The sequence below is a fragment of the Mus caroli genome, unplaced genomic scaffold (genome assembly GCF_978045245.1).
Source record: "Mus caroli unplaced genomic scaffold, Mus_caroli_1 scaffold_8, whole genome shotgun sequence".
Lineage (NCBI taxonomy): Eukaryota > Metazoa > Chordata > Mammalia > Rodentia > Muridae > Mus > Mus caroli.
This window is the reverse complement of record NW_028227263.1, coordinates 137,651,811-137,723,899: the sequence shown is the minus strand read 5'-3', so window position 1 is coordinate 137,723,899 and position 72,089 is coordinate 137,651,811. Positions and strand designations below refer to the sequence as shown.

General features: G+C 39.3%; 1 protein-coding gene and 1 pseudogene across 1 annotated transcript; both read left to right on the top strand.

Moving 5' to 3' along the window:
* Positions 1–16,537: 16,537 nt before the first annotated feature.
* LOC110288491 (vomeronasal type-2 receptor 116-like) lies at positions 16,538–36,245 on the top strand. The gene is given in 7 exon segments (XM_085842312.1): positions 16,538–16,809; positions 19,580–19,748; positions 19,751–19,870; positions 21,594–22,406; positions 23,912–24,139; positions 29,966–30,089; positions 34,299–36,245. Coding segments are annotated over 7 exon segments (2,406 nt in total). The 5' UTR covers positions 16,538–16,612; the 3' UTR covers positions 35,054–36,245.
* A 2,268-nt stretch (positions 36,246–38,513) lies between these two features.
* Positions 38,514–52,401, top strand: LOC147003693 (uncharacterized; annotated as a pseudogene).
* Positions 52,402–72,089: the final 19,688 nt, after the last annotated feature.

Genomic DNA, 72,089 nt, shown 5'->3' with positions numbered 1-72,089 from the left:
TTCAACTTTGGTACCTGGTATCTGTCTAGGAACTTCTCCATATCATCCAGGTTCTCCAGTTTTGTTGAGTATAGCCTTTGGTAGAAGGATCTGATGGTGTTTTGGATATCTTTAGGATCTGTTGTTATGTCTCCTTTTTCATTTCTGATTTTGTTAATTAGGATGCTTTCCTTGTGCCCTCTAGTGAGTCTGGCTAAGGGTTTATCTATCTTGTTGATTTTCTCAAAGAACCAGCTCCTTGATTTGTTGATTCTTTGAATAGTTCTTCTTGTTTCCACTTGGTTGATTTCGCCCCTGAGTTTGATTATTTCCTGCCGTCTACTCCTCTTGGGTGAATTTGCTTCCTTTTGTTCTAGTGCTTTTAGGTATGTTGTCAAGCTGCTAATGTGTGCTCTCTCTAGTTTCCTTTTGGAGGCACTCAGACCTATGAGTTTTCCTCTTAGAAATGCTTTCATTGCGTCCCATAAGTTTGGGTATGTTGTGGCTTCATTTTCATTGAACTCTAAAAAGTCCTTAATTTCTTTCTTTATTCCTTCCTTGACCAAGGTATCATTGAGAAGAGTGTTGTTTAGTTTGCATATGAAGGTTGGCTTTATATTATTTATGTTGTTATTGAAGATCAGCCTTAGTCCATTGTGATCTGATAGGATGCATGGAACAATTTCAATATTTTTGTATCTGTTGAGGCCTGTCTTGTGACCAATTATGTGGTCAATTTTGGAGAAGGTACCATGAGGTGCTGAAAAGAAGGTATATCCTTTTGTTTTAGGATAGAATGTTCTGTAGATATCTGCCAGATCCATTTGATTCATAATTTCTGTTAGTTTCACTGTGTCCCTGTTTAGTTTCTGTTTCCATGATCTGTCCATTGGTGAAAGTGGTGTGTTGAAATCTCCCACTATTATTATATGAGGTGCAATGTGTGCTTTGAGATTTACTAAAGTTTCTTTAATGAATGTGGCTGTCTTTGTATTTGGAGCATAGATATTCAGGATTGATAGTTCCTCTTGGAGGATTTTACCTTTGGTGAGTATGAAGTGTCCCTCCCTGTCTTTTTTAATGACTTTGGGTTGGAAGTCAATCTTATCAGATATTAGAATGGCTACTCCAGCTTGTTTCTTCATACCATTTGTTTGGAAAATTGTTTCCAGCCTTTCATTCTGAGGTAGTGTCTATCTTTTTCTCTGAGATGAGTTTCCTGTAAGCAGCAAAATGTTGGGTCTTGTTTGTTTAGCCAGTTTGTTAGTCTATGTCTTTTTATTGGGGAGTTGAGTCCATTGATATTAAGAGATATTAAGGAAAAGTAATTGTTGTTTCCTGTTATTTTTGTTGTTAAAGTTGGCATTCTGTTCTTGTGGCTGTCTTCTTTTAGGTTTGTTGAGGGATTACCTTCTTGTTGTTTCTAGGGCGTGGTTCCTGTCCTTGTATTTTTTTTTCTGTTATTATCCTTTGAAGGGCTGGATTCCTGGAGAGATAATGTGTGAATTTGGTTTTGTCGTGGAATACTTTGGTTTCTCCATCTATGTTAATTGAGAGTTTGGCTGGGTATAGTAGCCTGGGCTGGAGTTTGTGTTCTTTTAGTGTCTGTATAACATCCGTCCAGGATCTTCTGGCTTTCATAGTCTCTGGTGAGAAATCTGGTGTAATTCTGATAGGCTTGCCTTTATATGTTACTTGGCCTTTTTCTCTTACTGCTTTTAGTATTCTAGCTTTATTTACAGCATTTGTTGTTCTGATTATTATGTGTCGGGAGGTATTCTTTTCTGGTCCAGTCTATTTGGAGTTCTGTAGCCTTCTTGTATGTTCATGGGCATCTCTTTCTTTAGATTTGGGAAGTTTTCTTCTATAATTTTGTTGAAGATGTTTGCTGTTCCTTTGAGTTGAAAATCTTCATTCTCATCCACTCCTATTATCCTTAGGTTTGGTCTTCTCATTGTGTCCTGTATTTCTTGGATGTTTTGAGTTAGGATCTTTTTGCATTTTACATTTTCCTTGATTGTTGTGCCGATGTTCTCTATGGAATCTTCTGCACCTGAGATTCTCTTTTCCATCTCTTGTATTCTGTTGCTGATGCTTGTATCTATGGTTCCAGATTTCTTTCCTAGGGTTTCTATCTCCAGTGTTGCCTCATTTGGGGTTTTCTTTATTGTGTCTACTTCCCTTTTTAGGTCTAGTATGGTTTTGTTCAATTCCATCATCTGTTTGGATGTGTTTTCCTGTTTTTCTGTAAGGACTTCTACCTGTTTGATTATGTTATCCTGTTTTTCTTTAAGGATTTGTAACTCTTTAGCAGTGTTCTCCTGCAATTCTTTAAGGGTTTTTTGTGCTTCCTCTTTACTGTCTTCTACCTGTTTACCAGTGTTCCTTTGTATTTCTTTAAGTGTGTTATTAAAGTCCTTCTTGAAGTCTTCTACCATCATCATGAGATATGCTTTTAGATCCGTGTCTAGCTTTTCAGGTGTGTTGGGGTGCCCTGGACAGGGTGAAGTGGGCGTGCTGGGTTCTGATGATGGTGAGTGGTCTTGGTTTCTGTTAGTAAGATTATTACGTTTACCTTTCGCCATCTGGTAATCTCTGGGGTTAGTTGTTGTCGTTGTCACTGTTTAAAGATTGGAGCAGAAGCTGTGTTCCACTCACCAGCAGTCTCAAAATCCTGTGGCGGGGGTCCTGGGTAGCTGGTGGGTGTCAGCCGACCCTGCGCTATAGCTACTCTGGTGCTGTTCCGGCCGGAAGAGGCCTGTGGTCCTACTCAGGCCGGGTTTTCTGCTTCCCTAACTAATGCAGTCTCAGGTCCTGTGCACAATTGGATTGGAGCAGAAGCTGTGTTCCACTCACCAGAAGTCTTAAGATACTGTGGCGGGTGTTGTGGGTAGCTGGCGAGTGTCAGCCTACCCTGCACCCTAGCTACCCCGGCGCTTTTCTGACTGGAGAGGCTTGTGGCCCTACTGAGGTCGGATTTCTGCCTCCCCAACCAAAGCCGCCATGGTGCTTTCTAAGGCATGGGAGGCAGATATTTAATGGAGATGCCTGTTTTATACTTAGTATTCTATTCTCCAGGTAATACTTGGCTGTTGATCTCTCAATTTTTTCTAAATACAGAAGAAAAAAGTTACTGATATAGACTTGTAAGGCACTGACTATGAGTTTAACAAAATGTCATTACAAGTAATATCGTTACTCTTTTTGTGAATAGTAGGATTTGGTTTTTAGGTACCTGATATACTTAGTATCTCATACTTGATCAAGCAAACAGTGTCTCCTCGAGACAATTTTATGGATTGGTAATTCATATAAATCCGGTATTGTTTGCTTAATGTTCTCACAATTTTTTGGCCACCATTGTCTTATCTTGTAGGCAGGACACCATTATGTATCAAAGATTTTGCTGTTGTATACATTTCTACTATCATAAAAAAAATCTTACTGTGTCAGTTGTTTAGACTAGAGCATGAGAAATTAGGACATCCAGAAATTTTTTCATAAAAAAATATTATTTAAACCAAAGTTTGTACTGAGTGGGTAGATTACAACACTTGTATGAGGCCCATGACACTGAAAACTCATCATTTGTTGATCTACACAGATTCCTGTAATGAGTGGAAATTCTAAATCCTTTATCCTGTGAATACCTGCAGGGAATTGTAAGCAGAATGAGTTAAATTCTGAACTTCATTCCCCCAGGTTTATGTTTGGAAACAGGTTTAATAAAAACCTGAAAATGCCCAATTCCTCTCCAGGCCAGTAGTTTTTATTCATCTTCATCTCAGTGTTGGTGTCCCATGTGTCCCATCATGGTCCCTTTCTTTGTGTTCACTTCTCTGCAATATTTCCTTCATATAAAGTCATTTCCTCTGTGAACTATAATTTAACTTTTCAATTCTGATTGATATTACAAACTGATAAACTGCCCAGCACACACTGAACATTTCTAAGGACAATGGAGGGAAACAACTCTGCATTTTAGTGTGCTGGCCTATTATACCACACCTGTGGTGATGAAATCACAGGAATTCACATTGAGATAAACAGAATCTAGAACACTTCCAAATTCTTAGTTAAGGAAATGTTGTAGGACTGTTTAGACCAGTTTCATACATTTTCACACACACACACACACACATATATATATATATATATATATATATATATATATATATGAAATTATTCATATATATTACGAATATTGTTACAATATTATATTCTGGACATATTAATATGAATATTTTGGGATATTAATAATGTTCAATATATATGTAGTTCAATATATATAAACAATATTAGTAAGAGAAGATATCTGGTGATTAATAGCTCAGTAGTAGACAAAGAGAAGTCTGAGTTTTTTCCTACTTGATTGCAATTTTTATGTCACCTAAAATGACAATGACAGAGTTAGCTTCAGGATTCCAAATCATTTATGAATCGCTTCAAGTTGATTAATAACAAAAATACACAAAATTTTGCTGTGAAAACTAACAAAGATCAGGTGTTTTGAGTAGGCATAAGTTTTCAATATCCCTGAAAGCTGACCAGGTATGCTGTGGAAAATTCTAAAAGGTTTAAGACACCTCTGTGAGAAAGTGGGAGAAGTCTCAATTTCTCACCTGTACCAGATTATAATGACTATTTCCAACAAAATCAACCTGACTTCTTTTAAATAAATCTAGTTGGAACTGTTAATACTTAAATATTTCTTACAAATTTTATTTTTGGATGAGTGTTTTACGCAAATTCACCTTCAATTATTATTTTTCCGATCTCTTAAAAAACACCACTATTCCCTCCAAATTTCCTATGTTCCACGAAGAAAAGATACCACTTGTTCTACTTAGTGAACTAAAATGAAATATGAATAGTGTTAAGACATAAATTTGTCTGTAGGTGTTCTGATAGTTGTGGAATTTCCTGACACAATCTACATCACTCAGATTTTTTTTAGGTTGATTTGGGCTAGTTTTGTGCACATTGTTAAAACAAATGAATTTATGAGGAGAACTACCCCATTCTGTCTGAGAAAAGCCTGATTCTGTGGATTTATAGACCACGTCTGGTTTTACATATCTTCTGACTTCTTCCAGGATGATTCTGGAGACTTGGAATGAAAGGTATAATACATGTGTTTTATTTTAGCTGGAAACACTAAAGTTTTTACTCCCACCATTCTGAATGATTATAGGTCCACAAGTTAATCACCATAAATTGTGAAAAGTAAATCACCTATGAGGATTGAGGCACAGAATATTCTTCAAAATGAAAATAAAATACAGAGGAAATATTATCAATATGGTGATTTATAAACATTACTGTTAGGTCCTTCTCCAAAGTTTACGTAACTTTCTAGCTGCATATTTTTCCCTTAGAAATGGTTCTAGGAATGGGTATTATTTTGTGAAGTGGATTTTCAGTCCATATGAACCCATCCATTGGTTACTCCTTGGATGGTTATGGCACTATTCAAACAGCTTTATTGTTGTTATACCTCTCAGGGCTCACACTTGGATAATATTTATGATTACTTCAAAGAGTATTAAAAATAGCCATTAAAGTTGAAGCTTCCAGCTTGATATTTTCATGTTCTTTAACTAAAGTGTAAGGCATCTTCAGAAATGAGAACTTACCTTTTGAACTACAGTACTGCTAAACATTATCATTTATAAGGCTCAGCCAAGGTTGCTGTGATGGCTTGTATAATCTTGGACCAGGGAGTGGCAGCATTTGGAGGTGTGACCTTGTAGGAAAGGGTGTGACCTGGTTGGAGTAGGTGTGTCACTGTGGGTGTGGGCTTAAGACTCTCACCCCAGTTGCCTGCAAGTCAGTCACAGAAGTTGGTGCCAGGGAGTGGAGTATTGCTGTGATAGGCCTGACCATGCTTTTATTTGAAAGAATGTAGATTTTTGGACTTTGGATTTGGAACTCAGTGGAATGCTTTAAATGGGGCTTAATGGGTCATCATAGAAGGAATATGGAAAACTTTGTTGCTGGGAGTAATTTGAACTGTGTTGACATGACCCAAGATATTTCAAAGGAGAAGAATTTCAGTATGTGGCATAAAGACTGATTCTTGAGGTATTTCGGTGAAGAATGTGACTACTTTTTGCCCTTGTCTGAAAATTCTGCCTGAGGCTAAGGTGAAGAGATTTGGATTAATTGCATTAATTGCATTGACAAACGAAGTTTCAAAAAAGCCTAGCAGAGACTTTGTTCCCTGGTTAAGTCTCACAAAGAGAAGTTTGAATAAGCATAGCAAGCTTAGAAAGGCAAAATATAAAATATACGGTTCGAGTATTAAAGGCATACCAGGAAGTGAAATGGAGCAAAATCCTGTGTTCTAGGAAATAACAGATTAAGGGAGTGGGAGCTTGGAGCAAGATCCTGCCCAAATGAATTTAGATAAAGTCATGATGTTACACACCTATAATCCCATGAGACAAGCATGCTGATCTCTGCATTCAAGGTCAATCTACAGAGCAAGAACCAGGATAGTCAAGCTTAGGCAGTGAAGGATTGAGAAAACATAAAGCCAGTGATAATGTAATAGTAAAAGGGGATCATATTCTAGTTCTTGTAAGCAGCAGAACTCGGCAGCATCAGCTGTGTGGCTCTGGCTCTAGAGTTAAGAATGAAACAACTACTGGGACAATTGATGCTGGTTAGCTTGAGCTAAGACATTAGCAATGATTAAGAAGAGACAAGCATCAATGGGTTGAAATCTGGTAGTTGTTTTATGGGACCACAAAGAAGCTGTGTTCCAGAGATAGCCAAGTTTGTACTTCCTGCTGCAGCTGGACTTGGTAATGTGTAAGAGTCACCCAGGTGGTACTGGTTTTGAAGGCATGAAGGTGTCATGAAGAACAGCTGAGGCTTGGCACTGTGAGAGGTCACAGAAGGCCATTGGAGAAGGTGTAGCCTCATCTGTAGCTTATGACCCAGGACTGAAGTTGTCAGGCAAAGGATTTGATGCCTGGCACGATGAAGAGAGCCTATTAGAAACTATTGGTGAAGCCTAGTTGGAGTGGAACACCCCAGTGTATTGGAGATATCAGTACCATGGGATGATCACCAAGAATAGCAGCCATAGTGGAGTGGATCAACCTGAGCTTAGAGTGCTACAGAGAGCAGAGCTGTAGAAGTGATGACAGTCCTTAGGAGGAGTCAAAAAGACCAAGTTGAATCCCAGACACTGAAACAAGAAGCTGTAACATTGAAATTACCTTGGAGACTCAAAGATGTTAAAGATGCTAGAGCCATTGGATACATGCTGAGGAAAGCTGCTAACAGGGAGTGGAACTAGCCCAGGAGAAAGCAGTTTGTTGCAGGCAACAAAGATGAAAAAGGAATGGAGATCCGAAGACTGCTTTGATATCAGCCATAGAGATGCAGAGTTTGGAGTTTGCCAACTGGTTTCCTGCTTTGCTTTGGAGATTACAGTTAATTAGTTGGATGAATCTCAGAAGAGCCCTTGAAATTTGAACTTTTAACATTGTTGAGACTCCTACAGACTAAGACGAGTTTGAAAGTTGGACTAAATGCATTTGCATTATGCTATGTTTAAGTTTGGCCCTCATAAACTCATGTTTTTGAACAAGTCTATGAGTACCAGGGAATGGGATGTTATGGTTTGTATATTCTTGGAATAGTGAATGGCACCACTTAGAGGTTTGGACTTGTTGGAATAGGTGTGACCTGGTTGGAGTAGGTGTGTCACTGTGGGTGTGGGCTTAAGACTTTCATCCCAGTTGCCTGGAAGTCAGTCTTCCACTAGCAACATTTGGATGAAGATATAGAACTCTCAGCTCTGCCTGTGCCATGCCTGCCTGGATGCTGCCATGCTCAAACCTTGATGATAATGGACTGAACCTGTGAACCTGTAAGCCAGCCCCAATTAAATGTTTTATTTTTTTTTTAATATAAGACTTACCTTGGTCATGGTGTCTATTCACAGCAGTAAAACCCTAACTAAGACAGTTGCTCTCAATTTATTTCCTAACTTTGAAACATCTAACCTGCCCCAATTTAAAATACTCATCAAAGGAACATACTACTTCATGTCAGAATTAATTTCTATTGAATTAGGAGGAAAAGGAAAAACTTGCTGTCACGTGAATCAATGGAAATCATCAGAACACTTAATATAATCTAATACAAATTTTCATAATAATAACATGAAAATATTATGGGAAAATACTTTTCTTTTGTAACTTGTTTAATTTTAAGAAATATGTTTTACTTTTAAGATTTAAATATAATTATATCAATTCCCCTTTTCATTCAACACTTCAAACATTCCCATGCACACTCCTCAAACACTTTCATACCATAGTATACATTTATGAATGTTCTAAATATATAAATAAAAATTACTTAGTACATAACTTGTATGTATAAATACTTTAGGGCTGTACTCTTGGTGTTGTATTACCAACTGAAAATCTCTTCTCTTGGGTAGATTATCTCTCCCAATTTCAGCATTCCTTGGTTGTCTGTAATTCTCTGCATATTGTTGAGTTTTCATGAAGTTAAACACTTCCATGTTCCCATGTCAATCAGCATCACCTTTTCCATTTTTGTTTAGGTACCACATTGATGAGACGTCATTGGTATATTTCTACCATTAGTATATTTCTACCATTAGTAGGAGAGGCATTCTCACAGCAAATATCCTGTTTCTCAGGCTCATGCCATATTTTCAACGAGCACTCCCCTTTGTTTTATTTTTATTGGTTATTTATTTATATTTCAAATGTTACCCCATTTCCTGAATTCTCTTCCAGAAACCCCTATCCCATTCTCCCTGCCCCTGATTCTATGAGGGTGCTAATAAACACCCATACACCGACTCCCACTTCCCTCCCTGGCATTCCCCTACATTGGGGCATGGAGCCTACACAGAGCAAAGGATTTCTCCTCCCATTGATGTCCAACAAGGCCATCTTCTGCTACATATGTAGTTGGAGCCAAGGGACCCTCTATGTGTACTCATTAGTTGGTGGCTTAGTTCCTGGGTTCTCTGTAGGATCCTCCACTTTGACTTCTGAGCTTCATGAACTATTGTCCTGTTGATGAAACAAATAGAGATAGGTACCACATGATCTTCTATTCTCTGGATTTTGTTCAGTTTGTTTAACAGTAACTGACCTGATCTGTTTCAAGCCACATTTCTCTTGAGAGTTGTGAGAACTATAGTTTTTTTGCGAGTATGAGGATAAATATTTACCATGTAGTGAGGAATAATGCTGGTTTAGTACATTGTCAGCACCAGATTCTCCTCTAAGATTCATGACCTCCCTAATTCAGGAGAGTTACCTAGTTTTCCACCGAAGCTTTGATTTTCACCAGAAAGCAGGAAATTTTCCTATTTCATTCTATTCAGCAACGTTTGACCAAAATTAAAACAAGGTAGATATCCAAAAAATTGATATATACATGGATTTGAGCACTTTGTTTCCAAATACTACCTAGGGAAAAATTATGTTTCATGAAGAACAAATGGATACCAAGAGAAAATTGTTTAATCAATTAAAGCCATTAATACACAAAAACAGTTTCCCTACATAATTGTTGGCAAACATCATTAATGCCAGGACTAAATAGGTAAGGAAACAGAGTTTGTGCCCAAGACCAGCCTAATTTAGATAGTGTGTACCAGTACAGCCATTTCTAGGAATAAGTAACGATGGCATGTCAAACAGTGCGAGGGTTCACAACTAAGATCCTTATGATTATGTAGCAAACCTTCATGCACTGAGAGGACATTCAATCCCACAACTGCATTTTCTTCATTAAAACAAAAAATACTGAGGGAAGAGATTTCCATGCCACATTCAAAACTCTGACCCATAATTGTTCCTGCTGAAAGAACTACAAGAATGGAAATGGAGAGAACCGTGGCTAAAATGAAATCCAGCCACAGGCCCAGTGTTGGATCCAGTTCAAGGGGGAGGTCCTAAGGCCTGACACTATTATTGAGGGTATGGAGCACTCACAAAAAAACGGTCATATAGTGACTGGCCTCTGAAAAATCCAACTAGCAGCTGAAAGACTCAGATACAGATATTTGCCCCCAACCAGTAGACTGAAGCTGCTGACCACTGAGTTTCAATTATGAAAAATGGGGAAGATGAGGAGGAGGAGAGAACTTTGTAGGAAACCCAGTAGTCTCAATTAACCTGAACCTCCGAGATCGCTCAAACACCGGAATACCAACCATACAGCATATACCAGCTAATATGAATCCACGAACACATATGCATCAGAAGACTGCAGGGTGAGGGTTCATTCAGAAAGCATGCACTCAACCCTCAAGAGACTGGAGGCCCCAGAGGGTTTAGAGTTCTGGGGGGGGTAGTGGGGATTTCCTTGTGGAGATGGGGGCAGGGAGGAGTTACGGGATGTAGAACGGTCAGAGGGTGGGACAGGAGGAAAATAAAATCTGGAGTGTAAATAAAAAAATAAAAAATTAAAGTTTTTAAAAACTAAGTGTGCCATTATTTATTTGATCTGAGTATTTTGATTTCTGAAAGGCTAGCCTTCAGTTTTAAATTTCCTGTAGCCTCATTCTGAAAAAGTCGTTTTGCTTTATCTGCATTCAGAGACAGCAGTATCCTATCAGAAATGATTTAAGATTACCAACACTGTCCATTGTTGCAACTATTCTCAAATACAGTTTTTCTCCAGTGTTCTAAATGACTCTCCACTATAAGATCTGCATGCCTATGGGAACCTTATCTCTCAGTGACCAGGTTGATGGTGTCCAGATTGCCAAACATATTACATTTCAGTTTCCATTTTGGTCTTCATAATATCTTAGAGTTTGAAAACACTTAGACAAAATTCTAAAATCTGAAAGATTTTGCTTTATATCTGTTCATGATTCTGTTTTTTCTAGTATATATATTTTAATTTTTTAATATTTATTGGTTATTTTATTTATTTCTATTTCAAATGTTATACCCATTCCCGGTTTCCCCTCAGAAAACTCATATTTCACCTCCTTTCTAAGTGATATCTATTGAGGATATTAATGATTTCTCTTGGATTTTCCAATTTAATTGAGTACAAAATTTCAATGAATGCCCTTATGATAATTAGTGATAGTTGATACCCTCTTTTCAGTCCAGATTTTTTAATTTGGATTTTCTCTCATAGATTTCTACTTAGACTGGCTAAGTGTTTGACTATCTTAATTTTTTTATAACAACAAACGCTTACTTTATTTAATGCTTTTTGTTCTTTCCTTTGTTTGTATCTTATTTATTTCCCCTCATCTTGAATATTTCTTATACTTTACTCTGATTTTCCTTCCTGAACATGAGAAGTTAGACTCCATAGAACCAAATAACTCTATAAAAACAAAAGTGGGGTATAGAGCTAAATAAAGAATTTTTTACTGAGGAATTTTGAATGGGCAGGAAGCACCTAAATCAATGTTCAACATCCTCAGTCATCAAGGAAATACAAATCAAAATGACCCTGTGATTCTACCTCATACCAGACAGAATGGCTAAGATCAAAAACTTAGGTGACAGCAGGCACTGGTGACGATGTGCAGAATGAGGAACACTCCTCCATTTCACGAAGATTGTAAGCAGGTACAACCACCCTGTAAATCATTCTGAAGTTCATCAGAGAATTGAAAATAGTCCTACTTGAGCACCCTGCCACAGCACCCTGGGAATATAAACAAAAGATGCTCATACATATAACAAGGACACATCCTATACATATAACCAGGACACATCCTCCACTATGTTCATAGCAGCCTTATTTATAATACTCTGAAGCTGGAAACAAACAAGATGTCCCTCAAAAGAGGAATAGATACAGAAAATGTGGTACATTTACACAGTGAAGTAGTAAACAGCTACTAAAAACAATGACTTCATGAAATTCACCTGCAAATGGATGGAACTAGAAAATGTCATCCTGAGTGAGGTAACACAGTCACATAAGAAAACACATGGTATATACTCACTGATAAGTGGGTATTAGGTAAAAAGTTTGGAATACCCATGATAAAACTAACAGACCATACAAAGCTGAAGAAGTAGGAAGACCAAGTGTGGATGCTTCAGTCCAATTTAGAAGTGGTAGCAAAATAATCAAAGAAGGTAGAGGATGAAAAAGATTTGGGAGAAAGAGAGAAGGCGAGAAGAAAAAAAAGGCAGGATCAAGTGTGAGGGGGGATGAGGGAGATATACAATGGGTTAATAAATTAAAGAGAGGTGTGTAGCAATGGGAGGTGGGAAACTGAAAGTAGTCAACACAAAATCCCTGATGCCAGGAAAGCAAACGGTTCTCACGACAAAACTGGAATGACATTACCTGAAATGGCCAAACAAGGGGAGAGAGCAGTAGAAACCATATCCAGATGTTAGGAATGGCCACCAGTTGAGGGTTGGATCCACTCCACCCCTTCTCAAAATTTCAATCCAGAATTTCTACTGTGTAAAGGAAACTCAGGGAAAAGAGTAGAACAGAAACTGAAGGAAAGGCCATCCAGAGACTGTGCGACCTGGGGATATATTCCATATGCAGTCAACAATCCCAGTCACAATTGCTGATATCAAGAAGTGCTTGCTTACAGGAAACTGTTATGGATGTCTCCTGAAAGACAATATGAGAACCTGACAGATACAGGTACAATTGTTTGCAGGCAACCACTTAATGTGCACAGCAACTCCAGTGGAGGAGTTAAAGAAATACTAAAAGAGCTGAAGGGGTTTGCAAACCCATAGGAAGAGTAATGATGTCAACCAACCAGACAACCCAGAAGTCCCAGGAATTAAAACAGCAACCAAAGAATAAAAATGGAGAGACCCATGGCTCCAGCTGCATATATTACAGAAGGAGGGATTATCTGGCATTAATGGGAGGGGAGGAATTAAGTCCTGTGAAGGCTTGATGCTATTGCTGAAGAAAAAATTAGAGCAGTAAGGTGGGAGTCTGTGGATGGGTGGGCATACACCCTCATATAATCAGAAGAAAGGGTATTGTGCTGTGGGGTTTTGAATGGGAAACTTGGAATGAGGATAACATTTCAAATGCAAAGAAATAAGACAACCAATAATTATTTATAAAATATGCATATACATAAAATTAAAATAAATGAATTGACCTAGAAGTAAAAAACTGAAGAAAGTGAGAAATTATTTGTCCAAAAATACATAAAGGAATTGGGAAGGCATAAAGGAATAAAGGAAATGTGAAGCCTATAGTTAGAAAATTTAAAGAAAAATATCATTCTTGAGTTGCAACTTGAGCATGACACAGAATGTCTTGAAGGGAGAAGAAGGTGGATGGAATGGAGGAATGAGTCAGCAGCAAGATGGGCAACAGACATGGGTCATGGAGGTATAGATACCAGCAAAGTACATGCTACATTTGTGTCAATGTGCCACAATGAAACACTCAATAATGTGTGGTGATTTCCAGGAAATATTAATTATTTTTATGTTCAATAAATCTTACTAATTTAAAATTCTATAGCTATTATAACTTGTTTCCCAAAAGCTTCATTATTTATTCTCAAGGTTATTTTATTATAATACAATAAATGATTCTAAACTAGAAAACTTCCATTAAAATGACAAATTCTGAATGTTTATTACATATACAGTTTTAAAGAGATAGGCAAGTTAATTATATAAACTTCATAACTAAATATCCCCAGTTACTGTAAATATTTATTTTTTATATTTATTTTTATTTTTTAATTAGGTATTTATTTCATTTATATTTCCAATGCTATCCCAAAAGTCCCCCACACTATCCCCCACCAACTCCCACACCCACCCACTCCAACTTCTTGCTCCTGGCGTTCCACTGTACAGAGGCATATAAAGTTTGCATGACCAAAGGGCCTCTCATTCTGCTGATGGCCTACTAGGCCATCTTCTGATACATATGCAACTAGAGACACGAGGTCCGGGAGGTACTGGTTATTTCATGTTGTTGTTCCACCTATAGGGTTGCAGATCCCCCAAGCTCCTTGGGTACTTTCTCTAGCTCCTCCATTGGGGGCCCTGTGATCCATCCAAGAGCTGACTGTGAGTGTCCACTTCTGTGTTCGCTAGACCCCGGCATAATCTCACAAGAGACAGCTATATCTGGGTCCTTTCAGCAAAATCTTGCTAGTCTATGCAATGGTATCAGCGTTTGGAAGCAGATTATGGGATGGATCCCCGGATATGGCAGTCTCTAGATGGTCCAGAGTTTCATCTCAGCTCTGAACTTTGTCTCTGTAACTCCTCCTCTGGGTGTTTTATTCCCAATTCTAAGAAGGGGCAAAGTGTCCACACTTTGGTCTTCGTTCTTTTTGAGTTTCATGTGTTTCACAAATTAAAACATGTGGCTCACAGCTAAACAAAGAATTCTCACCTCAGGAATACCGAATAGCTGAGGAGCACTTGAAAAACTGTTCAGCACCCTTAATCATCAGGGAAATGCAAATCAAAACAACCCAGAGATTCCACCTCACACTAGTCAGAATGGCTAAGGTTAAAAATTCAGGTGAGAGCAGATGCTGGCGAGGATGTGGGGGAAAGAGGAACAATCTTCCATTGTTGGTGACATTGCAAGCTTGTACAACCCTCTGGAAATCAGTCTGGCGGTTCCTCAGAACATTGGACATAGTACTACTTGAGGATCCTGCAATACCTCCCCTGGGCATATATCCAGAAGATGTTCCAACCAGTAATAAGGACACATGCTCCACTATGTTCATAGCAGCCTTATGTATAATAGGCAGAAGCTGGAAATAACCCAGATGCCCCTCAACAGAGGAATGGATACAGAAAATGCAGTACATTTACACAATGGAGTACTACTCTGCTATTAAAAAGAATGAATTTATGAAATTCCTAGGCAAATGGATGGACCTGGAGGGCATCCTTCTGAGTCAGGTAACTCAATCACAATAGAACTCACACAATATGTAGTCACTAAGTGGATATTAGTCCAGAAACTTAGAACACCCAAGATATAAGATACAATTTTGGAAATAATAATTATTAAACAAAAAAATTACCAAATCTGAACTACTAAAAATTTCATTTGCACACTTGAAAAAGAAATTTTCTCTGTTTGTTGTTGTTGATCTTGTTTTTCCAGACAGGGCTTCTCTGTATAGCGTTCGCTGTCCTTAAACTCACTTTGTAGACCAGGCTGGCATTGAACTCAGAAACAGTCTTCCTCTGCCTTCCGACTGCTGAGATTAAAGGCATGCACCACCACACCCAGCCCTCCTCTGTATTCTTATGAAAGAGTTTTTCATTATCATTCATTTTTCTAGATACGACTCTCTGTACTCTGAATTTATCAGAGATTCAGAAGTCATACACAGGAAAAACAGTGACTTTTACATAATGCAGAAATATACAATGCAAAACACTGAACTGGTTTGTGTCATCCAATCATAAAATGGAGCATATCATCACCCAAACTGATGATCTGCCTATATAAACTCTGCTTGTTCACAGTCCAAATCCAATGAAACAGGTTCATGAGTGTACAATATTCAGTATACGCTCAGTTTGTCACTGTTGACTCTAGAATTCAATCAAATATACATGGTTAGAAAGAATGTATAGGAAAAGTTTACACATTGAAACACAGTGTCCCATCACAGTCACTATTTGTTTCTAAGATATTTAAAACCTATTTTTAAATAAGATTCCTTAACAGCAACTACCTCAATGTAAACTGACATAAAACAATGTAGGAAAACATATATACAGAATAGATGTGTCAGCCTAAGCAATTAACTTGAAAAAAATTGAGCACATGGGAGGGAGATAATGGCTTGGAATTCAAATATTAACATGATTTTTTCATTCCTAATTAATTTTTGGAAGGTAGGGTGACTTTTTGTTTTATTGGAAATAAAGAAAAAAGCATGGCATATTTTCTGGGTCTTGTTGAGCCTTTAAAACTGAATCTTTACCATGTAAATTAACTGTGGATATGTGAAGAATGTATGATTTCAGATGGAGCTGGATTACCTATACTTGGGATTTGATCTGTTTAGAGATTCTCAAGATAATGGAAGCACAGGTCTTGTTTAGATATTCTTATTTATCACTTCTGTGACATAGTCCACACTCTACATGGTCTGTGGATCTCAGTGACTATAAACATGAGATTGCATCTGCATGAATTGGACTGTGTAATACAGTGTCCCCTATGTCCTCAGTAGCTCCAGATTTGCTAGTACTGGATGTGTCACTATGAATCTGATTCAATCCACTGACATCATTTCTAACTGTGTTCACATATTCAGATTGTTGAAACTTTTCAAGGACCAAATTTGAACACAGGGGCTTTTTTTCCACAGATTCACAAACAAGAATGATATCATGCAGACTGAGAATGAATTATCCTCCTAAGTATTTACCTACACGTGTTTATTCTATGGGCTGTGGACACCAGTGGCAGAGCCCCAGGGAAGAAAGTATTTAAGTTTCTTCCAGGGCTCAGGAGAAATCTAAAAATAAAATGAATCATGAATATGCAATAAACATCTCCTTTGCCCAAAGAAATAAAAGCTGGTAGAAATCTGATGTGCTGATATGCATGACACTTCACAATCCACACTGCCCAGGCTTAAGGCAGGAAAAATATGTTCATTTTCATGGGGGTCTTCTTCCTCCTTAATATTACACTTCTCATGACCAATTTCATTGATGCCAGGTGCTTTTGGAGAATAAATTTGGATGAAATAAATGATGAACCTGTGGGATTAACTTGTACTTTCATCCTGGCAGCAGTTCAGACACCCATTGAAAATGATTATTTCAACAAGACTCTTAATGTTCTGTAAGTAAATTTATATTTTAAATTGAAATGAGAACATTAATATTTCTTGAGTGCTCAGGGGATGAAGATTAGGCAAATTCTTGAGTCTTCTGTCCTGGTGCTAAGTCTGAACTCCAAGAAAAAACCTTAATTCCTTTACAGATTTAATCTTATATTCTCCAATTAATTAATTCAGTAGAGGTTTTGGTTTTCTTCCAGGTGCCTTTGGATTTGAAGGTTGGAAGTTTAGGAATATCTACATTGATCTTTAACATAAAGCCTGCCTTTTGACAGTTTATATTGCACTCTAGGCAGAGATGACTTATTGAAATTGATCCTGTAATATTTCATTATGTTTTATCCCAAGTACATGTAAATAAATTGTCATAAATTCTGCTGACAGTCCTTCCATTAGTGTGTTGCTCCTAGAGCATATTCTGGTTCCAGTAATATTCATGGCACATACAGTTGTCAAAAACTTTACATACATACAAACTTACTGTCTCAAATTCATTGCATGCAGTCACTTATTGACTTCTAAACCTTCATCAGATTTGGAAAGAGAAGATACTTACACTCAGAAATTTGTACTTCATATGAATGCTTGGATGGATATTTTTGTATGGATATGAGCAAGGAATATTTAGCTCATTAGGGGTCAAGACATCGAAGTGTTTTAAAAGATAAAATCCAAAAGTGCTGTGGCTTCGTACTTCACACTATTTACGTACAATCACTGGCTTTTATGTTTTGCAAAGTTCAATTGGGCACTCTCTCTTTAGAGTAAACCATATTTGGAACATATGGAATCCAATGATATGATTACATTGTTTGAATAGGCAGGCTATCAATAACAGTGGTGACTGCTTATGTCCCATATCACTGTCATGGGTGACAATTGTATTGTGGGATAGTTGGAACGTTTGAGGATATTGATACAGGAGCTTTTATTAAATTTTTGTCATTATTTAAGAAAAATGTCTTCTCCATTCATGTATGAGTTGGTTAATCTCTGACCCTTTTAAAATATCTAAATCTTGTGGGACTTATTTCAATAATTTTAGTAAATATTAGTGCATATGTTACCAACGTGGTATCAATATCAATTTTTGTGGATTGCTGATCATTGTTTTAAAACACAGCCCTTTAAACTACTAGGCTACACAGACCTCTTAAGTAACTGATGTTTCCTAAATTTCACTTATAGGTAGTAGTTTGAGGATTGTACAAGGTCTACCGTCAAATTTATTTTGTATATTAGTAAAACTTTAATTGATATTTGTGTGTGTGTGTGGTAATAAAGACTATTCTAAAATGATCTATTTTATAGGGTATAGAATGAAGATACAATAGTTGTAGTATTTTTAGTGAAAAACTGATCGTATTTACTTCATTCTAATCATTAAATATGCAGGTGTACTTATAGAGTTTATTGATAAAATTTTATGAAATGACAAGGATAAAAAAGGATATATTATTCTTTTCAAAAATATAAATAAAACCAATATGGTATTATTCCATTCCCATGGTCTAGTGGTCCACTTTGATTTAAAAAAATGAATATATTCTGTAAATTTACACAAAAATATCTCTTCTATATCATAAGCATATAATACTGACATATACAAATATCACAGATATTTCCTTATCTTCTGAGTTCTCATTAGGATACTAGTACTGTTTTAGTGTAATGACAAAGGTTATCAAAGATGTTTCTTAGAAATTAATTTATAATAAATAAAATACTCAGAGTGAATATATATCACATTGCTTTGTAAATAGGAAGTAGGAGAATGATATATCAGTGGTGGGACAAGTCCTTAATCTCTGCACTAAACACCTGCCATTGCTGCATAACTGCATTTGAATTGAGGAGAGTCTACAGGAAAGTATCGTATAAAACATTTGGATGTATTGCAATCTAATAACCTAAATAGTCCTTGCACAAATACATACAAAGTTAAATATTGGCATGTATCTATTACCAAATATGTGTATGATATTTGAATTTAATTAAAAATAAATCTTTAGAAAATATTTTATTTCAATAAAAGATTGAAAAAATTACAGCATGAGGATAGATATGAATGGATATGTCAAAAATTTTGGCCACTAATTGTAAGTGATTATAAGTACAGGAATCAAATGTTGCTAGAGAGAGAGAAAATTATGCATTGATAAACAATGGTTTGTTTTCTTTTCTTTCTTTTTTTTTTTTTTTTTTTTTTTTTTGAGACAGGGGTTCTCTGTATAGCTCTGGCTGTCCAGGAACTCACTTTGTAAATCAGGCTGGCCTTAAACTCAGAAATCCACCTGTCTCTGCATCCCAAGTGCTGGGATTAAAGGCATGTGAAACCACTCGTGGCTATGATTTCATTTCCTTAAACAGTTAAGTTAATTTCACAAGAAAATATCATGAACTCAGTGGCTCTAATCACAAATTTATTTATTGCTCAATAATTCAAAATGAAGACATGATCAGAATTACTATTTGTCAATATCTGTGGTTTTCTCTTTACCTTCTGATCAAGCGCTCAAAAACAAAAATGGAAATTATCTCTGTGGATGAAGTCAATACCATCTCTTATTTATGGGACCAACACTATCATGAACATTTAAAGTGCTTTCTATTTTCCAGGTTCATCTGTCAATCCAATCTTATAACAAAAGCCATTTGTTCCCGTCTTTAGATATCAATTTAATAAACTTCCAGTATAGCAGAGTGTTCCTATTGAGTACAAATGTGCATGTATAATCATCTGTCCATAATAAACACTGTACTCTTTTACAGAAAAACAACTAAAAACCACAAATATGCTTTGGCATTGGTGTTTGCAATGGATGAAATCAACAGAAATCCTGATCTTTTACCAAATATGTCTTTGATTATAAGATACACTTTGGGCCGTTGTAATGGAAAAACTTTTACACCTACACCATATTTATTTCATAAAAAAAAAAAAGCCCTATACCTAATTATTTCTGTAATGAAGAGAGTATGTGTTCCTTTCTGCTTTCAGGACCCAATTGGAAGGCATCTTTAAGTTTCTGGAATTACCTTGACAGCTTCTTATCTCCACGTGTGAGTTATCATTGGCCTGGAATTCTTAACACCATGTCTCTTTGGGGTACTTTGATAGCTATTAAGAAAGTTAATGGATGTGGTTGGACTTATGCTTATGTCAATCTAGGTAGTTCCAGGGTACTTACTATTCAGAAACATGTTAGGCCTTCTGTCAAGGGCTACCACCAGAAGTAGAAAGATACCAGCAAGACAGAATAGAAGAGGCCATGGAGAATTGAGTCTGGCATGGTGTAAGAGAGAATCTTACTGCCTTGACTGACTGTCAATCAGAGTGTTTCATTATTTACACCATTCTCAGCAAGCAGAGATTTGTTCATTCTGTTCCAAAATATAGAGCATGTTATTTCTGTCCCCAGATAGGTGTTATCTTCATCTTAGTTAAAAGATTAAATTATCATTGCTAAACTATGAAATAATAGAATTATGGGGGTGTTATAAGTTTAGTCATCAGAGATAAACTGTGATGGAAAAGAAATAAATTTTACCAACATTTTCTCTATAACCTAACTTTTAACTATCTGGATTATTTTTATTGTTGAAAAGGCATGAAATACCATCCCTAATCTGTCAACTCATGACATTTCAGTGGTACTAGAAATGATGAAAAGCTCCAATCCAGTCTGTGGAGTTAGTCATTTGACTGTCTGTGAGTGTATGACCAACTCTTAATAGTTAGAATTTAAATTGACATTATATCCCTGGCAAAAATTACACACCCATAGTGCTATACCTTTAATAAATAATTTTCTTTAATAATATGATGATATTATTAATGTAATTAATTTAAATTATTATATTATTATCAGTATATAATATGATTATATACTCTGTAGAATTTATTGCTCTGTTTTATCTTATTATTTTCTTTTGCTTCCACATCCTAAGATACAAGTTTAGAACTTCACAAGTGAACTTTTCTAAGAAAGAGGAGTTATGGGGTTCCAATACTTCATTCTTCCATATTATTCCACATGAAGATTTTTAAAACATTATAATCACTTTTTAAGTAGAAAAAAATGCCATTCATTCTAACTTCATTTCTATATATTTTCCTCAATATGTACAACTTATGAATCCCAATTATTTTGCACCAGAATTACCTGGGTATATAGAGTTTTTATAATCCAATTTGCTGCTAACACTTTTAGGCTACAAAATCTACTTTATATTTTTACAAATTCTTTGATCTTATTGTCTGTTTCCTGAGGAGGAACAGAGCAGACATTCAGAACAAAACCTAAAAAGGAGATCTCTGGCAGCTTTATGTGAGTCACAACTTCTTGTGTACAATATTACTGTCAAGTAGGGCAATATAAGAAGATCTCTTCCAAATGCTATATCAGTATTATGTACAGGACTCTCCCCTTCAATCTTAGAAGTATTTATGGATTATGGCATAAAAGCCTTTTTAAAAAATATTCATCAATTATCCCCAAATTGTAAAAGTATAAAAGTCCCTTCAAACATTTGAAACACAGATATCAAGACTAAAACTGGAAGACAGAAAGGCAGTCATTATAACATGTGAATACATTTGTTACATCTTTGTCAAACAGCTATGCTTGCTGTTCCCATTAGAAGTGGATGTGCCAGGCTTCCACGTTTGCTAATTTGAATCAGAGATGAGAGAAAAAGTCACAGGTAATCAACTGTTTGCAGGTAAATATGATTACAAGTGTTTTCACGTGCACCGCACCTCATGCTGCTCTCTGTGTTGTAGCTCCTTCAGCTTACCTATGGACCTTTCCATTCTATCTTCAGTGATGATGAACAATATCCCTATCTCTATCAGATGGCCCCAAAGGACACATCTCTAGCATTGGCAATTGTCTCCTTCATACTGTACTTCAACTGGAACTGGATAGGCCTTGTCATCCCAGATGACGATCAAGGAAACCAATTTCTTTTAGAGTTGAAGAAACAGAGTGAAAACAAGGAAATTTGCTTTGCCTTTGTTAAAATGATCTCTGTTGATGAAGTTTCATTTCCACAAAAAAATGAAATGTACTACAAACAAATTGTGATGTCATCCTCAAATGTTATCATCATTTATGAGGAAACAATCAGTTTCATTGATTTGATCTTTAGAATGTGGGAACCTTCCATTTTACAGAGAATATGGATCACCACAAAACAATGGAATTTCCCTACCAGTAGGACAGACATAAGTCATGGCACATTCTATGGATCACTTACTTTTCTACCCCACCATGGTGAGATTTCTGGCTTTAAAAATTTTGTACAGACATGGTTCCATCTCAGAAACACAGATTTATATCTAGTAATGCCAGAGTGGAAATATTTTAACAATGAAGACTCAGCATCTAACTGTAAAATACTGAAGAACAATTCATCGGATGCCTCATTTGATTGGCTAATGGAACAGAAGTTTGACATGACCTTTAGTGAGAGTAGTCATAACATATACAATGCTGTGCATGCTATAGCCCATGCCCTCCACGAGATGAATCTGCAACAGGCTAATAATCAGGCAATAGACAATGAAAAAGGAGCCAGTTCTCACTGCTTGAAGGTAAAAGTTTCTTCTACTGGCCGAGTTTTGTTGTCTTCAATTGCATAGTTTTTTAGTCTTTCTGATGCCCAGACTTAAAGAAATAAGAAATATTTTCCCAAATAGATAGGTTTCCAAACATTTTACCTTAACAAAAGCAAATCTATAGATTGTTATGAATGTGATTGGAAAAAGAATTCACAGATTAGCAATGAAAATGTGTGGTTTTATACAGAGCAAACAAATATCTATTAGCATGCCCCTTCCAATATTGAATATAAACAGTCTTTCCTCATTAATTTTCCCCATGATTAGAAGATGAGTTTTTATTTATATTTGTCAGTTATATGGAAATCATTTGGAGGAATTATTTTCATTCGTGTAATCCAGTGATTCTGCCAAGAGTGTAGGTTCTGGAGAACATTCCTGGTATTCTGAGAGTAACTAAACAAGAAATAGTGTTGGTATTCATTTCTGTCTGTACAAATGTGTTTATATGTGTGAATGTATGCTTCTCACCGAGTATATGTATATTTTCTACTCTTTCTGTGTATCTGTGTTTATATTTGTGTTACTTTCAACATATATGTTTATCTCTCTGTATGATAGTGGAAGTGAGCAACAATTTTTTTCTATGTAGGAATTTCTTTCTATAAGTGTTTGTTTATATATATGTGTGTATGTTTTTTTGGGTTTTGTCAGAGTAGGTTTCATTGTGTACAATGTTTGTATTTTGTAAGTGTTTATAAGTACATATACAAATTTGTAACTGCTTTACTAAGTATGTGTCTGCCTATTTCTTTGTACTTGGCAAGGCCTTTGCCTTCCTTTTTTCTTTAGGTGTGAGTATAAAAATCTCTGTGTGTCAATATTTTTCATGGCTGGTCCTTAAATATTTATACCTCTCCCCGGGTTTTGCTCTCTCTCTCTCTCTCTCTCTCTCTCTCTCTCTCTCTCTCTCTCTCTCTCTCTCTCTCTGTATGTGTGTGTGTATGTCTGCGTGTGTGGTTGTATGTGTGCCAGTGTATTATTTTGTGTGATTTCATATCTGTGTTTTTATTTGGGTGGACATGATTGTCATTTATGTGCCTGAATATTTACATATGTGTGTCAACATGTATGTATATTTGTTTGTAAATAAATGAATACCTGTACTATATGTGTGACTTAGAAAAGATGTGAGCCTCTCTCAGTGTGTGTGTGTACATTGTGTGTGTGTGTGTGTGTGTGTGTGTGTGTGTGTGTGTGTGTTTGGTGTGTGTTTGTGTGTGTGTTTGTGTGTGTGTGTGTGTGTGATGCACACCTGTGTTTGGATATGAATATTTTTGTCTTTGTGTTTGGTATTCTTCACTGAGAAAACTGAAATTCTTGTAATGCTGTGATAGTTTCATTTATGTAATTGCATTTGTTGTGATTCCTCTCTTTCTGTCTTTCTTTAAATATGTGTGCCTTTGCTATGAAATCAGAATGAATTTTATGACTTGAAGAAATGATATATACATTATAGTGCAATGCTTGTATTTTAGGTAAACTCCTTTCTAAGAAAGACCTACTTCACTAATCCTCTTGGGGATAAAGTGTTTATGAAGCAAAGAGTAATAATGCAGGATGAATATGACATTATTCACTTTGGGAATCTCACACAACACATTGGGATGAAGATGAAGTTAGGAAAGTTCAGCCCATATTTACCACATTGTCGACACTTTCACTTATACATAGACATGATTGAGTTGGCCACAGGAAGAAGAAAGGTAAGTGTGTGCGAGCTTACTGGTTTATAATACAGATCAGTAAACAGTGTCAGATGAATCCATGGCAACATATTGAAATGAACAATATAGTCACATAAGGAACGAAATTCTAGTCTCCAGTATGATATTTCCTTTTTTCGTTTTTCACATTTTTACCAATTATTTGAAGATTTCAAACATGCATAAAATATACCTTTGTCATATCAGAACCATTTTTTGAAATTTAATAAATTAGAAAAAAAACTGATATTCACCACTGTTAGATATTCTTTCCTTTAAATTAAACTAAATTTTCTTCACATAATTGCTCTAATGAAACAGTAATCTCCTCCCTTACCTTAAACTTCTGGAACAGGTATTGATATGAAAGAGGTTAATGTTACAGTTATGAAACACCAATAGTCATAATTGCTAACCCTTGTCATTATATCCAAAAATGTTTACAACATAATAAAAGGACATTAACCACATTCACTAATGAACACAATTACAGAAAAATATATTCATTGAAACATCACTTTTTAGTAAATTTAAAGAATCCATTCACTCTTTTACATAAGATGACCAGAAGGTCAAAGGAACCTATAGACAGCACTAGAACAACAGAAAAAATAAAGGCTATTAACACACCTCAAGTACAGCAATAACAGCACCAGACAAAAGCAACAAATACTTTTCAGTTATAATTGAACTTTTTTGTTAACATTCTATAAAGGAAATCAAAGACAACAAAACATGTTTATTTTTTAAGACATTCCTAAGTTGCCTGCAGAGGGTAGGAAGACACATTCATATACAAGAGGAGAACTTTTCTTTATTAAAAAAAATGGAGGAAAACAGTATAATTTTTAATAAGAGGGAAAAAAGTTCATTCAAGAACAATAAATTTGATGGATATGTGTGGAAATATTCTTGACAAAAACACCTACCAAAAGAACAAAACACACAAGAGAAAGATCATTCTCTGAGAAGAGGGAGAATTTTTTTAAATTTTTGATTGTTTTATTTATTGAAAATAACTTGTTGTTCTCACATAATATATCCAAATTACAGTTAACATTCCTTCTATGAGATTCTACTGGCAAATATATCATAGTTAATATTCCTATTTCCTTCCTTTTTCATCAAATCCACTTCATGTCACTCATTAGAAAATGACAGGATTCTATGGGAGAATAATAAAATAAAACAGGATTAAACAAACTAAGCCATCATAATAGAACAAAATTTTCATAACACATTATAGTAACTAGACATATGAAATGGAGCTATGTGAAAAGACCACGAAATCCTTCTTCATACCTCATATGAACAGTAGTGAGTGAAGCATGAATTAGTGATAGACAATTGAGTGACAGTTTTTCCCAGTTTAGGACTAAGAATATTTTATTTTTGAAAACATAATTCAAACTATCAATTCGATAATAAGAACATCTGGAACTAAATACAAATCATTTATTCCACATTTGAATGTGGAATAACATAAGAAGTGCCTATAAACTATTAATGTCAAACTGCAAAAGGAATTCCTTGCACAAAGTGATGTTATATGTCAATGGTAATTCTACACAAACAACCTGAAATAGACAGACCTTTTCAAAGCCAGCCAAAACACAAGAATCTGGAAGTCAAACATTGTTGGTATCTTCTTTTATCACTGATTAACCATAACATAATTACCAAATACAAGGGTCAGTAGGAAAATTTTTGTGACTCACAAATGCCCTGTTCCCCTACCCGGAAATTAATCTCATATAAACTGAATGTACTCAGGACTTGGGAGCAAAAGTGTGAAAATACTATCACATTGATATTTGAGCCCAAATGAGACCAAATCATTGCTTTCACTTGACTATTCCATCTATTGTAAACAGGATTTCTTGAGGTTTGTGGGATGAGACCAATTCTTAGTTTTGCTTGCAAACTAATCAGAGTTAATACACACCCACAATTGCTGATAATCCTGGCTTGCTCATTCTTTTTTCTACTTTGGATTTTTGTCAACTGTTCTTCATTCACTCTGAAAATTGTTATTTTTGGAGCTGTGCTACTTATAAAATATTTAGGAAGCACTACATGACAATAAATGAGTGTTAGATACCCCTCATATGTCTTTATGTGGCACACTGCATGAAAATATAAGTATCATTTATGGCATATACTTTAATATTTTATAGGAAGAAACAGTAAATAAATAGCAAGTTTATATAATATATATATATATATATTTATACAAAACTTTATTATTTTTTACCTTTGTGCCTTCAATAGGGCCTGATATGTAGTAGGACTTTTATGGGAAAAATTTGCAATCATATACCTAACATTCAACTGGTATAAAAGAGACTAAAGCCAAAAAAAAAATAAATAAATCTAATCAAAACAAAACAAAAACTGGTTTTATTATCAGGCTCTCATGGAACTAATTCTGTAGACCATCATGGCCTCAAAATCAGAAATGTGCCTCCCAAGTGCTGGGATTCAAGATGTGTACCACCAGTGCCCAGCTGCCTTTGGCTTAATAAAAGTAAGACATATAAAGCCTTAACAAAACAAACAAACAAACAAAAAAACCCTGCTCTTATTTTACTGTTGTGTATTACATTCTTAGTGTTGAAGATTGAACCTAGTATGTGTTAGGCTAGAAGCTACCCATCAATTATACTCCCATTTTAATTGTGATTTTGCTATTTGTGGTTTTTTTTTTTCTCAATTTTTTCAATTGGAGATTTCATTTATTTACATTTAAATATTATTCCTTTACCCTGTTTCCTTTCCGCAAACCCACTATACCATCCCCCCTTACCCTTCTTCTATGAGGGTGCTCTCCCACCCACCTACCCACTCCTTCCTCAGCTCCTAAGCATTCTTCTACACTGGGACATCAAGCCTTCACAGAACCAAAGGACTCCCCTCCCATTGATGACAGATAGGAAACTTTAACTCCTTCAGTCCTTCTCCTAAAACCTCCATTTGGGTCCCTGTACTCAGTTCAATGGTTGACTGTGAGCATCCATATCTGTATTGGTCAGGATCTGGCATTGTCTCTCAGGACATAGCTGTATCAGATAGATGTATTTACTGTTTGTAAATACTTCTTGCCATCCACAATAGTGTCTGGGTGTGGTGACTGCATTTGGGATGGATCTCCGGGTGAGGTAGTCACTGTGTGTCCTTTTCTTCTGTCTCTGCTCTACTCTTTGCCCCATTATTTCCATTAGATAGGAACAATTCTGAGTTACATTTTGTATATGTGTGGGTGGCCCTATTCCTCAACTGGGGGGCCATGCCTAACCTCTGGATATGGTGTCAACAGACTCTTCCTCCCCATTCTGGGATATTTCAGCTAATGTCATCCCTGTGGGTTCCTGGAATGCTCTTGATTTCCTGGCATCTGGGACTTTCTGGTTGCTACCCAAAGAACCCCATCCCTGATTGCTATACACCTCTGTTCAATTTCCTGACCTCTCTACACATCTTCCATCTTCTACCATACCTGATTCTTGTTCTATTTTTCCTTTCCCCCTGTTTTCTTCCTCTAAGGGAGAATTTATTTCAGGGATGCAAGCATACTTCAATATAAGCAGTTCCATTAAATGAAATGCACGACAAAATATAGAATTGCATTATTATCAAAAACCTTCAGATATGGCTCTTAGGCAACTCCAACATTAATTCCTATATAAAGAAACAAAAATAGTGATAGAACAGAAGGAACCTATATTGATATTAGAACATTTTCTTTTACAAAACTAGTTATAATACTATAGTATATGCAGAGAAAATTTTATCTATGAAAGTCAGAAATAATGTCAGGTTGTTTTTGTGATTCATGTTTTCATCCAAGCACTTTATAGACAAAATCTAAAAATCTCTGTCTGTTTCATCCAGTCTAGCCTATATTGTGAGTCCAAGACAGCCATGTGTGATATGGAGACACTACCTTAGAATAAATTATCATAAAATACAAAAGTATGCAGACTTTCCATACTCTAACTCTAAATAGTCTTCAAATATAACAAAGGGTTAATATACAGTTAAAGGAAATGATGGGAGCCAGGTGTGGTGGCACAGGCCTATAATCCTAGCACTTGGAAGGCAGAAGCAGGCAGATTTCTGAGTTTGAGGCCAAACTGGTCTACAAAGTGAGTTTCAGGACAGCCAGGGCTATACAGAGAAACCAGTCTCAAAAAACCAAAAAAAAAAAAAAAAAGAAAAAAAAAAGAAAGAAGGAAAGGAAGGAAGGGAGGGAGGGAGGGAGGGAGGGAGGACAGAAGGAAGGAAGGAAGGAAGGAACGAACAAATGAATGAACAAACAAACAAATGAACCAAGGAAAAGAAAGGAAGGAAGGGAAAGAAAGGAAAGGGAAGGAAAGAGAAGGAAAGGAAAAAGAAGAGAAGGGAAGGGAAGGGAAGGGAAGGGAAGGGAAGGGAAGGGAAGGGAAGGGAAGGGAAGAAAGAAAGAAAATGATGGAGAAAAAAGAAAGAAAGAAAGAAAGAAAGAAAGAAAGAAAGAAAGAAAGAAAGAAAGAAAGAAAGAAAGAAAGAAAGAAAATATGTGATAGGCAGGAGAAATATACTCTGGTCTGTGATGGGAAAGTGTAAGACCGTTTTCAACAATATCAAAAATATAGAAAGAATTCTTCAAATCTTTAATTAACTTTAAACAATATAATATTTATCCAGCTTTTTACAATATTTGAAGCCACTGTAGAGCATTTTGACATCATGGAATACTCCATATTCAAGGTCGTTACAGAATAATTTATCATCCCCAACCATGTTAAACCAGTGTCTGTCTCCACTATTTTTTATATACATTTTCTCATGCTTTGCAACAGTAATTTTTTTGAGGTCATATTTGTTACCTGTGACTGAAGGACATATTTTTCCTATTTCAAATTTCTTCAAATACTCACTTGCCTCTCTGATTCTTTAATTAAATTTGATATTAAGGAAAGGGAGGAGGAAGGTGTGATTTGACATATGGCTTCTAGTTATAGAAAGACAAGTGTGGATATCAGGAAACTGGAACTAAAGAATAGATTTTTTTCTTTATGATAAGGCAAGGCAACATCTTTTAATATCAGTTTCTCAAAACATTTTTCTGATTCTCCCATTAATGGAAAAAACTGCCAACATTATTTTAGGCTGTTTTTTTTTTTTTTTTTTTTTTTCCAAGAGATCTGAAAAGAACACTACTTACTGGCTCAACTGCCCATAGTAAGATGGGCATTCTTATATCAATTACCACAGAAGAAATTGCTTCAAAGATATGAGGACAGGCTAGTGTTGGCTGAGAGAATATTTTAATTAAGTTTCCTCTGCACTTAGTACCAAGTTGAAAGTAATTAACTAAAAAATATCAGGTTGTAGTTTTCACATAGAGCTCAATATCAGCACATTTTTCCTAAATTACTAGACGCTCAGATACTATGCAACATTTCTTCAATGCATTTCCAATATTCATTTCTGGCCATTAAATAATGGACATTGTAAAATGTCAATCATCGGCCTGGCGGTGGTGGCACACACCTTTAATCCCAGCACTTGGGAGGCAGAGGCAGATGGATTTCTGAGTTTGAGACCAGCCTGGTCTACAAAATGAGTTCCAGGATAGCAAGGGCTACACAGAGAAACCCTGCCTCAAACACACACACACACACACACACACACACACACACACACACACACACACACACACACAAAATATATGTTATTCAGATGGTGTGAATAAAATGAGCTTATTGAAATCTTGAAGTGCTAATCTAAAACATAAGAGAACCTTCTAAGACTCATTATCAATATGTATCTAATTTTTCTCAGATGCCATCCTCTGTGTGCAGTGCAGATTGTAGTCCTGGATTCAGAAGATTATGGAAGGAGGGAATGGCAGCCTGCTGTTTTGTTTGCAGCCCCTGCCCTGAAAATACAATTTCTAATGAGACAAGTGAGTATTTGCTACTCTGATAAATCCTGAAAATATGTATTTCTCTTGCATTACCCTGGAACAATGAAGTCCACTAAAAGGCAACTGCAGATATAAAGTATATTAATTATCAAATTTATTACTTGTAGATACAAAAATCCTTAACAAAATCTTGCAAAAGCAAACAAACATGCCTGGTGCCTTGACCCACATATTGACTCATTGAAAATTCATGGTAGATTATATTTCACAAAGAAAATACTTTAGAAAATATAACTGCAATTTGCAGGAATTCTGCACAAGATTATCAAATAGATGATCTATTATAAAACTACATGTACATTTAGATTTTAGTCACGAATTTTGTTAGTATTGATTTAGTCATAGTTTATGAATCTATCTATCCTAAATATGATTATGCACACCATGTACATATAAGAGCCCATGAAGAACTGAATGTTATATTTAATCCACTGGATGAGATCATGAGACTACTAGGTGCTAAGTCCATGTTCTCTGTAAGATTAATATAGAAGACAAAAGTATTTGCAAATTTATGAAAAATGCTAAGTATGCGATATTAAGAGGGCCATGTTCAAAACCAGATGTAGTAAGAATCCAGGATGTAGGGGATAAGAGTTGAGCTATGAATTGGAATATACCATGAGACTCATATTCAGTATATTACATACTACACCCATTGTTAAGATAAATTTTTAGGGTTGGAAAAATACAATATGTTTATGGTTACATTTTCAAATATTTTGCCTTTCCCTCTACATAATGTATTAAAATTCTTAAAAGACATAATATGCCTGTGAGACACTTAAACAGTTAAATCATTTGTTGCTAAGGCTTACAGTTTGAGTTTATTCCCATGATGCATGGAGTAAAACCAAGCAATCTACTAAGTTGTGTTTTGAAGTCATACATTTTAACATATACTGTGCTTGAAAACAAATTTAAAGCATACAAAATTGTTTTAGATGTAAAAAAATTAGTATTTACATCAAAATTAAATACAAAAATTCCAAAAAATATTTTATTGCAATAATTGCTTATGTATGTGGAGTGGATAACACATATACGGGTGCATATATGAGCAAATAATACTACTGTCATTAAATATATATTTACTTGTGAGATATCTATCATGGTTACTGGGATCTGAACTAAGATTGTCTGGTAGAACATCATATTCCATTATAGCTAATCCAACTTCTTAGGCTCTTAGGCAACTTATCAAATAATATATGTCCACAAATGCATTGTTGTAGATAAGAATTCTGAAATCAAGGAAGCACATCAACATTCTCTAAAATGACTTGGGAATTAAGTGCAATTACAATCACTGTTCATGTTGTTACCATGTTGGGGATTACAATTTTAGAATGGAGTATAATTGCTTAACACAAACCATCTGGGTTACCACCCTTTCCAGAGGATTCCTCTGTTATTTTCCTCATTCTGTTTCTCAACACTGATTTCATCCTTGATTCTCATAAGAATGGAGGTGAGGCAAAGATTAAAGTGCTCAGCTTTCCATATGAAGATGGAATCAAGGTGAGGATCTTTCAGTACAAAGTATCTACAGAGGTCTTTTTCCTTCAGTGCCAAAATTAGTACAACTCATGAACAATAACCACAACTTTTGATTAATTATTGCCAGATGAGGAAACATCTTAGGGCTTATTTCATTAATATTTTTTACTATTAAAGCATAAACATTATATTTCCTCTCATATTCCACCCTGTTCCTATGACATGACAGGAATCACTTAAATACAATAATGCAATATCTACCTTCATATGAACTCACACATATAAGTATTTACATATATACAGCCTACCTGTTCAATTTTGTGTTGTTTCTGTGTCAACAAGTTTGAGCTAGTAAATTCTCCACAAGCTATTATACATCTTTTCCCAGTAGAAGTCAGAGTCTCAATGTGTCATAGGGAATGAATTCATAAAAAAGTCAGTGATCTCAGAGAACAGTGAGTATAGGGTTTTGTATTTATAAGATATACCCAACCACATTGTGGTTTATGAATGTATCTTCTCTGAATTAAATAATCTACTTGATGTTAACATAGAACCAAAAATAAATGGCTTAGGAAATCTTTGCTTTCTGATAACATTATTTTTATTTATTTTTTACATTTCATATTCCATTCCCCATCCACCCATACACCAACTAAATACTCCACATCCCACACCTTTGCCCCAACCCAACCTGTCTTGACTTTGAACCCCCATCCCTCACACCACCTTATAGGATCTAAAAAGGGGCCTGGGAAAGAGTAGGGTGTGAGGACCCATGTCCCGCTAGAGTTCCAATTATGCCCTGGACAGGCAGACATGGGAGGGCTTCCAGACACTTTCCATTCAGCTCTGGGTGAACACCCAAGCCTCTGACTCACTCAACAGGGGATGGACAAGGGGCAGCCCAACCTGGGAGCCCTGGGGCAACACCCTGTAGCCCAGAGCTTATGGGAGAGAGGGAAGAGGGAAGACAGTTTTCCACACTGGCAAGAGTGATCATAGCCTTGATGATCAGAGACTGTCTATGCTTTTAGAACTTTATTGTAGAAAGGCCAAGGGAAAGAAACAATGTAGGAGACAGAAGGGGGGGCTAGAAAAAAAGAGATAGTAAGAGGGAGAGAGTGAGAGGAGAGTAAGAGCAAGAGAACAAAGGAGAGAGAGAGAGAGAGAAAGAGAGAGAGAGAGAGAGAGAGAGAGAGAGAAAAAGAGAGAGAGAGAGAGAGAGAGAGAGAGAAAAAGAGAGAGAGAGAGAGAGAGAGAGAGAGAGAGAGAGAGAGAGAGAGAGAGAGAGAGAGAGAGCAAGGAGTGGCCAATCAGCCCCTTTTAATATATGCTATCTTTTCAGTTGCTAGGTAACTGGGTAGGAGTTTAGCCTGAAGGTCAAAAGCTTGGGATATTGCCTACATGACTTCTAGCCTTGTTTCTCTTGTGGCGCTGCAGTGGAAGGTAACTTAGGCAGGATCCAGAGTTCCAGGACCATGAGAGAACTCCTTCCCTCCTATGTAAGTAAATTATGACCACCGAGTCCCAGGGTTCAGCATCTGAGCTCGACTGCAGACCAGCCTGTCTGTGCATAGACCAATGCCACACACCACCTGACCTCTAAACTCCCTGGGGCCTTCAGTGTTTGAGGGTTAGGTGCATCTTCTCTGAATGAACACAGACACAGAAGTCCTAACTGTATTGAGGGATCCATATCAGCTTGTGTTTGTTGTCTATTTGGTGGTACATTGAGAGATTTCTTGGGTCAAGATTAATTGAGACTGCTGATCTGCCTGCAAGGTCACCTTACTCCTCTACTACTTTCAGCCTTCCCTAATTCAGGAATTAGTTGCTTCTGTCCATTGATTGGGTGCAAATAACTGTATTTAGGAGGGCAGTCATGATAGATCCTTTTTTTGAATGCTCCAGAGCCTCAGTAAAATGTGAGGCCATAAGACCTCCTCTTGACCTAGATCCCACTTTGGGCCTGTCAGTGGATCTTCTTTTCCTCAGGCTCCTCTCCATTTCATCCTTGCATTCAGACAGGAAAAATTATGGGTCAGAGATGTGACTATGGGATGGGAACCCCTATCACTCACTTGATGTCCTGTCTTCCAGCTGGAGGTGGGCCCTCTATGTTCCCTCTATCTACTGTAGTACATTTCATCTAGGGTCTCTGACCTCCCAAGTTTCTGGTGCATTTTGTTGGTTCACGTACCCTACTATTACCTGAGGTTGCCTGTTTATATTCTTTTTACTGGTCCTCAGGGCTTGGTTCCCCTCTCACCCCCCCATACACACCCCACAAACCCCTTTCTAATAACATCATAAATGATACAATCAAGTTAAGTAGATAAAAAAAATTGCTTGGTTTTATTTCCTTAAAAATTTATGAACATTATTAATTGAAATCAATGCTCAGCAGCAATATCCTTCACATTACATATCAGCCTTAAAGGCAGCATTGCAAGGCTTCTTTCATTACCCTTTCTTGAAATACCTTGACAATAAGTTTTCTAAACAGACCTAACTAAGCTTTCCTTTGGAAATCAGATATGGATCAATGTGTGAATTGTCCAGAATACCAATATGCCAACACTGAACAGAACAAATGTATTCAGAAAGGTGTCACCTTTCTAAGCTATGAAGACCCCTTGGGGATGGCACTTGCCTTAATTGCCTTCTGTTTCTCTGCATTCACAGCGGTGGTACTTTTTGTCTTTGTGAAGCACCATGACACTCCTATTGTGAAGGCCAATAACAGAAGCCTCAGCTACCTATTACTCATGTCACTCATGTTCTGTTTTCTGTGCTCCTTTTTCTTCATTGGCCTTCCAAACAGAGCCACCTGTGTCTTACAGCAAATCACATTTGGAATTGTATTCACTGTGGCTGTTTCCACAGTTCTGGCCAAAACAGTCACTGTGGTTCTGGCTTTCAAAGTCACAGACCCAGGAAGAAGATTGAGAAACTTCCTGGTATCAGGAACACCCAACTACATTATTCCCATATGTTCTCTATTTCAATGTGTTTTGTGTGCAATCTGGCTAGCAGTTTCTCCTCCATTTGTTGATATTGATGAACACACTCTCCATGGCCACATCATCATTGTGTGCAACAAGGGCTCAGTTATTGCATTCAACTGTATCCTGGGATATTTGACCTGCCTGGCACTTGTAAGCTTCTCTGTGGCTTTCTTGGCCAAGAATTTGCCTGACACATTCAATGAAGCCAAGTTCTTGACCTTCAGCATGCTAGTGTTCTGCAGTGTCTGGGTCACCTTCCTCCCTGTCTACCATAGCACCAAGGGCAAACATATGGTTGCTGTGGAGATCTTCTCCATCTTGGCATCCAGTGCAGGGATGCTTGGATGTATTTTTGTCCCCAAGATTTATATCATTTTAATGCGACCAGAGAGAAATTCTACCCAAAAGGTCAAGGAAAAATCATATTTCTGAACAAATTCTTCAGGAATTCTGTCAAATGTAAAGTTGGTACATACCCACCAATATTGGGTTATAGTGCATGTGTCTAGTTTTAGAATCACTCTCACTGGTTGCTTTAGTGATATCAGGAAATATCATATCTACTGAACTTCTGTACAGTGTCCATAAAATCTTGCACTTATTCACTTGCTTCATTTCCTCTTACAGAACTAAACTCTCTAATTATTACAATTTTATTCATCATTTTGCATTCATGGAGATTGCCCTCTGGTAACTTCCAAATATGTTGATAAGGCAGTTGAATCCATCACTTTGTATAGAAAAATGAGATCTAAGACAGACAGTTTTACACATAGAAACCATCTCCCAAATCAAATAATCAATGAGAATCACAGAATAACTAAATAATCAACATAGAGGAAATCAGAATATATTTTCTGATTTCCAATAAAAGCACACACATAACAAAATACTACCTTTTTTTCTTCAAGCTATTGGCCAATAGTTTAATGAGGAAGTGCTCCTTTTCTGCTGTCAAATACAATTATATTATATCCAACAATGATCAGAACCCCAGGGACTCTGTGGATGAATTGGGAATAGTTGTAAGAATCTGAGGAGGAGAGTGACCCATAGAAAGACCAGCATTCTCAACAAACCTGGACAAGCAAGATCTCTCAGACATTGAGCCTCTAACCAGAGATCATACACTAGCTATTGTGAAGTCCCCAACAAATAAGCAGCATAAGACTTCCTGGTCTAGCATCTGTGGGAGAGACACACCTAACCCCAGAGAGACAAAAGTCCCCAAGGATTGGGAAGGACTGGGCGTTGGGGATTCAGGGATATCATCTTGGAGATGGGGGAGGAGATGTTAGATGAGGAAGAGTCAGGGGGGCAGACCCATCTAACAAAATGGCAACAATCTGTTTATTGCCATTTTGTAACACAAAATGGCAACAAACAGATTGGGAAAAGATCTTTAGCAATCCTAAATCTGACAGGAGACTAAGATCCAATATGAAGAATTCAAGAAGCTGGACTCCAGAAAACCAAATAACCCCATTAAAAATGTGGTACAAATAGAGCTAAACAAAGATTTCTCAACTGAGGAATACTGAATGGCTGAGAAGCACCTAAAGAAATGTTCAACATTCTTAATGATCAGTGAAATGCAAATCAAAACAACCCTGAGATTCCATTTCACACCAATCAGAATGGCTAAGATAAAAAATTCAGGTGACAGCAGATGCTGGGGAGGATGTAGTAAAAGAGGAAAACTCCTCCATTGCTGGTGGTATTGTGAGCTGGTAAAAACACTCGGGAAATCAATCTTGTGTTTCATTAGAAAATTGGCAGACATAGAACTACTGGAGGATCCAGTAATACCTCTCCTGCACATATACCCAGATGTTCCAACTTGTACTAAGGATATATGCTCCACTATGTTCATAGCAACCTTATTTATAATAGCTTTGTAGCCCTGGCTGTCCTGAAACTCACTCTGTAGTCCAGGCTAAACTTGAACTCCATCATATGTCTGCTATATGTACCAATGACACACGGCTACAAACACCATCTTTATAAGAGTAAAATTAATAAATAAAATTGACTGTAAGACTGGATCACTATCAGGGACATCAGCCCTCTGCCTGGGCGTAGGACGAACACCCCAGAGAGCTGCAAAAATCAGATAAACTAAGGATCCTCTGCCACCCCATCCAGCATCTCCAGGCCCGCAGACAGGGCTGTCCAGATTGGCACATGAATAGGGGTGATTCTACCCAAGGCTTAGATGAGTTATACTGTGGTGGTCCCAATTTCAGACCCTTCTAGGCTCCAGGTGAATGCCCTTCTTCTTCTTCTTCTTCTTCTTCTTCTTCTTCTTCTTCTTCTTCTTCTTCTTCTTCTTCTTCTTCTTCTTCTTCTTCTTCTTCTTCTTCTTCTTCTTCTTCTTCTTCTTCTTCTTCTTCTTCTCTCTCTCTCTCTCTCTCTCTCTCTCTCTCTCTCTCTCTCTCTCTCTCTCTCTCTCTCTCTCTCTCTCCCTCCTTTCTTTCTTTCCTTTGAGTCAGGCATCTCTGTGTAGCCTTTGCTGCACTAGATGGTAGACCAAGCTAGCCACAAACTCAGATATCCACTGGGAGTATACATATGCACTAACACCTCCCTCCACTCTTCCTGCCTTTATGCACACAGTGGGTTCTGGTTAATGTAGTTCAGACAGCTTCGCCATGGATACCAGGACAGGTGCAGAGATGGACAGCTGAGAACCAAAGTGTAAGGACCCCTGCAGACTAGATCACATTTACATATGCTCCAGTGTTCTCTTTCCTTGGAAGCTGCTGCTCTAGACTTTCCTTATGAAGTACATCCTCAGTGCCACACCAATGTGATTTTGTGGGCTGAATTCCATTATGCATCTCCAAATTTCTCTTAGCGTGGGGATGCACAATAGAAAAGTTATTGGTGATGACATCATATCTGATGTGTATAACTGAGAAGAGTTTGAATTCTTGAGATCAGTGGTGAAAGAATACTCGATTTCAAATTTGTCCTTTCTTTCTTCCTCTGTGGTAATTTCCTGAGTTTTCTTTGCAAGAAAACATATCAAGTATCATTCACACAAAGGCCTAAAACCAGTTGGGTCTTAAATCCAAGGCAAAAATATTGAACTAAAGTGTCCATTAACATATCAACTGTACAGTGGCCTCCAGTTTCTCTCAGCATCCCTCTGTCTCTACTGCATATAGGTCCCTCCTGGCTGGCATGCCTCCCCAACTTAGCCCCAGACCCCCCAAACTTTCTAGTTCTGGTGATCCCCTGGGCTTTCCTCCTTCCAGCTCTTCTGACACCTATATAACTCAGCCACTTTTAGCCATGCTAGTCTCTTCACTCAGGCTGCCCCTCTTGGTTGGTGGCTCCTATTTCTCTTTTCAGATCTCCTCTCCTCACATGGCACAGCTTAGGATCATGTTCACACTGTAACTCTCCCAGAGGTTTCCTGTCTGGTCTGGAACTCACAGTGACAGGCTAGGTTCTAATCCCAGACATTAACTTGCCTCTGCCAGCAGTTCTGTAATTTAGGAGTATTTCAGCAAGCCCGGCCTTTGTAACTCAAGGAAATATTGGCACATCTATAATCACAACAATCTCCCTAACAGATTGAGTGTACAGCTCCATCTGGGGAGGTGTGTCTATTTCCTGGCACTTGATCATGTCTGAACTACATTGTACTGAAGACAGTGCACCGAGAACAGCCAGAGAAAATAGGCATTTTGATGAAGACAAAATGATGGGATTTTCGGCTTGTGTGCAGGAAGTTCTTTGAAACTTTTTGGATCTGTCAGTCACAGAAAACTAGTTTTATCAGTATTGGTCATGGCAGGAAAATGGGAGTTTTGAAGCATTTTTCTTCCATCATGGAGGTGGAACTGAGGTTTTCTACAACCCTTGTGATCTGATCCAGGCTTCGATGGGGGATGAAAATGCTCCAGGGCCTGGCAGGCCAGTGGAGTCAGGTGGTGAGTGTGGAGGCTGCTGGTGGAACCTTGCCCCAGGTGAGTGCCAAGTGATCGCCCAGCTTCCTGTGTTCTGGGTCAGGAGCCAACAGGATAAACTCCCATGTCCTCCCTGACTGTAGGACACCTGTGGAAAAAATATTTTTTGACATCTGTGTGCTCAATCTCTAGAGCCATCCCCTCTGACTCACAGGGTCTGGTGGACTGTACCCCCTAAGGCTTGTGGGCAGGCCTGTGCTTGGAGACAGAGTCCTGTGGTGACCTTTACTGGCATTAGATGAGGGAAAGGGCTCAGTGCACCTAAGGACCTGACTGACATTTTTATACAGAGACTGTAGTGGCCAAGAAGTTTTGAAAAGTTGAGAGATTTGATCTAGTCAGTTTTCTAAGGGTGGGGTGGGGGTAATTTGGGTGTAGGCAGAGACCTGTGAATCCTTGGGTAAATCCTGTGCACTAATGTTCGAGTTGGAATGCAAGCTGTAGCAGGCATGGGGGAGTTTAAGATTGGTGATGGTGGTGTCCAGATCTTTGATGGAGTTATTTTATTCTCTCATATGTCCCTCTCCCACCCCCTCTGTCCTTTCTTGCTCTGCTGTCCCCCCACAGGGTGCCTTGTGAGCTCATGCCATCACTCCCTTCCTCTCCCCTCTCCCTTTGCCCCTCTCCCTCTCCTTCTCCCTTCCCCCTCCACCAACCTCTACCGCAGACTGTGTCTCTCTGTGTAGTCATGGCTGTTCTGTCTCTCTATGTACCACACTATCTTCAAATTCAAAGAGATCCTTCTATCTCTAACTCACAGTTGATGAGAAAAAGCACCCTTTGTTATATTTTTACTTTGTTTATTATATTTAATCTTGGCTCAACTCACTGTTTACATCACACTAGCCACAAATTCACAGATATTTCCCTTCTTGTGGGTTAGGGTCTCCTTTGGGTAAGGGCTGCCAACTGAACACTGGTTCATGGTGGAAGTGCCCTAATTGGAGCCAACCTGTCTGACATTTCCAAAGAATTTCAAAAACTCAGCCATCAGGACATGCTGCTATGCTAAGCTTAGCTGTGAAGAAAAATTAAATTAAAAATAAATTTTAATTTTTAAATAATATTACTAAATTATATTAGTAATTATAATTAATAATATTACTAATTTTTAAGTACTACTCAAAGATTTTATAGTTGTGTGATTGCATTCAGTATTTGAGTAAAGTCTGCCTTGTTATTATCTATCCTCCCTCTCCCGATTGACACTCCCCATGACTCTAACTGGCCTAATTACATCATGGTGGCCTCAGATGCACAAAAGTCTGCTTCCTTCTGCCTTGCAAATGTTGTGTAAAGGCTAATTAATTCCAAATTCGTTATTCAATGTGGGCAGATAAAACTACATTTTGAAATCATATGTACCCATTTGTGAAATTTGTTAAAGAAGCACTAGTCATGTGCTCAGGAAGAGCCTGTACCAAATACTTGACACATAGTGAAAGAGGAAAAACTGAACTGTTCCTGAACTCTCTTACCCCTCCTATCCAGAGACTGTTCCCGGAGCACACCTGAACTTTTTACCTCAGAGTACATTCTTAAACTCTTCACCCCAGAGTCCGACCCCCTCCCAAGTGAGAACGGTTCCGGGAGCATTTCTGAGATAAGGGAGCGAACTCAGTCCAACCCCTCCCAACTAAAGACTATGCCAAGAACATTTTTGAGATAGGGGCCTCCTGGTACTACCCCAGAATGTTCCAATAGATCGAGTACATTGCCAAAATATAGGACACGACCCCTTGGTTACGAAAAGTCTCTTGGAAAGTCCCTGAGAATAACCTTTGGCAGAACCCCTTAGTGACGCACATTTGTATCTTCTCTGCCCTAATCCCCCCTTACCCTTCTCCTATAAAAGCCTGTGAAAAGTTTGGGCCAATTGCCGAATCTCCTCTGCACCTTGCTGGCTGCATGAGTTTCGACCCCAGATATCTGGTATATGTGCTTTTTATGTGCTTTCTTGTCGTTGCTGTATTAAATCTTACTCTCTATACATCTTAAGTTCAGTCTCAGTGTCTTCTTGGGTGCGCGGCTGTCCCGAGGCTTGAGTAAGTGCCTCCCTTTGGGAGTCTTAGAGTCTTTCATTTGGTGCATTGGCCGGGAATCAGCGCGTCTACCCAGAAGTCCTGGACCTACTCAGAGGTAAGATTTTCTGTTCTGTTTGGTCTGGTGTCTGTGTTCTGTTTCTGGAGATCAGGAGGGTCTCAATCTGTGGGCCTTGGAGAGGCCATCTGAATCTGTATCTGGTGCGATCGCAGTTCTGGTTTTGCGTGACGCTCTGTGCTCAGTACGAGCACCAGAGACCGTGCTCCGGGAGCTGGAGACCAGGCAGGTCTCAATAGAGAGCGCGGGGTGGATAGAGACAGACGTGTCTGGTGTCCACCGTCCGATCGCCCTGGGGGACGCCCCAGGAAGACAAGGGGAGGGCCAAGGACGCTTGGCGGACCCCTCTGAAGGCCGAGAGACCATCACTTTGGTGAAAGGTCAAAGCCGGCCGGCCTTGGAGAGGCCATTTGAATCTGTGAGTTGCCTGTGGGCGACGGGAAGTCGCCGCTGTTTTTGGTTTCTTTTGTCTGAGTCTCGTGTCTGCTCTTGTTGTGTTTGCTATTATTCTAGAAATGGGACAATCTGCTGGGTGTGTAGGTGTGGAACTGCTGCATTTGTGTATTCTGAGATTGTGGGTTTATTCTGGCAGCTGCCACTGTGGACCGTAAGGACCCTAGTGGCTGTGAGAGGACGACTGTCTATGGCCTCACAGTCTGCACCCCAAAAAGATGTTCCAAGGGAGACCCTGGAAGGAGTGCCCAGGGTACAGAACAGTCAAAAAGACCTGGCTGTTGCCTGGCAGAGTGAAAGAGAGAGAGAGTGTTCTCTGTGCCAGAGCGGGAGTGGATGTGGAATCCCACCCCTATCAGGAAAAAGAGTCAATGTGGAATCCGACCCCGTCAGAAAGTGGCGTTTGGCTGGTTGTGTTTTGGTCACGTGACAAGACTGTGTGTGTGTGTGTGTGTGTGTGTGTGTGTGTGTTAACCCTTTGTCGACTGTAGACTTGGACTGACGTCAGGACAGAATTTGTCAGCAATGGTTTTAAAAAAGGAAAGAAAACCACCAGGCCGGTCCTCCCCAGGCTGCTCAAAAGAGCTCTGAGATTCAGAGCTGCCGCAGTGGTGCTGAGGTTCTGAGTTCTGCAGACACAGCAGCAACGGAGGCTGTCTGTGCCCTGCGAATGAGTTGTAAAATGCTGATAGTGAGTGCAGCGGCCTGCCGGCCCCCGCCTGCCAGTCCCGGAGTGGCCGTGAAGCCTGCCACAGCTGGGGAGGGGCCAACTGTGGCCGCCGTCCCTCCTTTGGCTTTCCCCTGGAGTCTGCCCGCACTCCCTTGTGTCTGCGCGCCCGCCGCGGGGCACACAGAGAAGTTCCCCCGCCCTGCCGCGCAGGCGCCTTGCGTTTCCAAAGCTCGGGAGGCCGCCGTTGCCTCCGGCCAAGAGAGCTCCGTGGATGCCTGTGTGTGGGGTGGCGGACGCCGCCGCCTCCGGGGGCTCAAGCCATGCCGGAAAACAAGTGGTTAAGTTGCCCCTCATTTGGCTCCTCCCGGGGTCTGCGCACGGGTGCCCGCCCACACTCCCTCCCTTGTCTCCGCCACCCGTGCCGCCGCTGCTGCTGCCCCCACCGCAGCCGCTGCCGCCCCGACCGGCGGCAGGGCCGTTTCGCAGGAGGAGGCTGCTGTCTGTGCTCCGCCAGGCCCGCCGCCGCCTCCAAGCCATGCGGAAAAACAAGTGGTTAAATTCCCCCTCTTTGCCAGTGTTTGTTTGCCACTCCCACATTTCCCGCGCCGTGGCGCGGGAGACTCGGCGCTTGGCTCCTCCCTGTCCATTCGCCGTTACTGAGAAAATCCTGGTTAGTTTCTTTCCCTCCGCTGACTAGTATGCTTGAGTTCAGCGGGTTGCCGCGTCTGATCTGAGGACGCCACAAGGTTCCCTGGTTGCTTCTCATTTCCCTGTCCCCTGTATCCTGTCTCTTGTTAACTGTTAACAGAAAAAAATTGTGTTCATTTTGAAATATCAGTGGTCTGGTGTAGCTAGATGTGAGAACTGCACTCCCTTCTCTGCCCCATGTGTCTTCTCTTCTCAGGCACTGCCCTGAGTTGCTGGCAGTGAGTCTGTTCTGGGCTCCGGTGAGGGAGACATACAAGGTAAGGAGCACCTACGGGTCTAACTGCCAGGCTCTGATGAGGTCTCGTCTCTGTGGGACTAATGCCCCGAAAATCTGACCTAACAGTAAAAGAGGTGAACTATAAAAAAGTTAAGTGACAGAATATAGATGTAATAATTAGATAACATTCAAAGTAAGCAAAAACAAGAAAAAGATATATATAGATAGAAAAAGAGACATTATATGAGATCTCCATTGTGGTTAAAAAACAGGAGTAAAGAGAGATAACTGACAAAGACTAGAACCTAGCAAAGTGACACTTGCTAATAATACTAGCACTTAGAGATGATCTGTAAGAAATAAGGAGCCAGAAATTTTTCTAAAAAGATAAGAGAAATGAAATGCTGGTCACAAAAGTCAGGGAGACTAGAAAACTTAGTACCTGGCAACAGAAAAAAGAAAGCTTTTGGCTAAAGATTAAAGTCTTCCCTAACAAAAAGAAGAAGAGCCCCCCTCATGACCAAACCCTTCACCTGTTCGTGGCTAAAAATAAAGAGATAGCAGAAGGGGTGCTAATACAGAAGCTGAGTCCTTAAAAGAGACTGGTAGCCTACCTGTTGATGCAGCTAAAAAGAGACTGTGTTTCATATTCCTCCACTGACCAGTGCAAAGCAAGTTTAAAAGGTTCCTGGACACTACAGGTCTTTGCAAACTGTGGATTCCAGGTTTTGCTGAATTAAAAAGATAAACAGCCCTTCGTATAAGAAATAAAGAACAACCTTGGAAAAATTAGACCTGGTGACTGAGAGATGGCCTGCTTGTCTGCACATAGTGGCTTTTGGTCAGGGACACATGATCCAATTGTTTCCCTGACTGATGGACACATTATTAGAGCTTTTTGTTGACAGAACAAGTGACCTTCGCTTCCCCTGCTAACCTGCTGAGTCTTCACCTACTCATCACTGCTTTGACATTCTGGCAGAAGGAACTTTGGCTCAGAAGGCTGAACTCCTGGCGCTAACCCAAGCCCTGCGGTTGGCTGAAGGCAGAGACATCAAAGACAAAGAAAAAATTCTGGCCCTCCTAGAAGCTCCTGAATGAACTGGGTGAGTTGGGTTACCGGGTATCGGCTAAGAAAGCTCAGTTAAGTGGTGGCTCACCGAAGCCAAGAAAAAAGACTGTGATGCTGACCCCAACCCCCACCATCCCGCGCCAAGTACGTGAGTTTCTGGGAACGGTGGGCTCAAAGGCAGCCCTGCTTGCAGCCCCCGCCCTGGCTTTGCCAGATCTGACTAAGCCTTTTACCCTATATGTTGATGAGCGGGCTGGAATAGCCCGTGGGGTTTTGACTCAGACTCTGGGGCCCTGGAAGCGGCCAGTGGCCTACTTATCTAAAAAGCTCGACCCAGTTGCCAGCGGCTGGCCTTCTTGCCTGAAAGCCATTGCTGCAGTGGCTCTGCTTGTTAAAGATGCTGACAAACTTACTCTGGGTCAGCATGTGACTGTAATCGCCCCCCCCATGCTCTGGAAAGTATTGTACGTCAGCCCCCTGACCGGTGGATGACTAATGCCCGGATGACCCACTACCAGAGTTTGTTGCTAAATGATCGAGTAACTTTTGCTCCACCTGCTATCCTCAATCCTGCTACCCTCCTCCCCTTGGCGGATGACTCCATTCCTGTACATCAATGTGCTGATGTCCTGGCTGAAAAAACTGGAACAAGGAGAGATCTGACTGATCAGCCTTGGTGTGCCTGCCTGGTACACAGATGGCAGCAGCTTTGTCACAGGAGCAGCAGTAGTAGATGGAAGGCAGCTCATATCCATGGGGCCATCTACCAACAGAGGGGGCTACTTACCTCGGCAGGTAAAGATCAAATCAGGCCTTGGCCTGAAAGTTTGAACTGGTACACGGATGGCAGTAGCCTCATGGTTAAAGGTAAGCGGAAGGCAGGGACAGCAGTGCAGCGGTGAACAAAAAGCAAGTGATCTAGGCCAGCAGCCTCCCTAAAGAGACTTCAGCCCAGAAAGCTGAATTTGTGGTTTTGATACAAGCTTTATAAATGACAAAGAGAAAAGTCTACACTGACAGCAGGTATGCTTTTGCCACTGTATGGAACAATATACAAACAAAGAAAGCTGTTGACATCTGCAGAAAAAGACGTCCTCAATATGGATAAATGATACTGCTCACATAGTCATCAAGAAGACTATTAAAGAAAAATTTTCCAAGGTTCAGAGTGCCAAAAGCAATAGTTGCCCAGGTAAGTCAGGGTGTGGCCAAGCATTTAGAGGTCAAATAACATTGTGTGTATAGACCTCAGAGCTCAGGACAGATAAAAAAAATTAGTTTAAAACTCTAAGACAGACCTTGACAAAATTAATCGTGGAGACTGGCATGGACTTGGTGTTCCTTCCCTATGCCCTATCTCTCGATTCAGTTTTACTCTTTTTAAGATCCTTTATGAGACTCCTATGCCCATCACTGTCTTAACCTATGTTGTTAAACTAGCTATTGAGACTGACGGTACAGACTGGGTGACCTTCTTTCCCTTTGCGCTTCTTAGAGTTCGAAACTCACCTGGAAGTTTCGGTCTTACTCTTTATAAAATCCTGCATGGGGGACCGCCCCTTAACTGAGTCTGGCGGGATATTGGATCCCTGAATCGACTCTTTCTACACCCTGCTTTGTTGTCCAGCTCCAGCAAACAGACCCGACGACTAAAAGGAAAAGATGGGGAGCCCCGAGGATGACCTAATTGGAATCTCATTCCCAGATCACAGCAGCGAGCTCCTGAGCTGCCTAAACGAGCAGCGCCAGCTGGACAGCAGTGCCATCAGGACACAGGGTTTTGAGTACCAAACCCACAGGGCTGTGCTGGCTGCCTGTAGCCACTACTTCAAGAAGCTCTTTACAGAAGAGAGAGAGAGAACAGTAATAAAAACAGAGAGTGTTGAAACGGCTTCTGGGGGAGCAAAAGCCAGTGTGTGTGAGCTGAACTTTGTAGGGCCAGAGGCCCTAAGTGCCCTGCTCGAGTTTGCTTACACTGCCACACTGACCACCAGCAGCGCCAATATGCCGGCTGTACTCCAAGCTGCTCGGCTACTGGAAATCCCATGTGTCGTCACTACTTGCTTGGAGATTTTGCAAGGCAGTGGACTGGAAGCCCCCAGCCCAGATAAAGATGACTGTGATCGAGCCCGACAGTACCTGGGGGCTTTTGCCACTGCCACCCCCACAGCCTCAACCTCAAAAATGCTCAACGGTAAAGACAGTCCTCCCACAGGTGCTGCCTCACCTGCTGAGGGGCCCCTGAATTATAAAGTTTTTAAAACTGGAAAAGAGATGGCATACCCACCAGGCTGCGGGCTGGCCCAGAGTAACGAACCTCCACTATCATCAGAAGAGCTGGGCTCAGATGAAGATCTCATTGACCCTGACCTGATGGCTTACCTAAGTTCGCTGCACCAGGATGCCCTGACACCAGGCCTAGATGACCAAGACAAGCTAGTGCCTAAACGCCATTCACAGATGCCCCAAGAGTGCCCAGTCTGTCACAAGATAATCCACGGGGCAGGCAAACTGCCTCGGCACATGAGGACCCACACTGGTGAAAAGCCTTTTGCCTGTGAGGTCTGCGGTATCCGCTTCACCAGGAATGATAAGCTGAAGATCCACATGCGAGAGCACACAGGAGAGTGACCCTACTCATGCCCCCACTGTCCAGCCCGCTTCCTGCATAACTACGACCTCAAAAACCATATGCATCTGCACACAGGCGGCCGGCTCTATGAATGCCACCTGTGCCACAAGGCCTACGCCAAGGAAGGCCATCTACAGCGCCATCTAAAAGATCAGAACTACCACAAAAATAACGTGGCCATCTCATCCCCTGCTGGCCACGACCTCCCCAATGGCCACATAGACTAAGAGCTTTCTTAAGTTTTAAATAGAACTAATCCTAATATGACTCAGTCCTGTTGGTTATGTACAGCTATGGATGTTGATCTTAGAACTATAAAACAGTCTATCTTTGACTTCCCTGTCCAAAGTGATGTTACAAAACAGAAAGAGATTGGACTCTGTGGAGGGGGATAAATGCAGTGCAGGTTATGATACTAAGGCAACAATATCGGGTCCTCCAGGAGGCCAAGACCCCGCTCTAAGATTAGAGCTATTCACTAGAAGAAGGGGGGAATGAAAGAGGAAAAACTGAACTGTTCCTGAACTCTCTTACCCCTCCTATCCAGAGACTGTTCCCGGAGCACACCTGAACTTTTTACCTCAGAGTACATTCTTAAACTCTTCACCCCAGAGTCCGACCCCCTCCCAAGTGAGAACGGTTCCGGGAGCATTTCTGAGATAAGGGAGCGAACTCAGTCCAACCCCTCCCAACTAAAGACTATGCCAAGAACATTTTTGAGATAGGGGCCTCCTGGTACTACCCCAGAATGTTCCAATAGATCGAGTACATTGCCAAAATATAGGACACGACCCCTTGGTTACGAAAAGTCTCTTGGAAAGTCCCTGAGAATAACCTTTGGCAGAACCCCTTAGTGACGCACATTTGTATCTTCTCTGCCCTAATCCCCCCTTACCCTTCTCCTATAAAAGCCTGTGAAAAGTTTGGGCCAATTGCCGAATCTCCTCTGCACCTTGCTGGCTGCATGAGTTTCGACCCCAGATATCTGGTATATGTGCTTTTTATGTGCTTTCTTGTTGTTGCTGTATTAAATCTTACTCTCTATACATCTTAAGTTCAGTCTCAGTGTCTTCTTGGGTGCGCGGCTGTCCCGAGGCTTGAGTAAGTGCCTCCCTTTGGGAGTCTTAGAGTCTTTCAATAGGACTGGCGTGGAGAGTGTGATTCTCTTTTGTTTCTTTTTTTAAAGATATATTTTATGTATATAAGTACATGGTTGCTATCTTCAGACACACCAAAAGAGGGTGATCTCTCCAGCCCTATGAGTCTCTTTTGGGAATAGGAAGGTATGTTAGTTTTAATGAGTAGTGTTTCCATAGGCTTAGATATTGTAATGCTCAGTCCCCAGGGTGTGGAACCCTTTGAGAAGAATTGTAAAGATTAAGATGTAAGGAACTTATTGTTCGAGGAAGGATGTGGCTGGGATTGATCTTTGAGGTTTCAGAAGCCCACAAGTAATCCAGTGTATTTGTGTGTGTGTGTGTGTGTGTGTGTGTGTGTGTGTGTGTGTGTGTGTGTTTGTGTGTATGTGTGTGTGTCTGCCTCCTGCTTGTAGATCAGAATATAAAGTCTTCAGGTATTGCCCTGGTCCCTTGCCTTTCTTCTCACCCCGATGTTCATCCTGGACAAACACTCAGAATCTGTTAGCTAGCACCAGTTAAATGTTTTCTTTTATATTGTAAGATATGCCTTGGCCATGGTGTCTCTTCCAAGCAATAAAACAGTAAATTTTATCCTCACATAACAAACAGAAGAGATTGATTCTTTGTCCAAGGTCACCCATTAAGAGACTCCAAGGATGGAGCCCAGTGGGTACCTGACTGCATGTATGAGAGAGGACTTGGGTGAACCTTTGGGATACCAACACTCTTACTTATTACTCACAACCTTGTTTTTCTAAAGTTTTCCCAGTATTCAGTTAAACCCTGCCATCCAGGAAGAGCTAAGTGGAGGGAGCCCAGGAATCACACTCCCCACTTAACACATAAGTGATCTCTGGGACTGTGGTGTCCTGGGACTGTGTGCTGGAATTCTCTCTGCCTTTCCATTTTATTTCCTTGGCACATGCTCAGAATGAAAAGTCCCACATCCACAGCAGGGATTAAATGGACAGGTTTCCCTTTATGGTAACCATTGGCTAAAGATTTGAAGGTCTTTTTGTCCATTTTTTAATTAGGTATTTAGCTCATTTACATTTCCAATGCTATACCAAAAGTCCCCCATACTCACCCACTCCCACTCCCCTAACTACCCACTCCCCGTTTTAGACACTGGGGTTACCCTGTACTGGGGCATATAAAGTTTGCAAGTCCAATGGGCCTCTCTTTCAAGTGATGGCCTATTAGGCCATCTTTTGATATATATGCAGCTAGAGACAAGAGCTCCGGGGTACTGGTTAGTTCATATTGTTGTTCCACCTATAGGGTTGCAGTTCACTTTAGTTCCTTGGGTGCTTTCTCTAGCTCCTCCATTGGGGGAGATTTGAAGGTCTTAAAGCTCCAGTGATGATATTAGACCAGGCCTGGAAGTGAAATTGGTTGGGGATGATTAGAAATGCTCAGGCCTGCATGAGTTCGGCTGGCTTTAGTGGAAGGTAGGAATTGTGATAGCACAACAGCTGAGGGCTGAGTCTGCATACTGAGATTGAATGGAAGCTCAGTGTGAAGACTGATGTGTGTGTCCTGAGGTCATGTACACCTGGCTTCCTGGCCTTTGTGCCAGGGAGAGAGTGGACAACAATAACCCAAATGTAGTCTGTGTGAAACAGATGATTGGGAGGAATCCATGTTAGTGTCTGATTGGGAGGCATCCATGTGAATTCTCTGATTGAAAAGAGGGACATTCTTCTAGCTTGGATTGTCTCCAGTGGTGATGATTTCAATGAACTCACTCTCCATATATTCATAGACTTGAATACTTGTTCCATTTGGTGGAACATTTTGGAGATAATAATGATGTATAGCCTTGTTGGAGGAGGTGTTTCACTGGGGGTGGGCTTGTATGTCTCAAAAGCTCTTTCCATTCCCAGTTAATTCTCTATGCCTGGTACTGTACTATGGATCAGGATGTAAGCTCTCAGCAACTGTTCCAGTGCTGTGTGTGCCTGTATCCATCCTCCCTGACTTGAAGTTTACAGGTTGACCCTCTGAGGTGTAAGCCCCAATAAAATCCTTGTTATTATAAGTTGCCTTGGCCATGGTGTCTCTTCACAGTAATAGAAAAGAAATTAAGTCCCTATGTCAACTTGACTGTTGTTGCTGAGTGATGAGCACAGTAGTTGGTGGGAACTTTAGGATAGACTGGCTATCAATAGAATAGGATCACAGCCTAGTATCCTCTGAGGTAGAAAGCTAAGTGGGAATGACTTAAGGGAACCAGGAATCTCTGACAAGGAGGATTCATATAAATTCAACTTTCTCCACTGTTCAGGATTATTTATCCTTTGAGGAGGTGGCAGTGTATTCTCCTGGGAGGAATGGAAACTGCTTGATGACTCTCAAAGGATCCTACACCAGACTGTGATGACTGAGATCTTCATACTCATGTCTTTGCTGGGTAAATACCCTACCATCATTTCAGAGCAAGGCTAGGCTTTCCTTTGTTTTTGGTTTGTTATTGTTTTTGTTTTGTTTTTTGTTTTTTGTTGTTTGTTTGTTTGTTTGTTTTAGAGACAGCTGTATCATTCTCAAAGCTTGCCTATGAACACCAAGTCTTTCCCCCACAGTCTTGGAGTATAAAATATAGGTTAAAAACCAAGTCAAGTTTCACAACAGCTCTGTTTCTCTCAATTGCAGCAAAGGCACACAGGAATCAATTTGGGGTAAAGATTTTATTGGGGTGTAGTTTGATACATCGGTCTATCTTTAGAATCTTAGCTGTGCTAGATGCACTCTGTATACCTGGATGTACTCTGACTTGCCAATGTCTTCTTGATCTGTCTTTTGAGAGTTGCAATTAAAGGATTGCACAAACACACCTGGCCTGGGGTCTGGATCTTAACACTGATGGCTTCTCTGTGACTTGATGACACTGCAAATATTGGGGATCTTTGTGACTCAAGTATTTCTGGTGACATGCCTTATGTTTGAATATAACAGGAATTGTGGCACTTGTAAGCTCATTTTATTTTATTTTGTTTTTGTTTTGTTTTATTTTATTTTATATTTCAAAGACACCATTAACAGGACTACTCTCACTAGGCTTTATTCTTGTCTACTGTATGGGTTGCATCACTTAGTACAGAACTGTCATTTTTTGTATCATTGTCCTTTTGGACTTATACCTTCTGGGATCCATGACATGACTCAGCTGGATTCTTGGGGAGAGCCCTCTGTGACTGCATTAATATTCCTGACTCCAGGCATGTTGTAGGTACATAGAGTGTGGTGGTTTTTGATGTTTGAAGGTATTAATTCTGAACCAGAACTGTCCCTTGGGTGTCAGTCTTGAATATTTTGCCTGTTGCCTTGCAACCCTGTGAAACACAGCTGTTCCTTTATTTTGATGGTGTGCACTGTAAATGTAACTCCTATTTGGCTAATGTAATTGTCATCTCAGAGGCAGTGAGCTTTCAACTGGTAAGCAAGGCCTAGTCTTGGAAGATTCTAGCCTGTGTACAATCTAATCAAGGCCTAGAGTGGTTTCAACCATGGAGACTTACTGTTGAATAAGCTCACCTGTCTAGCTTTTTTTGAACTCTGGCAGGATGGTCAACTCAGCTATTTCTGTTCAAACTCCTTCGATTCAAACTGGCTTCTTTTAGCTTCTGACTGAATTGCTCTGTTTGGTCTCAAAGTAACTCTAGAAATCTGTTCTACTCTTCTGGTTTCTCATTCTCTGGTTCATTCTGTCTTCACCTTAATCTAGCTTGTTCTCTCTGAAACCTGTCTGTCAAACTGTTCAGGTAAAAACTTTATCTGAACACTCTGTCTGCTCTGAAGTAAACATATTTCCTGTCCTATCACTGAATCATTTAGTCAAATATTTCTCTGATTCATCACTTTGCCTGCTTCTCAATTTGATGTCACTTTCCAACATGACTTCCAGTTGTACCAAGTTTAGTTGGTAGAACAATGTTTTGGATTAAATGTGTGTACTATAGGAGTGTCCATATTCCAGCCAGAGCAGTCATGTTGGATTATAATTCATCTACCATGCACTATAACTTGTCAGTCCTTAAATTCAGGTACTTTAGGAACCATTCTGTATAGCTCTACACAGCCTTCTGCACTGTGTCTTGAATCCCCAACAGTTGAAGCTTGCAGAAAGCTATTGGTGAGGAAAGAGTTTGTTACAGTTCCTAGCATACCTCCCTGTCACTTATTCCATGCTTGTGTTCTTGCTGCTCCTAAGGTTCATAGAACATAAGATACTGAAAAAATTTAGCATGATATTGGACACTGTCTACCCTAAACTAGCCCCTTTGTTCTGTGAGAAATTCATCCACTCTGCAACAGCACATACTGTGCTGTGCTGAGACACATTTACTAAGCATGAACATTGTGATGATCCTCCAGACTTCCTCGGGTATTCTAAGGCATCAAGTGACTTATAATGTTGGGGATACCCCCACGAACACTGAGAGTGGAGAGACCATTCAGAGTGAGAAGAAGAACTGCATATAAAGCTACTGTAGGAAAACTTTTACTAGTATTTTCCATCTCAATCATCACCGGATGATACACACTGGAGAAAAGCCTTTTCAGTGCAGTGAGTGTGGGATGTCCTTCACACAAAAAGCCTTTCTTCTTAAGCATTTTAGAATTCACACCAGAGAGAAGCCATTCAGTTGCAGTGAGTGTGGCAAAACCTTCAAACACAACTGCTTCCTTGTTGCTCATCAGTGAGTTCTCAAAGGAGAGACACCCTTTACATGCACTAAATGTGGCAAGTCATACATGAACAGATCCAGGCTTTTATATCGTTATTTGGTTCATGCTCGAGAAAACCAGTAGAAGTATACTGTAGTGGTTTGAATAGGTCTGGTCAAAGAGATTCATGTGTTTGAATGCTTGGCCCATAGGGAGTGACATTATTACGTGATGTGGCCTTCTTAGAATAGGTGTGGCATTGTTGGAGAAAGTGTGTCTCAGTGGCTAAGGTCTTGGAGGTTCAGTGCTCAAACTCCTCCCAGTGTGGGAAAGTCTCTTCCTGGCTGCCTTTAGATCAGGATATAAAAGCTCTGCTCCTCCGAACCATGTCTCCCTGCATGCAGCCATGGTTCCTGCCAAGATGATAATGGACTGATCTTCTGAAGCTGTAAGCCAGACCCAATTAAATGTCCTTTATAAGAGACCTTTTCAAAGTTTTCTTTTTTTTTTAATAAGGTAATTTCCTCGATTACATTTCCAATGCTATCCAAAAAGTCCCCAATACACTCCCCCCCAGCCCCCCACCCTCCCACCCCCACCCCTTTGCCGTGGCATTCCCCTGTACTGGGGCATATAAAGTTGGCAAGTCCAATGGGCCTCTCTTTCCAGTGATGGCCTACTAGGCCATCTTTTGATACAAATGCAGCTAGAGACAAGAGCTCTGGGGTACTGGTTAGTTCATAATAATTATCCACCTATGGGGTTGCAGTTCCCTTTAGCTCCTTGGGTACTTTCTCTAGCTCCTCTATTGGGGGCCCTGTAATCCAACCAATAGCTGACTGTGAGCATCCACTTCTGTGTTTGCTAGGCCCCGGCATTGTCTCAGAAGAGAGAGCTATATCTGGGTCCTTTCAGGAAAATCTTGCTAGTGTATGCAATGGTGTCAGCGTTTGGAAGCTGATTATGGGATGGATCCCTGGATATGGCAGTCTTTAGATGGTCCATCCTTTCTTCACAGCTCCAAACTTTATCTCTGTATCTCTTTCCATGGGTGTTTTGTTCCCAATTCCAAGAAGGGGCACAGTGTCCACACTTTGGTCTTCGTTCTTCTTGAGTTTCATGCGTTTAACAAATTGTATCTTATATCTTGGGTATCCTAAGTTTTTGGGCTAATATCCACTTATCAGTGAGTACATATTGTGTGAGTTACTTTGTGAATATGTTACCTCACTCAGAATGATGCCCTCCAGATCCATCCATTTGCCTAGGAATTTCATAAATTCATTCCTTTTAATAGCTGAGTAGTACTCCATTGTGTAAATGTACCACATTTTCTGTATCCATTCCTCTGTTGAGGGGCACTTTTCAAAGTTTTCAAAGTTCTTTTCAAAGAAATGGAAACCCTAACTAAGACATGATACCAAATGCATAAATCATAAAAGGAAAATTACAGCCTTGTTTATCATGTACAAGCTCATATAGGGGAAAGGAAATTTGAATGTCATGCATCTGGGAAGTGTTAAAAAACAAAACTCACCCCATCAATGACCAACAACTTTATACTAGAGGAAAGGATTTTATGTGTAGTGTATGTGGGATGCAGCCTCATTTAACATCAACGATTTTATGCAGCAAAGCATCATGAGTGCAAAGAATGTGGCAAAGTGTTTTGCTGCAGGACTGGCACCACATTAAATCGAGTATATGTATTGAATGCAATGAACATGGGGAAACATTTCCATCATCTACCCTATATAGACAAAAGGGTTTTCACTGGACAAAAGTCAAGAGTGCTTCAGATGAGCGGAGTGTTCACCCACACTTTCATCATATTTAACTGAAGAAACCAGAGTGCAGACATGCATCATGATTCCACTGAATCTGGGGAAGACTTTGAACAAAGTTTGTTCTTATTAACAACACAGACACAACCCAGATAGGTTTGTGAATACAAACAATGTAGAGAAAGCTTCAGCCATTGACCAAGCTTGTTGAACCTTAGGAGTGAATGTGACTTTGAGCAAAGAAGTTCTAAGAGTGGCTTTTGTGAGGAAGCCAGACATTGAAAATTACTCATCAAATAAGAACATGGAATCAAGGTGAGGATTATTGCCATCTTATTCCTAAGAAGTTAATACTTCCCTGAGACTTAGCAAGACGAAGTTGTGTTCTTGGCTGCATCAGTGTGGATTGGATTCTCCATGTTACTGACTTTGAATGGAGGAGGAAGAGGTTGACCTCAGTTTAAAAAAGACATATATATATTTATTGTTGTTTGTTCTATTGGTTGCCCTTTTTTCCCTCACTGAATATTGAAGTCCGTGGGATAAATGATCATTTATTGTAAAGTCTTCATGACTATTGTGTCACTACTTTTGTTGGGTCCAGCTCTGTGTAGCACCTAATGCTCTTACATAGGAGTGCAACCCATATGTTTTAGGAGTTTGTTGTTTGTTTCATGTGTCAGTATCTCAACTGCACATATATATGAATATTACGTGCATAACTAATGCCTGTGAGGCCCCCCAAAATAAATTGGATTCCTGGAACAGGAGTTACAGATGGGTATGAAGCAGTCTGTTTACTGGAAACGGAACCCTGGTCCTCTACCATAGCATAATATGGACTCACACTCTGAACCCTCTCTAGAGTCCATGTTTTACATTTTAAGAAGTTACTAGACTTTGTTCTAAAAGGCTGTGTGTTTCAGATTTCCTCCTGCAGCATATCAGTCACCAGTTTGTCACATCCTGACCTTTTTCCAAGTCATGAGATATTCACTTTAACAATCTTAGTCTCTATGTTGGCTCAGGAATGATGGCGCAGGCTTTAATCCCAAAACTCGGGAGTCAGAGGAAGTTGTAGTCAGTGAGTTCAACGTCATCATGGTCTAGGAGATCCAGATCATTTTATACCTCTAAGTGAATGCTGGGAACTGAACCAAAGTTTTCTGAAATAAGAGTAAGTGCTGTTATCCAGTGAGGTGAGCCATTTTTCTCACCATGTATCTATGTTTCATATATATTCATATATATATATATTCCAGAAAAAGAATATATATATTCTTACTATGTTGGTTTTCCCAGCTTGTTTCTCTCTCTATCTCAAGTTGTCCTAGAATTCATAGACCTACCCATATTCTGGTTTTTGAATGCTTGTATCAAAGACATAGTCCTCTGGGGGATCAAAAGAAACTGATGCCTTCCTGTCTTAGCCAGTGCCCTGAGTAGATCTCCCATGCTAGCTCTGCACCCAACCACCCACCACCCAGAGGAAGCTGGACTCCCAGGTGTTCTAACACACCTATGATCATAGGATCACAGTTTCTTAGGAATTTGATCATGCCAGGATTTCAGGATCCTAGAGGCAGCTTGAGTCCCAGGCACTCTTACATGAAGAATTTCAGGATCAATGGATCACAGAGACATCTGGACTCTGAGGAGGTCTGATACACCCAGGAAAACCAGACAGTCAAGCTCCTGTGAGATACAGTGAGTGCAGGTAGCAATAGAGATACCCAGAGGGAGAGAGGCAATATCAAGAACATAAGCAACAGAAGCCAAGTTTACTTGGCATCATCAGAACCCAGTTCTCCCATTATAGCAAGACGGGGTACCACATCACACCAGAACTGTACAAAGAGTCAATAAACCCAAGAGCTGGTTTATTGAGAAAAATCAACAAGATACATAAACCGTTAGCCAGAGTGACTAGAGGACATGGAGACAGTATCCAAATTAATAAAATAAGAACTGAAAGGGGAGACATAACAAGAGAATCCATGAAAATCCTCAAAATTATCAGATCCTACTACAAAAGCTTATACTCAACAAAACTGGAAAATCTGGATGAAATGGACAATTTTTTAGGCACATACCAGGTATCAAAGTTAAATAAGTATCACACAAACCATGTAAACAGTCCCATTGTTTCTAAAGAAATAGAGCAATTATTAATAATCTTCTAACTGACAAGAGACCAGGACTAAAAGGATTTAGTGCAGAGTTCTACCAGACTTTCTAATAAGAGCTAATACCACTTCTGTTCTAACTACTTCTTAAAATAGAAACAGAAAGACACTACTCAATTCATTCTATGAAGCAACAATTACATTTATACCTAAACCTTACAAAGATGCAACAAAGAAGGTAATGTCAGGCCATTTTCACTTATGAATATTGATGCAAAAATACTTAATAAAATTCTCACAGAGTGTAAGAATATAACAAAACAATCAACCATCATGATGAAGTAGGCTTTTTCCCAGGAATGCAGGGATGGGTAAATATAAGGAAATCAAAGAAACACACTATATAAATAAAAGCAAAGAAAAAACTCACATGATCATCTCATTCAATGCTGACAAAGCATTTGACAAATTACAACATCACTTCATGCTAAAAGTCTTGGAAAGAACAGGAGTACAAGACCCATATGTAAACATAGTAAAAGCAATATATAGCAAACCAGAAGACAACATCAAACTAAATGGAGAGAAACTTGGAACAACCCCAATAAAATCAGAAACTAGATGAGGCAGCCTACTCTTTCACTACCTATTCAATATAATACTAGAAATCCTAGCCAGAGCAATTAGATATCAAAAGGAAGTGAAAGGGAAAAATTGGAGAGGAAGCAGTCAAAATATCAGTATATGGAGATGATATGATAGTATACTTAAGTGACCCCAAAATCCCACCAGAGAATTCTTAACCTGAAAATCAACTTCAACAATGTGGCTGGATGTAAAATTAACTCAAACAAATCAGTAGACTTCCCCTACTTAAAGGATAAATTGGCTAATAAAGAAATTAGAAAAATGACACCCTACAAAATATTCACAAATAATATTGACTACCTTGGTGTGACTCTAACCAAGGAAGTGGAAGATATGTATGACAAGAACTTCAACTCCCTGAAGAACAAACTCAAACTAGATCTCAGAAGTTGAAAAAAAACTCCCATGCTCATGAATTAGCAGGACTAATAAAGTAAAAATGGCCATCTTGCCAAAAGCAATCTACAGTTTCAGTGCAATCCCTACCTAAATTCCAACTTAATTTGTCATAGAGTTAGAAAGAGCAATTTGCAAATTCATTTGGAATAATTAAAAAACCCAGGATCTCGAAAAATATTCTCAACAATAAAAGAACTCCTGGTGAAATCACCATCCCTGACCTAAAGCTGTACTACAGAGCAATTGTGACAAAAACTTCATGGCACTGGTATAGCAACATAGAGGTTGATCAATGGAATGGAACTGAAGATGCAGAAATGAACCCACATATCTATGGTCACTTGATCTTTGACAATGAAGTAATACCATCCAGTGGAAATAAGACAGCATATTCTATCAATGGTAATCGATCAACTGGTGGTTAGCATGTAGAAAAATATAAATTGATCCATTCGTATCTCCTTATACAATGCTCAAGTCCAAGTGGATCAACGACCTCCACATAAAACCATATACACTGAAACTAATAGAAGAAGAAGTGGGGAAAAGCCACGAATACATGGGCACAGGGGAAAAGTTCCTGAACAGAACACCAATGGCTTGCTCTATGATCAATAAATGTCAAATGAAACCTCGTAAAATTGCAAAGCATCTGTAAGGCAAAGGTTACTCTTAATAGATAATGGCAACCAACGGATTGGGAATAGATCTTTACCAGCCCTACATGCAATAGAGTTCTGATACCCAATATATACAAAGACCTCAAGAAATTAGACTCAAGACAATCAAATATCCCTATTAAAAATGGGATACAGAGCTAAACAAAGAATTCTCAACTGAGGAAACTCAAATGCTTGAGAAGCACATAAAGAAGTGTTCGAAATCCTCAGTCATCATGGAAATATAAACCAAAACACACATGAGATTCCACCTCACACCAGTCAAAATGGCTAAGATCAAAAACACAGGTGAAAACAGATGCTGGCAAAGATGTGTAGAAAGAGGAGCATCCCTACATTGCTGGTGTGATTGCAACCTGGTACAACCAATCTGGAAATCAGACTGTCAGTTCCTCAGAAAATTGAACATAGTACTACCTGAGGAGCCAGCAATAACACACCTGAAAATATAACCAGAAGATCCTCAACTATGTCATAAAGACACATGCTCTACTATGTTCATAGTAGCCTTATTTATAATAACCAGAAGCTGGAAAGAATCCAGAAGTCCTCCAACATAAGAATGGATACAGAAAATATGGTACATTTACACAATGTAGTATTACTTAGTTATTAAGAACAATTAATTCCTGAACGTTTTTGGCAAATATATGGAACTAGAAAATATCATCTGATCGTGGTAAGACAATCACAAAGACACACATGGTACGCGTTCACTGATAAGTGGATATTAGCTCAAAAGCTCAGAATTATTCAAGATACAATTCAAACACCACCTGAAGCTCAAGAAAAAGGAAGACCAAAGTTTGGATACTTTGGTCCTTCATAAAGGAGTAACACATGGAAGAAGATATAGAAAAAAAGGTATGGGGCAGAGAGCAAAGGAAAGGCCATCTAGATACCACCCCACCTGGGGATCCATCCCATATACAGTCACCAAACCCAGATACTATTGTGGATGCCAACAAGTGATTGCTGACAGGAGCTTGATAATAGATGTCAGCTGAGAGACTCTACCAATGCCTGACAAATTCAGAGGTGGATGCTTTCAACCTACCATTGGACTGAGCACAGGGTCCTCAGTGGAAGAGCTAGAGAAAGGAACCAAGTAGCTGAAGGGGTTTGTAACCCCATAGGAGGAACAATAATATAATCTAACCAGTAATCCCAGAGCTCACAGGGACTAAATCACCAATCAAAGACTACACATGGAGGGACCCATGGCTCTAGCTGTATATGTAGCAGAGGATGGCCTTTTTGGTCATCAATGGGAGGAGAGGCCCTTGGACATGTGAAAGCTCAATGATCCAGTGTAGGGTAATGTCAGGACCAGGAAGTGGGAGTTGGTGAGTTGGTGAGAAGGGGGAGGGTTGAGTGGATAAGGGCTTTTCATAGGGGAAATCAGGAAAGGTGGTAACATTTGAAATGGAAATAAAATATCTAATTAAAAAGAAAGGAAAAGAAAGGATTACATTTTCATGAGATTTTGTAATGTCTGCACATACTTTAGCCTTTTTGTTCTTTCCCAGACTGAAGGACATGACCTCTTGCAGAAGCCTTTGGTGTAGTATGAGATAGAGGTAGTCTTGTATTTTTGCCTTGTATACACTGGATTTACCTGCAGTTGACTGCTTTCCAGGGACAGCAAGTGGACCATGTGATAGCATGGGAGCATGACCCACAGGCTGAGAACCACCGCACTAAGGTATGTCAGTACATCACTGACCTGTTAACTAGACAATAAAACCCTCCTGTTTAGGACACATTATGTGTCACTCAAGACATAAGTATCTGAAGCCTACCCACAGTCAGCAGAGAGAACGTGAAGAGGAATTTATGTGACAGTACATATACAATGATTACACCTAAATATTTCATTTAAAAATATAAAAAATCTGCATAAGATTGATGGGAAGTGTATTGGTCAGTGGAATAACAGATTTATACATAGATAGATACATAGACATGCAAATACAAGAAGTTGTAAAATTCCAAGTGGATGCTGAAACTCCAACTTGTCTTTTGTAAGAACAAAATGTACTGAGCTGCTGAATCAATTCCCTAACTGACTTTTTAAAAAAGTAGGCCAACATAATGGTGAAGTAAAAATTTGAGAATAGCTAATTTGTACCTCAGAAACCATGAGAATAGCTTAGGTTGTGGATCAGTTGGTAGAGGGCTTATAATGCAAGGACATGTTGATTCACAAAAGCATATAATCCAGAGGTGGTGGCTACTTGTTCAGGAGGTAGAGGGAGGTGGATAGGAAGTTCAAAGTCATCCTGAGTTATAAAGATGGAGGCCACCCTGCTCCACAGAAATTTGTATCAAAAAATTACATGGGGAATGGGGGCAGTGTAGAGATGGCTCCGCAGTTAAGAGCACTGACTGGTTTTCCAGGGTAATGAGTTTAATTCCCTGCAACCACATGGTGACTCAAAACCATCTATAATGGGATATGATGCCTTCTTCTTTTATTATTGTAATTTCATTAGGTATTTATTGCATTTACATTTCCAATGCTATCCCAAAAGACCCCCACATGCTCCCCTACCCACTCCCACTTCTTGGCCCTGACCTAACCCTGTACTGAGGCAGATAAAGTTTTCATGACCAATGGACCTCTCTTTCCACTGATGACCGACTAGGCCATCATCTGCTACATATGCAGCTATAGACACAAGCTCTGAGGAGTACTGGGGAGTTGATATTGTTGTTCCACGTATAGGATTGTAAATCCCTTTAGCTCCATGGTAACTTTCTCTAGCTCCTCCACTGGGGGCCCTGTGATCCATGCAATAGCTGAATGTGAGCACCCGCTTCTGTTTTTGCTAAAGGCCAGCATAGTCTCACAAGAGACAGCTATATCTAGGTCCTTTCAGCAAAATCTTGCTAGTGTATGCAATGGTGTCAGCATTTGGAGTCTGCTTATGCGATGCATCCCTGAATATGGCAGTCTCTAGATGGTTCATTATTTTGTCTCAGCTAAAAACTGTGTCTCTGTAACTCCTTCCATGGGTATTTTGTTCCCAATTCTAAGAAGGGGCACAGTGTCCACACTTTTGTCTTCGTTCTTCTTGAGTTTCGTGTGTTTAACAAATTGTATCTTATATCCTGGGTATTCTAAGTTTCTGGGCTAATATCCATTTATCATTGACTACATATTGTGTGAGTTCTTTTGTGATTGGGTTACCTCACTCAGGATTATGCCCTCCAGGTCCATCCATTTGACTAGGAATTTCATAAATTCATTCTTTTTAATAGCTGAGAAATACTCCATTGTGTAAATGTACCACATTTTCTGTATCAATTCCTCTGTTGAGGGGCATCTGGGTTCTTTCCAGCTTCTGGCTATTATAAATAAGGCTTCTAGGAACATAGTGGAGCATGTGTCCTTCTTACCGGTTGGAACATCTTTTGGATATATGCCCAAAGAGGTATTGCTGGATCCTCCAGTAGTACTATGTCCAATTTTCTGAGGAACCGTGAGACTTATTTCCAGAGTGTTTGTACAAGATTACAATCCCACCAACAATGGAGGAGTGTTCCTATTTCTCCACATCCTCATCAGCATCTGCTGTCACCTGAATTTTTTATCTTAGCCATTCTGCCTGGTGTGAGGTGGAATCTCAAGGTTGTTTTGATTTGCATTTCCCTGATGCCTTCTTCTGATGTGCCTGAAGAGAGCAATGGTGTAGTCATATATTTTAAATACATAAATCTTTAAAAACAAATTAAATGGAGCAGTACCCATATGTGTTTGCATAAGTCACTAATCCTATCTCTTGAGAGACGTAGGCAAGTAGATCTTAATGAATTATATGCTATCCTGGCCTACAGAGTAAGTTCCAGACCAGGCAACATTGCATAGTAAGACCATGCCTTAAAAACCAAAATCCAACCAGAAAAAAAAAAATCTAAAGCAAAAACAAGCATTTTAACGTTTAACGTTTAAGTACTATGAGACCTGAGCAGCACGTCAAACTTATGAATACAATGAGTAGAAACAATACATGAAATAAAACCTAGGGTGGGCTGGACAGATGGGACAACAGTTAAGATAAATTGCTGTCCTTGCAGAGGACTTATGTTCACTTTCCAGCACCCAACACACTGTGGTCTACCAACATCAAAAACACAGTGCACAAGGTGCACACACATATCTAGACAAAACACTCGTGTATGTACTATTATTAAATACCCAAACATTGTTTGGTTTTTTTTTTTCTGTTATTATCCTTTGATGGGCTGGATTCGTGGAAAAGTAATATGTGAATTTGGTTTTGTCGTGGAATACTTTGGTTTCTCCATCTATGTTAATTGAGAGTTTGGCTGGGTATAGTAGCCTGGGATGGAATTTGTGTTCTTTTAGTGTCTGTATAACATCTGTCCAGGCTCTTCTGGCTTTCATAGTCTCTGGTGAAAAATCTGGTGTAATTCTGATAGGCTTGCCTTCATATGTTACTTGGCCTTTTTCTCTTACTGCTTTTAGTATTCTATCTTTATTTAGTGCATTTGCTGTTATGATTATTATGTGTCGGGAGGTATTTCTTTTCTGGTCCAGTCTATTTGGAGTTCTGTAGGCTTCTTGTATGTTCATGGGCATCTCTTTCTTTAGATTTGTGAAGTTTTCTTCTATAATTATGTTGAAGATGTTTGCTGGTCCTTTGAGTTGAAAATCTTCATTCTCATCCACTCCTATTATCCGTAGGTTTGGTCTTCTCATTGTGTCCTGTATTTCTTGGATGTTTTGAGTTAGGATCTTTTTGCATTTTCCATTTTCTTTGATTGTTGTGCAGATGTTCTCTATGGAATCTTCTGCACCTGAGATTCTCTCTTCCATCTCTTGTATTCTGTTGCTGATGCTCGCATCTATGGTTCCAGATTTCTTTCCTAGGTTTTCTATCTCCAGTGTTGCCTCATTTTGGGTTTTCTTTATTGTGTCTACTTCCCTTTTTAGGTCTAGTATGGTCTTGTTCATTTTCATCACCTGTTTGGATGTGTTTTCCTGTTTTTCTTTAAGGACTTCTACCTGTTTGGTTGTCTTTTCTTGTTTTTCTTTTAGGACTTCTACCTGTTTGATTGTGTTATCCTGTTTTTCTTTAAGGACTTGTAACTCTTTAGCAATGTTCTCCTGTAATTCTTTAAGTGAGTTAAAGTCCTTCTTGATGTCCTCTACCATCATCATGAGATATGCTTTTAAATCCAGGTCTAGCTTTTCGGGTGTGTTGGGGTGCCATGGACTGGGCGAAGTGGGAGTGCTGGGTTCTGATGATGGTGAGTGGTCTTGGTTTCTGTTAGTAAGATTCTTACGTTTACCTTTCACCATCTGGTAATCTCTGGAGTTAGTTGTTATAGTTGTCTCTGTTTAGAGATTGTTCTTCTGGTGATTTAGGATTTGTAAAAATCCTTTTTTAATCCGTTGGTGGCCTTTTTGTCTTGTTGACAGTGTCTTTTGCCTTACGTAATCTTTGTAATTTTATGACTTCCCATTTTTCAATTCTTATTCGTATAGCACAAGCCATTACTGTTCTGTTCAGGAATTTTTCGCCTATGCCCATATTGTCAAGGCTCTTCCCAACTTTCCACTCTATTAATTTCAGTGACTCTGGTTTTATGTGGAGGTCTTTGAACCACTTAGACTTGATCTTTGTACAAGGAAATAAGAATGGATCAATTTGTATTCTTCTACATGATAACTGCCAGTTGTGCCAGCACCATTTGTTGAAAATACTATATTTTTTTCCAATGAATGGTTTTAGCCCCCTTGTCAAACATGAAGTAACTGTAGGTGTGTGGGTTCATTTCTGGATTTTCAATAGTATACAATTGCTCTTCCTGTCTGTCACAGTACCAGCACCATGCAGTTTTTAATCAAAATTGCTCTGTAGTACAGCTTTAAGTCAGGAATGGTGATAACACCAGAATTCTTTTATTGTAGAGAATAGTTTTGGTTCTCCTAGGCTTTTTATTTTCCCAGATGAATTTGCAAATTGCCCTTTGTAACTCAGTGAATTTCGATGGGGATTGCAATGAATCTGCAGACTGCTTTCAGCAGGATAGCCATTATGACTATATTTATCTTACAAATCCATGAACATGGGAGATCTTTCCATCTTCTGTGATATTCTTCAATATCTTTCTTTAGAAACTTAAAGTTCTTTCATACAAATCTTTCACTTCCTTAGTTATCACCACACCGAGGTATTTTATATTATTTGTGACTATTGTGAAGTGTGTTGTTTCCATAATTTCTTTCTCAGCCTGTTTATCCTTTGTGTAGAGAAAGGCCATTGATTTGTTTGAGTTAATTTTATATCCAGATACTGCATTGAAGCTGTTTACCAGGTTTAGGTGTTCTCTGGTGGAGTTATCGGGGTCACACACACACACACACACACACATATATATATATATATATATATATATATATATATATATATATATATATATATGTTGGGGGCCGGCCAGCAGCCCACAACGTGAACAGTTCCACTGAGATGGCAGCTCTGAGCTGAAAGGAGAGGAAGCTAGACGGGGAGGAAGAAGAAACGAGGCCAAGACAAGCTCAACCTGTTCAAAGCCCCATTTTACTAGTACCGACATCCAGTTATAAAGGAAGGGGGAGGGAAATCGATTTCCCGCCAAACAATCTCGGGATCAAGTAACAGGGTGGGCACATGTGTGGCTCCAAGCAGCAAAACGGCAGGTCCAGCAGTAGGCGTGGCAGGACGAATGAGCAGGAAGCTCCACCCCTGAGCAAACAGGATCCAGGCTGGGTGAGGGGGAGGCTACATCTCCTCACTTTTGTAAACAAAAATAAAAATAAAAAAAGAAAAGGCTGTCCTGAGGGGGAAAAAATTATCTACGCTCAATAGTTCTGCCTGAATTCTTAGGGCTAAAGGAAAAACCTGTTTCCATGGGATTCCCTAACCTTTCTAATGGTAAACTGTATCTGGCTAAGAGTGTCTTTTCTATCCTCGTAAACAATAGAAAGGCCTTGAGCTGTAGGCTCTGACTTATAATGCTAATTATTCCTGAACAGGTAACTTCCTAGTTGAATTTTTAAGTAGGAAGTTGGAACTCTGGCTAAACAAATTTGAACTGTACTCTATTAAGAATAACACTGAGTTGATTATTTCTCTGCATTTTGGATGACAGGCGGGAAAACAGGGAGAAGGGGTAAGACCCGCTCCATAGTACAAGGCCAATTGGCTTTTTAAAATAAAGATAGAATACTAAAAGCAGTAAGAGAAAAAGGCCAAGTAACATATAAAGGCAAGCCTATCAGAATTACACCAGGTTTTTCAACAGAGACTATGAAAGCCAGAAGAGCCTGGACAGATGTTATACAGACACTAAAAGAACACAAATTCCATCCCAGGCTACTATACCCAGGCAAACTCTCAATTAACATAGATGGAGAAACCAAAGTATTCCAGGACAAAACCAAATTCACACATTATCTTTCCACGAATCCAGCCCTTCAAAGGATAATAACAGAAAAATACCAATACAAGGACAGGAACCACACCCTAGAAAAAACAAGAAGGTAATCCGTCAACAAACCTAAAAGAAGACAGCCACAAGAACAGAATGCCAACTTTAACAACAAAAATAACAGGAAGGAACAATTACTTTTCCTTAATATCGCTTAATATCAGTGGGCTCAACTTTTCAATAAAAAGACATAGACTAACAAACTGGCTACACAAAAAAGACCCAACATTTTGCTGCTTACAGGAACCTCAACTCAGAGTAAAAGATAGATACTACCTCAGAATGAAAGGCTGGAAAACAAATTTCCAAGCAAATGGTATGGAGAAACAAGCTGGAGTAGCCATTCTAATGTCTGATAAGATTGACATCTAACCCAAAGTCATCAAAAAAGACAGGGAGGGGCACTTCATACTCATCAAAGATAAAATCCTCCAAGAGGAACTATCAATTCTGAATATCTATGCTCCAAATACAAAGGCAGCCACATTCATTAAAGAAACTTTAGTAAAGCTCAAAGCACACATTGCACCTCACACAATAATAGTGGGAGAGTTCAACACACCACTTTCACCAATGGACAGATCATGGAAACAGAAACTAAACAGGGACACAGTGAAACTAAGAGAAGTTATGATTCAAATGGATCTGGCAGATATCTACAGAACATTCTATCCTAAAACAAAAGTATATACCTTCTTCTCAGCACCTCATGGTACTTTCTCCAAAATTGACCACATAATAGGTCACAAAACAGGACTCATCAGATACAAAAATATTGAAATTGTCCCATGCGTCCTATCAGATCACCATGGACTAAGGCTGATCTTCAATAATAAAATAAATAATAGAAAGCCAACATTCACATGGAAACTGAACAACACTCTTCTCAATGATACCTTGGTCAAGGAAGGAATAAAGAAAAAATTAAGGACTTTTTAGAGTTCAATGAAAATGAAGCCACAACATACCCAAACATATGTGACACAATGAAAGCATTTCTAAGAGGAAAACTCATAGCTCTGAGTGTCTCCAAAAAGAAACTAGAGAGAAAACACATTACCAGCTTGACAACACACCTAAAAGCACAAGAACAAAAGGAAGCAAATTCACCTAAGAGGAGTAGACGGAAGGAAATAATCAAACTCAGAGGCGAAATCAACCAAGTGGAAACAAGAAGAACTATTCAAAGAATCAACCAATCAAGGAGCTGGTTCTTTGAGAAAATCAACAAGATAGATAAACCCTGAGCCAGACTCACTAGAGGGCACAGGGAAAGCATTCTAATTAACAAAATCAGAAATGAAAAGGGAGACATAACAACAGATCCTGAAGAAATCCAAAACACAATCAGATCCTTCTACAAAAGGCTATACTCAACAAAACTGGAAATCCTGGATGAAATGGAGAAGTTTCTAGACAGATAACAGGTACCAAAGTTGAATCAAGATCAGGTTAATGACCTAAGCAGACCTATATACCCCAAAGAAATAGAAGCAGTCATTAATAGTTTTCCAACAAAAAAAAAAAGCCCAGGAACAGATGGGTTTAGTGCAGAGTTCTATCAGACCTTCAAAGAAGATCTCATCCCAGTTCTTCACAAACTATTCCACAAAATAGAAACAGAAGGTACTCTACCCAACTCATTCTATGAAGCCACAATTACTCTGATACCTAAACCACAAAAAGACCCAACAAAGATAGAAAACTTCAGACCAATATCCCTTATAAATATTGATGCGAAAATCCTCAATAAAGTTCTTGCTAACCGAATCCAAGAACACATCAAAACACTCATCCATCCTGACCAAGTAGGTTTCATCCCAGGGATGCAGGGATGGTTCAATATATGGAAATCCATCAACGCAATCCAGTATATAAACAAACTCAAAGACAAAAGCCACATGATCATCTCGTTAGATGCGGAAAAAGCATTTGACAAGATCCAACACCCATTCATGATAAAAGTCTTGGAAAGATCAGGAATTCAAGGCCCATACCTAAACATGATAAAAGCAATCTACAGCAAACCAGTAGCCAACATCAAATTAAATGGTGAGAAACTTGAAGCAATCCCACTAAAATCAGGGACTAGACAAGGCTGTCAACTCTCTCCATACCTTTTCAACATTGTACTTGAAGTCCTAGCCAGAGCAATTCGACAACAAAAGGAGATCAAAGGGATACAAACTGGAAAAGATGAAGTCAAAGTATCACTTTTTGCAGATGATATGATAGTATATATATGTGAACCTAAAATTTCCACCCGAAAACTCCTAAACCTGATAAACAGCTTCGGTGAAGTAGCTGGATATAAAATTAACTCAAACAAGTCAATGGCCTTTCTCTACACAAAGAATAAACAGGCTGAGAAAGAAATTAGGGAAACAACACCCTTCTCAATAGTCACAAATAATATAAAATATCTTGGCGTGACTCTAACTAAGGAAGTGAAAGATCTGTATAATAAAAACTTCAAGTCTCTGAAGAAAAAAATTATAGAAGATCTCAGAAGATGGAAAGATCTCCCATGCTCATGGATTGGCAGGATCAACATTGTAAAAATGGCTATCTTGCCAAATGCAATCTACAGATTCAATGCAATCCCCATCAAAATTCCAACTCAATTCTTCAACAAATTAGAAAGTGCAATCTGCAAATTCATCTGGAATAACAAAAAACGTAGGATAGCCAAAAACTCTTCTCAAGGATAAAAGAACCTCTGGTGGAATCACCATGCGTGACCTAAAGCTTTACTACAGAGCAATTTTGATAAAAACTGCATGGTACTGGTATAGTGACAGGCAAGTAGACCAATGGAATAGAATTGAAGACCCAGAAATGAAGCCACACACCTATGGTCACTTTATTTTCGACAAGGGAGCTAAAACCATCCAGTGGAAGAAAGACAGCATTTTCAAGGAACGGTGCTGGTACAACTGGTTGTTATCATGTAGAAGAATGCGAATTCACCCATTCCTATCTCCTTGTACTAAGGTCAAATCTAAGTGGATCAAGGAACTTCACAGAAAACCAGAGACACTGAAACTTATAGAGGATAAAGTGGGGAAAAGTCTTGAAGATATGGGCACAGGGGAAAAATTCTTGAATAGAACAGCAATGGCTTGTGCTGTAAGATCAAGGATTGACAAGTGGTACCTCATGAGACTGCAAATTTTCTGCAAGGCAAAAGACAGCATTAATAAGACAAAAAACCACCAACAGATTGGGAAAGGATCTTTACCTATCCTAAATCAGATAAGGGACTAATATCCACTATATTTAAAGAACTTAAGAAGGTGGACTCCAGAAAATCAAATAACCCCATTAAAAAATGGGGCTCAGACCTGAACAAAGAATTCTCACCTGAGGAATACCGAATGGCAGAGAAGCACCTGAAAAAATGTTCAACTTCCTTAATCATCAGGGAAATGCAAATAAAAACAACCCTGAGATTTCATCTCACACCAGTCAGAATGGCTAAGATCAAAAATTCAGGTGACAGCATATGCAGGTGAGGATGTGGAGAAATAGGAACACTCCTCCATTGTTGGTGGGATTGCAAGCTTGTACAACCACTCTGGAATTCAGTCTGGCGGTTCCTCAGAAAATTGGACATAGTACTACCGGAGGATCCAGTAATACCTCTCCTGGGCATATGTCCAGAAGATGTCCCAACCGGTAAGAAGGACACATGCTCCCCTATGTTCATAGCAGCCTTATTTATAATAGCCAGAAGCTGGAAAGAACCCAGATGCCCCTCAACAGAGGAATGGATACAGAAAATTTGGTACATTTACACAATGGAGTACTACTAAGCTATTAAAAAGAATGAATTTATGAAATTCCTAGCCAAATGGATGGACCTGGAGGGAATCATCTTGAGTGAGGTAACACAATCACAAAGGAACTCACACAATATGTATTCACTGATAAGTGGATATTAGCCCAAAACTTAGGATACCCAAGATATAAGATACAATTTGCTAAACGCATGAAACTCAAGAAGAATGAAAACCAAAGTGTGAACACTGTGCCCCTTCTTAGAATTGGGAACAAAACACCCATGGAAGGAGTTACAGAGACAAAGTTTGGAGGTGTGATGAAAGGATGGACCATCTAGAGACTGCCATATCCAGGGATCCATTCCATAATCAGCTTCCAAACGCTGACACCATTACATACACTAGCAAGATTTTGCTGAAAGGACCCAGATATAGCTCTCTCTTGTGAAACTATGCCGGGGCCAAACAAACACAGAAGTGGATGCTCACTGTCATCTATTGGATGGATCACAGGGCTCCCAATGGAGAAGCTAGAGAAAGTACCCAAGGAGCTAAAGGGATCTGCAACCCTATAGTTGTAACAACATGATGAACTAACCAGTACCCCTGATGTCTTTTCTCTAGCTGCATATGTATCGAAAGATGGCCTAGTCGGCCATCACTGGAAAGAGAGGCCCATTGGACTTGCAAGTTTTATATGCCCCAATACAGGGGAATGCCAGGGCCAAAATAATGGGAATGGGTGGGTAGGGAATTGCGGGGGGGCAGTATGGGGGACTTCTGGGATAACATTGGAAATGTTATTGAGGAAAATACGTAATAAAAAAAAAGAAAATAAACTATCAATCAAGTAGGAATGAAAAAAAAGAAAAAAAAAACACTAACCATCTGTAGCAATGTAACAATTATTAATCTTAACCAACAACTTATGAGCTGAATGTGAAAACATGCAGAGCACATTATAAATAAAAAAAGAACCAAATGAAGCAGTTAATTTTTGACCAATCAGAGAATATTAATTTTTGTAGCTACAATCATAGAATAAAAAGCACTTTACCATTGTCAAACACATTAATCATCAACCATTTATCAGATGTTTTTACTCTGAACTAAGAGGCTGTGCACTGGCCCCTTTTTCCTAAAACGAACAGTTTTTCCAGCAGGGGCCCTCCTGCCACGTGTCTGGTTCTTGGCTGAAGTGCGTGGCAGCTCTGGGCTTTGCAGATAAAGTTTTTTATACTATCTTTATTATCTAACATAAAACATAGAACATACACTCATACAGACTGGACACGAACATACATGAATTAATACGAGAAGAGATTGGTGCAACAGATATTAAACAAGACACAAAAGGGGACACAGTACTCTTGCTATAAAACCCAGAGAGAACAAAGCATGGCACTCCTGAAATTTCTTCCTTCTTTTTGGGACATTTTTCTCCCTCATGATGCATTTTTTTTATTTGAACTGGGGCAATCTGCCTGATCCATAACTTTAAACCCTTTCTTCTTTCACCTAAGCAGCTTCCTAAAAAGCTTCGGCACACCACCTGTTTCCGTATCTAGTTCCGATTAACATGCTGCTGACCCAAGCAGAACCAGCGTTTGGTTAGCACTGATTCAAGCTTAATTCGTATCCTACCGCATCCTCAGCAACACTTTACAAAACTGAAATTTTAAGCTAGTGCTAGCATGTGTACCTGTCCGTTGCTCCGGTGCCCTATAAGAAGATCCTTGCCTTTCCTGTGGAGCTCCACACCAACAGTGTTTCTCTTAGCATCCCTCTGCCATTTTTCAGGTCCCAGTTCTGGCACCAAACTGTTGGGGGCGGGCCAGCAGCACACAATGTGAACAGTTCCACTGAGATGGCAGCTCCGAGCTGAAAAGAGAGGAAGCTAGACGGGGAGGAAGAAGAAAAGAGGCCAAGACAAGATCATCCTGTTCAAATCCCCATATTACTAGTACCAACATCCAGTTATAAAGAAAGGGGGAGGGAACCTGATTTCCTGCCAAACAATCTCGGGATCAAGTAACAGGGTGGGCACATGTGTGGCTCCAAGCAGCAAAGCGACACGGTCCAGCAGTAGGCGTGGCAGGACAAATGAGCAGGAAGCTCCACCCCTGAGCAAACTGGTTCCAGCCTGGGTGAGGAGGAGGCTATATATATATATATATATATATATATATATATATATATATATTATCATATCATCTGCAAATGTTGATATTTTGACTACTTCCTTTCCAATTTGTATCCACTTGATCTCTTTTTGTTGTCTAATTGTTCTGGCTAGATCTTCAACTACTAGGGAGAAAGTTGGCAGCCTCGTCTAGTTCCTGATTTTAGTGGGATTATTCAAATTCTCTCCATTTAGTTTGATGTTGCCTAATGGTTTGCTGTATATTACTTTTATTCAGTTTAGGTATAGGCCTTGGTTTCCTAATCTTTACAAGACTTTTATCATGTAGGGGTGTTGGATTTTATCAAATGCTTTCTAAAAATCTAATGAGATGATCATGTGTTTGAGTTTGAGTTCCTTTATATAGTGGATTACATTGATGGAATTCTGTATATTAAACCATCCCTGCATCGCTGGAATGAAGTTTACTTGGTCATGATGGAGGATTGTTTTGATGTGTCCTTCGTTTCAGTTTGCGAGGATTTTGAGTATTTTTGCATCGATATTCATAAGGGAAATTGGGCTGAAGTACTCTTTCTTTTTTGGACCTTTGTGTACTTATGGTATCAGAGTAATTGTGGCTTCATAGAAAAAATTGGGTAGAGTTCCTTCTGTTTCTATTTTGTGGAATAGTTTATCAAGAGTTGGAATTAGTTCTTCCTTGAAGGTTGGATAGAACTCTGCACTAAACCCATCTCTGTCCGGGGCTTGTTGTTGTTGTTGGGAGGTGA